General features: G+C 36.6%; 5 protein-coding genes, 1 long non-coding RNA gene and 1 pseudogene across 6 annotated transcripts in view; 4 read left to right on the top strand and 3 right to left on the bottom strand.

Moving 5' to 3' along the window:
• Positions 1–12,956: 12,956 nt before the first annotated feature.
• On the bottom strand, positions 12,957–13,701 carry LOC137937531 (uncharacterized). Its single transcript, XR_011109615.1, has 3 exons — positions 13,579–13,701; positions 13,428–13,493; positions 12,957–13,324 (listed from the first exon to the last, which is right to left on the bottom strand). It is a non-coding gene; the product is annotated as an uncharacterized lncRNA (long non-coding RNA).
• A 5,317-nt stretch (positions 13,702–19,018) lies between these two features.
• On the top strand, positions 19,019–22,974 carry LOC137936802 (hydroxyproline O-galactosyltransferase GALT6-like). Its single transcript, XM_068781697.1, has 7 exons — positions 19,019–20,344; positions 20,710–20,942; positions 21,071–21,361; positions 21,475–21,603; positions 21,694–21,867; positions 22,127–22,234; positions 22,329–22,974. The coding sequence occupies exons 1-7, from the start codon at positions 19,462–19,464 to the stop codon at positions 22,533–22,535; spliced, it is 2,025 nt and encodes a 674-aa protein (XP_068637798.1). The 5' UTR covers positions 19,019–19,461; the 3' UTR covers positions 22,536–22,974.
• Positions 22,975–26,530: 3,556 nt separating this feature from the next.
• On the top strand, positions 26,531–30,623 carry LOC137936181 (HIPL1 protein-like; annotated as a pseudogene).
• Positions 30,624–32,976: 2,353 nt separating this feature from the next.
• LOC137935909 (kinesin-like protein NACK1) lies at positions 32,977–38,376 on the bottom strand. The gene is made up of 15 exons (XM_068780321.1): positions 38,224–38,376; positions 37,153–37,426; positions 36,988–37,077; positions 36,797–36,897; positions 36,496–36,609; positions 36,327–36,408; positions 36,152–36,219; positions 36,007–36,066; positions 35,800–35,924; positions 35,426–35,624; positions 35,207–35,344; positions 35,008–35,100; positions 33,976–34,920; positions 33,572–33,897; positions 32,977–33,460 (listed from the first exon to the last, which is right to left on the bottom strand). Exons 2-15 carry the CDS (start codon positions 37,388–37,390, stop codon positions 33,133–33,135), a joined length of 2,907 nt encoding a protein of 968 aa, XP_068636422.1. The 5' UTR covers positions 37,391–37,426; positions 38,224–38,376; the 3' UTR covers positions 32,977–33,132.
• Positions 38,377–40,431: 2,055 nt separating this feature from the next.
• On the bottom strand, positions 40,432–46,869 carry LOC137935910 (uncharacterized). The gene is made up of 6 exons (XM_068780322.1): positions 46,220–46,869; positions 45,897–46,108; positions 42,101–42,380; positions 41,936–42,021; positions 41,756–41,847; positions 40,432–41,292 (listed from the first exon to the last, which is right to left on the bottom strand). Exons 1-6 carry the CDS (start codon positions 46,520–46,522, stop codon positions 41,045–41,047), a joined length of 1,221 nt encoding a protein of 406 aa, XP_068636423.1. The 5' UTR covers positions 46,523–46,869; the 3' UTR covers positions 40,432–41,044.
• Positions 46,870–53,756: 6,887 nt separating this feature from the next.
• Positions 53,757–54,589, top strand: LOC137937847 (uncharacterized). The gene has a single exon (XM_068783031.1). The coding sequence runs from the start codon at positions 53,860–53,862 to the stop codon at positions 54,295–54,297; it is 438 nt and encodes a 145-aa protein (XP_068639132.1). The 5' UTR covers positions 53,757–53,859; the 3' UTR covers positions 54,298–54,589.
• A 6,234-nt stretch (positions 54,590–60,823) lies between these two features.
• The window catches only part of LOC137936178 (TOM1-like protein 3), a 15,526-nt gene continuing 5,199 nt past the window's right edge, over positions 60,824–71,150 (top strand). The window contains exons 1-4 of the mRNA XM_068780742.1: positions 60,824–61,067; positions 61,816–61,949; positions 65,804–65,882; positions 67,934–68,032. Of these exons, the coding sequence (XP_068636843.1) occupies positions 61,843–61,949; positions 65,804–65,882; positions 67,934–68,032 (285 nt within the window). The 5' untranslated portion in view covers positions 60,824–61,067; positions 61,816–61,842. The remainder of the gene's footprint in view (positions 61,068–61,815; positions 61,950–65,803; positions 65,883–67,933; positions 68,033–71,150) is intronic.

The raw sequence follows: 71,150 nt of genomic DNA, 5'->3' as shown, positions 1-71,150 counted from the left end.
ATGTGAGAAGAGATCACAGGCATGTATGCCAATGATACCTGGAACATTGTTTCTTGTCTTCCCAGTACCAATGTTGTTGATAGCAAATGGGTGGATCTACAATGTTAATACCATGGGGATGGTCCTATTAAACATTATAAAGCCTGCTTAGTTGCGAAAGGGCTCACTCAGCAAAATGGCAGTGAATATGACAAGAACTTCAATACTGTTATAAAGATTGTTACAGTCCTTGTTTCATTGACTTTGAAATGACAGCTTAATCAAGTGAATATGATAAGTGCCTTTTGGCATCCAGATATTTCTGAGACAGTGCACAAGGTATAGCCATTGGGATTTGAAGAAAAGTACAAAGCTCATTTTGTTAGTCACATCAACAAGTCGATTTATGGTCTCAAAGCGCCCTTGGCTAAACCCTCAACAAGTCGATTCATGATGTTCTCAGGCAATATGGATTCTCTCAGTTTCCTTTTGACACATCCGTTTTAATTTTCAAGAAAGTTTCATCTATTACCGAATCATTATCAGAATTAGTGATATAGGACTCATTCCAAAACTTAAATTTCTTTTGAGTCACCATTCTCACATGATGGATTCAAGAACTCTACAATGTTTTCTCAACATTGAAATTCGTAGGATTAATACAGAAATTTGGATAACTCAGCATAAATATGTTATGGAGTTATTGGATCCATCTAGGCTCCTAGCCTATAAGTCAGTTTTCACACCATGTACCTTAAACTGTAATGTGCCTGAGTCCAGTGATATTCCTATCATTCATTGGACAATTTTAGAAGTTTGGTTGGTGGAATTGCACTAGTTATCTATCACAAGCCCTGACATTGCCTTTTCAGGCACTCAAGTGTATCAGTTTATGTGTTGCCCTTGGCAGCATCATTATGCAGCATACAAAGATATTTTTAGACTTGTTAAACCCATTAGTATGTATGGAATTTGACTATTTTTTCTTGCAAGTTTTCTTTTATTGGCCTAGGGTAGTTGGGTATTCAGATTTTGATTGGGCTGGTGATCTTGAGACTTGGGAGGTCTGTTAGTGGTTTTTCGATATTTCTTGGGTCTAGTTTCATTTTTTGGAAAAGCTGCAAGCAAACTATTAGAAGAAAAGGATTGCATACCTGTAAAAGGATGTTATTTTTTGCTCTTGTTTTCAGTCATTAGGTTAATGTTGATTTTCAGATTTACATCATGGAGAAAGAAGAAAAGGGAGGAAGAGTGAGGTTATTTACCTGTTCCAAACCCTCTCCCTTAAGCTCTATTTATAACTGATAAAAGTATAATATTATAATTATGCCCTTTACCTAGTAAGAGTGAAGAAGAGACAGAAAACATTAACTGATTACATCAATGACATCCAAATTACATCATATCTTCCAACACTCTCCCTCAAGCTAGGAGGTAATAGCAATGATCCCACCTTGAAACAAATAACATAGACGTAGTAATAAGTTCCTCTATCACTGTGTCTCAATGATAAGTACGACACTGGACATAGACTCTCAAGGGGTAGAAATAGGTGATAAGTCGAAACCAACCTCAAATGATTTTGAACAAAAATAGTGATAATAATCACTAAAGTGGGTAATACCTGTCATTCACAAGATAGCAATAAAAAACCCAAGGGTACCAATAAAAAGTCTCAAATGACTTTAAAACACCCATATATAAGAAGGACCAACCAAAACAACGCTCCAAAAGGGTTGGCCAAAGAGGATTAGCAAAAGTTAAATAAAGGACGATAGGAGAACGGCTGCCAAATAATAAGAGGGTAATGGGAATCAAAGGAAGATAAGATGTTGGGGGCACCATGTGCTTTATTTTCCTAAGTAATGCAAATCTCCATCATATGAACCAATGAACCAATGCCGACAACAATTGGCAAATAATGAACCCAAGGCAAGCAACCGATGAATTCTTCTTCAGTAATAATGTCTCAAAGAGACACAATAGTAACAGCTAAAATGGGTCAATGCCCAAATAACATGTACCAAATAATGAAAGTCCTTAAGAGTAATAAGGACACATGAAATAATCCGCAGCGAGTCTATCCTTGAATAAGGAAGTTGTGCACCAAATAATATATTGGAACCAAGTAATAAGCTACCAAAAATCCAAGATAATAAACAAGCCAAAGCCAAGGGACCGAGTCAGACTGAGGCAAGCGACTGAGTTGAGCCGAGTCAAGTATCAGACCATATAGCCGTCGTGGGAGGAATCGGTATAGAACTCGGGACCCGGCCTAGTGTATCGAAGGCAGAGAGCTAGTTGGCCAAGTTAGGTAGACTCGGTCTGAGTTGATTCGAGTTAACTCGATCTGGGTAGGTGATGCACTGTTAACTCACTGGTAGTTGATCAGAGTTAACTCGTTTCTGTTAAATGAACTAGAAATAACTAACAGCAGCAATACAAGATGAAACCAAATCAAATAATCTTCTGCTTTTAGCTCAGTGGATAGATTTTCTTGTTGGATACCTGGTTGAATCCGTAATTCGAACTAATCAATACAACTGGAGAAAATCAAGTAACTGAGTATCAACTTCAACGATAACCAGCACCGAGAAAGATTATCGAGAAATCAGCTTAATAACTTCTAGAGATTAATTTGGAATGACAGGACATTGAACAGGCAGAGAAGATAATCTTGCCAAAGGAATTTTCGAAACCATCAGCAACTGAATACTGCTTAGAAAATAGTTGTGGAGCCTAATCAACGTCTTATGTTGAGTCGGTACATGGATCGACCTTTGTGGTAAGGTCGTCGTGGCGGTTGGAAGGGGGGCAGGGAGCCCCGAAAGGTCCACGATATATTGACTATTGTTTTATTAAGGGCAGTTTAGGGAGTTCACTCTTGTATTGCAGTTGCCCTAATTTTCTCTTCATAATTGGGGGTGCCGCTATTAGGGTTTTATCATTCATCACCTGAAATATCATCCCGAGGAGCATCACAAGTTGCAGCCCGAGAGATGTTATAGAAAAAAATACTTGTAAGTGTGTGCGTTTTCTCTTGTAAATTATTTCATCTGTATAGTGGATTACTGCAACGGCGGAAAACAGGACGTAGTCTCATCTTGAAGCAAACCTGTACAAATCTTGTTGTATTTTCATGCTTGCTTTCCTTCTTCTATGATTATTATTATTGCTCTCGCTAGTTTGGAATTAAGACGTCTAATTCCTAACAGATAGCAGTAAGATTCCAGAGAAGCAACTGCGAGCGAAGGAAACTTTCCGAGCGATGACAAACTCCCGTCAACGGAACAACGACGATGAACCAATAATGTTCCAAAAATAAAGATCGAGTTGCTGAGATTGGCAAGATGACAGCAAGCTAGATAGCAATGCAGCAACGGAGAAGACGAGAGCCAGGTCAGTGAAGGAGATGAAACCAGCAACTTCCCAAACAATCCAGCCAAGTTACGGAATATAGAGCAAGTTTACAGAAGCAACTAATAATTAGTAGATTTCATATTTTCTCTGCTGAGATTGACGAGATATCAGGCAAGCTGGCTGGATCATTGACGAGCAGTAACAATCAACGGATAATCAGTAGAAGATTAGCAGATAATCAGCAGTAATGCTCGGATTGCAGTGTCAACAGCAGAGAGGATTGGTAATGGCAAAGTAATGCCAGACAATAGGAGAAGATGAGCAGTGCTGGAAGGAAGACAAGCCAGTGAAGAAGATACCAGACCCGATCCCAATTGTTGTTCCAGTTGTGTTATAGAGCTGAAACCAACACATATTTGAACTTCGGAGTCTCTGAATACTAACAATCATGGCTGGCTATAACGAGTTAGTAATTGTAACGAAGGAGCTCGAAACACCAAAGTTTCCCTTCGCCTCGTTCATTTCTGTGGAGAGTGGCGACAAGCAAGTAGCATGGAGATGGAGACGTTCTGATAATTATTGTCAAAACATGTACAGACAACTAGAAAAAGCAAGCACTCCAAAGGTAAATATTACACCCTTGTGTTTGACAGATGTACAAGGATTCATTGGATCAAGGAAAGAAAAATTGGCGAGGCCCACTTGGTAGAGAGGAAATATCAACAAAGTCGTCTTCACGTGGGGTGAAGTGCCAGCAGCAAATGGCTGGCTCTGTTTTTTTTCTCTTACTGCTCCTATCTATTTCAGCATTGGCGTCTGCTTGAACCCAATTTGTAATTGTAGTGTGCTAGCACAGCAGGAGGCCGAGACTAAGAGAGACTGAAAGACCAACCACAATTATTAGCCAGGCCAACTAGACCAGGCTACATGATTTGGTAAGGCAACTTGAGACCGAAAGATTAACAATAGCAGTGTATGATCTTGTGATCAGAGATACCAATGATGAAGCGAAAGCAAAAATTGCAAAGCAAAAATACCAGTAAGGATCAACCACCTTGTTATCGTACCCTGCAGAGAAGATTATAAGCGAGGTTGACCTCCCAGACATTACAACCCTTCCGTTGTGAGTAAGATGGATCTTTAAACAGAGTCTTCAACATATCTTGAATTCAAGTCTTGAAAGAAAGGATCAAGACATCAATGTACCAATTTTGGGATTCTAAAAACTCATAGGTACGAGTCGTCAAAATCAATGCTCTAATACTATGTTGATTTTCAGGATTTCATGGATTACATCATGGAGAAAGAAGAAGAACACACATTGGAGAAGAAAAGGGAGGAAGAATGAGGCTATGGACCCGTTCCAAACCCTCCCCCTTAAGTTCTATTTATAACTGACAAAAATGCAATATTATAATTATGCCCTTCACCCTAGTAAAAGTGAAGAAGAGTCAAAAAACATAAATTAATTACATCAATGACACCCTAATTACATCATATCTTCCAACGGTTAAAGGGCAATCATGTAATATTTTGGATTAATTCATTATATAAAGGAGAATTAGTGATTGAACGAAATCCTTAATCACCCCACATCTTTCTTTCTACTCGATCTCCTTCCTCTCACATTCTCACATCTTCGAACTCTCCTCCTATCCTTCAACTCTTTCTTTTCCCTTCTTTTCTTCTCACTTTCCTCATGCTCAAAGGTTCATAAAGCACTAATAATGAACTCCTAAGATTCAACATGGTATTAAACCAGAGGTCTTAGGAATTCAGAGCTTGTTTCTGCTTTGTTTATGTAGATGTTGCATGGAACAGACAAATAAGTACCTATTCAATCTCTTGTTGTTTTTTCTTAACTTGAAGTCTGGAACACACTTTGGTTTGTGTATACTCCGGTTTATTGGCTTAATAATGGGAGCCTATGGGATGAAGATGAGGTTGATTTCTCACGTTATGCAAATTGGATTGAGCTAATTGCCCTCCTCTCACATTAGAAACAACATAACTAGTTGTTTTTTTCCTGCTTGCTTCTGGGTCGGTAAAGGAAGAAATCCACACCAGCCTTAGTTGAAATACAAGAATAACCTGTCAGGCTGAGACCTGGTGAGGATACAAGGAGTTTTTTCTCGAAATTCTTGTTTGATGTTCTGCTAGGCTGAGGCATGAACGAACAACAGGGTGGTTCCTGTTTTTCCGAAATTGAATCCTTGTTGGTAAAGGATTCTAAGTGGAACGACAGCAGCTATTTTGTTTCGACTTTTTGAAGTAAGAGTCCTTGTTGGTAAAGTACTCCCTTGAATCCTTATTGGTAGAAGACTCCAAGCAAGCTATTCAACCTCCTTCAAGCAAAGTTCTTGTTGATAAAGAATTTCTCAAGACAAGTTCTGGTTAAAGAATTCTACTTGGATTAGGAGAACAGAGGGATTGTGAAGGATTTAGTTTCGCTCCTTCCTGATTTTTTGGCTAAATCCTTGCTAGTAAAGGATTTCTTGAAGTCCGAATACAATCTTGGTGAACCTGATGTGAACAGCAGGTTAAGAATGGCAGTTGGAAGAAGACTAACCACGGTCCTTCCTGGTTATACTGAAGCTTAAACTCATCGTATCTGTGGTAGATCAGCGTTTGTTTTTCTCAGGTTTCTTTGGTGTGATGAAGAAACAGATTGAAAGGTCGATAGTAGCTTACCCTGCATGCATGAAGCAAACTTAAGCAAGACTCCGGAAGGTGGCTAACCAGGTTGGAGTCTCTCTCTCTCTTGTTCCATTGTTCTTTGAATATCCTACTGCCATTTGACGGTTGGTCACTGTTCTCCTCCGAAGGCTTTATTGGGCTTCATCTTATTCTGCTTATTGTTGTGCTCATCATAGCTATGGGTCATTCAAGCTATTGATTATTCAAGGTATAAAATACTCTTTTTTATCAAAAAAAAGGTATAAAATACTCTTTACTTTACTGCTTATTCGCTTGATTATTCAAGCTGCTGAATCCCAAGTTACTCTCGTTGGAGTACTTACTGGACATCCTTGGTATGCTTTAGCCCAGCCAATTATAGGACTCATGGCAGAAAAAAACAATCTCTAAGTTTAGTTGGGAAAATGAGTTGCTCAAAATTACTACATACCATTGAAGGGTTTGTCAAATTATTTGAGTTGGTTTCAATCTCTTAAAAGATTACTTATAACTCAAGATTTATCAAATCGTCAGTTAAGCCACCTCCTTTTGTTGATGAGAAGGATATTATGTATAAAAGATGGCTTACAGAAGATACTCTCGTCATTAGTTGATTGATTAACAGTATAGAAAGTGTAGCAAACAACGTTGTTCATCTTGAAATAGCCAAACTGGTTTGGGACATATGTGCAAAACTTTACTCCTGTACTAATAGTTTACAAAAGTTATATGATGTTTTTCAAACAATGTATAATATTAGATAGGAGGAGAATTTGCACGATTACTTTACTAGATTCATAGGCCTTATGCAAGAATGGTGTGCCCACTGATATTGTAGTTCAAGAAAAACAAAGGGAAGCATTAGTGGTTGCTACCTATCTTACAAGTATGAAATTATATCTCGAAGTGGCTAAGGCACAAATTTTGAGCTCTGTCACATTGCCTTCCTTTGGTGATATTTGTGCTACAATGCGTCGCATCCCCGACATATCCTCAACTACATCTACAGATACATCTGTAGTAATGTCCATCCAAATAAAGAAAGAAATACAATAATAGGGGATGAGGAAGAAATAATAGGTATGGCAAAGGAAGAGGTGGCAGAACAAGCCAAGCCCCCTCCTCCCTGAGAAAATAGAAAATCAGAATTGGATGTGTACAAATTGTGGAGATCTTAATCATATGGTTGACACATGTTGAAAAATAAATGGGAAACCAGAATGGATTACCGCTAATCAAGTTTTTGCTACTTTTGCAGCCAAAACTACATGACAAGTTGAGTCCTCCTAAGGCAAACAGACTTTAACAAATGAAGATATTGATTTACTTCAAAAACTTAAGGTTATGCTCCAAACTACCTCCAACAAAGCATCCACCTCTGCCACCGCTGCAACTACTGTCACAGGTATGTTTTCTGCTAGTTCTCTCGCCTCATCTCCTTGGATCATTGACTCAAGGGCCTCCGAGCATTTGACTGGTAATATGATTCTTTCAAATTCCTTATTCCCTTTATCAAAAAGAGAAGTTTGAGTCTATAGTAGATGGATCCCATACCAAGGTACATAGAATCGGATCTACCAACGCTACACCCTCTCTTCCCATAGAAGATATTCTTTTTTGTTCCTCAATTTATTGAGTTTAATGTCTGACAATCAATTACCAAAAAAATTTAATTGTTCCTTTACTTTTTATCTTACTCATTGTTTCTTTTAGGAATTGTTGATAAAACAAGTAATTGGTGGAGGCCATGAACAGGGGAGCCTTTATTATTTAGATACACCAACCCTTACTGCTACAACAAGCTCACCAAAAAGGGCTCTGCAATGGCACAATAGATTGGGACATCCTTCCCTTCAATCTATCCAAACATTGTTTCCCTCACTTAAGTCTGTTTCTAATTTACAATGTGAAGTGTGTCATTTCAAAGGGTGTTCTCCTTTTTCTCTAATTTATACTAATGCATGGGGACTAGTAAATATTTCATATATTTCTCAGTCGAAGTATTTTATTATATTTTTTTATGACTATACTAGAGCAACATGGTTATTCTTGATGAAAGATACGTCTAAAGTATTACCTATTGTTGAATTTTTGGAAAAGAGAAATATTTCATTGACTTGTTGTAATTTGAGTACAATGAGTTTCTATTTATAATAGAGGAAACAAATAGAATCCAATTACAATTAAACTACTTTTGTCTCAGTTACACCCAAAGTTTAACACTTAAAGATAAGTCCTAGCATAATTAAAATACTAAACATAAATAGAAGACCAAAATAGTCAAAAGACCTTTTAACTTTAACACTTCTATGAGATATCCTCCCATGAAACTCGTGTAAAATTCTAACATATTAATTACTACTTTGTTAGACTTTTTTCTATGAGAGTCATGTAAGACTCTCCCATACCTGCACTTCAACACTCTCCCTCAAACTAGAGTTTATAACTTCAGCTTGCAAGAAAACAAATTTTTGGGTTTCAATATTCTTTTGCTGAAAAAGTTCTTCATAGATGCAAAATCTTGATCTTTTGTTCTCCCCCCTTCTTGAATATTCTAGTGACATTAAAATTACCACAATATGTAGAATAAAATACCTCTTTCTTTTACTTCTTCTTCTATTTCTCTCCCTCAAGGTGGGGATAGAAAGGACATATAGATCCACTTTGATAAAACACAATATGGGAGAAGACAATAACTCTTAGTCATACGACAAGGCTCCATACACCAATCAAACATTCATAGTCTAAAACACAATCCATTCAATTTCAAAGGCAAAAAAGGGTCTAATTTTAGGGTCACAACTTAGAGACTACTCATTTTTTACGGGTAACTCAAACACAAATTACCTCTTGGGTGAAGAATAAAAGACTTGACTCAAGTTGCAAGTTGGATGCACTCCTATACTTTTTAGGTAGTAAATCTAAGCTTTGCTCTGAAGTGATGAAAACAAAAGATGATAAATTGAAGAAGTATTAGAGAAAAACAACTTTAACTAGAAGGAGACGAGTATGCAACACTCATACTTCCAAACGAATCTAGAATATGACCTTCTTTTCTTTTTAGAAAACATATGAGAGACTATGACAGTAAAACTGTAAAAATAACTTGACAAACCAGTTTGACCAAGTATGACCTCAATGAAATTTTGTGAGTGTGAGCATAATTTTGGAGATGACGATGCTACACAACCAAGTAATAAAAACACAAAAATTGAAAATTGCATCCAAGCAGGATATCTCATAGCTTGAATGAGCACGTCATGGAGTGGTTAAGTTTGACCAAAACTATCTAATTAAAATAAAAGTTTGCCTAAAAAACTAGGCCTCCAGGAAGAAGGAAACTCAATTTACATCAATGCATGGAGAGGTAATAGGAGAGAAAATAGGAAAAAAGGAGAGATTTTTCGATAGAACGAAGGAAACTCAATTTACATCAATGCATGGAGAGGTAATAGGAGAAAAAATAGGAAAAAAGGAGAGATTTTTTGACAGAACTGACCGTTGGTACTTCTAATATCAATATCTTAAAAAATATAGCTCAAAATCACAAACTGTTTGTTGCTAAATAAACTAGATTCAAAGATAGTTAATTTGATATTCAATGTGACATAAAAATCTTCGTCCTTGAATCTGTTATGACAGTTTAATTTGTTTCATTATGTAGCATGACCTTGGTCGATTCCAATGAGAATATCTCCTTGCATATAGATCAGATTGACATGAAAGTTGCTCCTTCCGAAACTACACTTTGATGTCTTTCATTCAAGTATAAAAAAATGTTATGAGAAGAATTAAGGAAATGTTGGGAATGTTATGAGGAGAAGAGAACATAAAATGGAAAGACAAGTTGAACTACACTATAATTGTTGATTAGTTGAAAAATGTGTAAGCTCATTTAAATAAAATGTTTTTCAAATTGGCTGTATGTAGTGATATTTCTTCACAAAAATGGATTAACACACTATCTTCTTTTCCACTTTCTATGTGCATCCTTCTAATCTTTTTTTCCCTATCCATCAAACAAAAGAAAAAAAAATATTTTCTTTACTCTTTCCCTTTATTTTCTCTCTTTTTCACTTTCACTTCCTCTCTCTAACCACAGATTCGCACCAAATAAGCTCAACAAGAAGGATTAAAAAAGACTCCACTTACTAGTGGGGTCCTTCAATTTGAACTACCTGGACATCTAAAGATACAAATGAGTGAACCACATAGCCTAAAGGAAAATGAATTCAAAAAGCTAAAAGTTCAATTTCCAACTAAATCAATGATATTAGATGATTATGTTTTCATTAGCATGCATCTTTTTAACCCCCCATAGACACAGGGGTTATTTAAGCAAGTCAAACGACATCGCATGCTTAGTGGCCAAAGGCAACGGAAACTTCAAACAAAAGATTAAGAAGAATTAATTATTTTTTATTGGTAGCTTCAGCCTGGACAAATGAATAGAGACAGAAAAAAAAAATACAACAGCATGAAGCATAGCATTATATTGATGTGTTATACAGCACTAATATGAGTACCCAAATGTTATCCACACATTTTTTTTTCCAGGAGAATCACCTGCTCTATGTTTCAAAACATAAATTGAAAAGAAATTCTTTCAAATATCCTTCTGTAATAGACAAATACACAAAACAATGACAGGAAGAAATAGACCATAAAAGATAAATTAGACACAAATCTTTTTGTCACTTTAGCAATTTTTGAAAAGAAGTCCACAAAAATACTCTTACTACAGTGAAACTTTAAATGTGGTTATCTACAAAATGCTTCCATATTTAAGTAACTAATATGTGATCTCACACAGTCATTACAGGATAAATATTTACTATATTTAATTCAAGAAGACACTACTTTTCCACCACTGACTATTAAGGAGGACAAAACACAAGTAAGATAAGCTATCAAGTCATAAAATTATAATTAAAAAGAAGTCTTAAATATAAAACATCAAGACTTTTTAAGAGGGAGCATCTATGATTATCCTCCATCTCAATCTCCCCAACAGGTATCCTCAATTTGCCCGTCTATTCATATAGAAGTACCGAGGTCAAAACTAATTTCTTGTTATTCACATCTAGAAAACAACAACTCCATATTTCTGCTAAAGTCTAAAGTGAACAGGCACAAGCCAATACCTAATTTGAAGCTTTGAGATAATCAGGCTAAAATATGATGCACAACAAGAACCAAGAAAACAAAGGTACAAGTTCTAAGATAGCAAAATTTTGAACAATTCTCATATTTCCTTTGTCAGAGGCTATGGACATTTCATTTTTAAATTCTTCTGACAAGCATAAGTTAAGCTACTCTAACCAATAGAATCAAAACAACTTCAACGCACTTTCCCAAGGCTAAGCAAAAGGCAATAAGATAAAACTAGGCCTTTAAACCCACCAAGTCTTAGGCTGACCTAATCGGCCTATACCCCAAATTGGGATCCACATGGACACAATAACCCTCAGTTTGATGCTGAATCCAAGGTGGCTTAATCAATGATTACACACAAAATCAAATAAATGTTTTAACCTTTTTCTTAATGACGCTTACTCTAAGCTCAAGCACTCTTTCTACACATGTTAGGAAATGCCAAAAACTTAACCCCAAACTTATCCTGTACAAAGATGCCATTTCTTGGGGGGTGCACAAACGTCACACCTAACTTTCCTCAAAATAAAAATCCATCAAAAAGAAGCTATTGTAAAACTTTAGATAACTGAACACAATACCCTTCAGCACATCATATACTAAAAGATGCAGCCCCAAATGCAATTAAGGAGCAAAAGATGGGGCATGAAATGTCAAAAGAAAAAGGCTTGGAACGTGAACAGTTTGAAGAACTTGAAGAAGACAATAAGAAGATGATCTTTCAAAAAGTTAATCCAAGATCGTATTTCTGAGAAGGCAGCTACTCAAGCAGAGAATATTGAGATATTTTATCTTTATATTAGACCAATGGGTACAAGGAGTTAGTTTCCTACACAAAAAGGTTTTTTGATTATTTGTCTTTAGTTGGTAGAGTTATTTATGTCTATAAATTCTTAGTAGATTACTGCACTAGTTACTAAGTTATAAGGGGAATCTTTGTAATTTTAAGGGGGGGAACTTAAGTGATGAGCAAAATTGACATTTTATAAGGGAAAAGGAGGCTGTTGGGTTTAATACCCTAACTTAAACCTCTCCAACACTGTTTACGAATTTCAATGAAAATTGCTGCCTGTTCCTCTCCCTCAATCCTTCTTGAGTTTTGGTGTATTAACAAACCATAGGACACTGTTTCAAAGACAAAAATAACAAACCGTAAGACAGAATTACAAGAATTCTAAGTCGAAGTCCAGTTGAAGTGCAAACCAGTTGGATTCTTGTTTTCTATACAAATTTGAAGTGCAAACTTGGTCTTTGGGATGTATTCACATCTTTGTAATTTTAAGAGAGAAACTTCAGTGATGGGCAAAGGTGATAATTTGTAAGAGAATAGAAGGTTTTGGAGTTTTAGACCCTAATCTTAAACCTCTCCCATACTTCAATTATGAATTTCGAATGAAAGTTATTGTCTTTTTCCTCTCCAATGGCAATTCTTTTTGAGTTTAGGTGGATTAACAAAACCTAGGACAACACTGTAGCAGTTCTTTCTAGGTCAGAGTCCAGTTGAAGTACAAACTAGCTATATTTTTATTTTCCCAACTGATCTGAAGTGCAAACTTGGTCTTAAGGGTGTGTTTTTATTCCACCTCAGCATCACTAGGCCACAGCTCATTCCAGAAAAAAAAAATGGCAGGAACCAGAAAAGTATGCATCTACATTTCCTTTAGAGTTGAGAACGTATTGATTGAAGCAAAACCGTTTAAAGGGATGTGAAGAGAAGACAACGGACCATTAATTCCCATTCGTTTAAGTGCTAACCAGTAGGCAAAAAAAATGACCTGTCAATCAAATTGAAAACTCAAAAGAGAATTTATTTTTAAGCTCAAAAAATTTTACTAACTACATACAGTTTCATAATTATAGTGTGCTAAAGGAAGAGAAGCAGTTTTTGGGTGTAGCGGTTACAACATGTGCTTTCTCAATTCATAAATTTAGGGATGATATGACTCATTAGAGTTGTTGAGGGAACTAAGCCTAGTAAGAAGTGTAGCTAGTACATACACGAACCAAACAAATCAAGAACATGAGTGCAAGCTCAGAGCCAGAATTATTTGCCCTCTACTGCACCCGACTAGGATAAAAATAATCATACAACAAATCTAAGACAGTATTTCTGACTTTAAGCTTGTCTTCAAGTCCCTTCTCCATAGAAAATAACCTGACAATTTCAGCCCCAATAGACTCCGTAAAGTGAAGCTACGAAGGGAGATTTTCTAGGCAAACGAATCAAAGAAGGATGAAAAGCGCCAAGAAAAACGTACAGTTGCTCAATGTGCTTTACTTCGTTGCGGTTGCCTCTCCGTGACTAGCCGATAAATCCAGTACACCTAAGAGATATGTTAAAGAAATTAATAAATGAGCAATTAGATTAGACAAAAAAACTGAAATTCAATAAAAGATAGTGTAGATTACCAAGGCAAGAACGTGGACAGCGATGAGAATAACGACGAGAAAAGGAAGAGCATCGAGAAACCAGGGCCTAAGTACGGGCTGCTCCGCCATTAGCACTTCAACTGAGCAGAGTACCGGTCTCTACCTTTCTAGAAGTTCTTCGGAACATTTGCTGCCCCTCCATTTGATGGAAGTGGGCGGCCCGACAAACGCCGAACCAAACCGGAAATTGGTCTGGTACAAGTGACAAGTAAGGGTGGCATTGGGTTGAGCCAAACTTGAACCTGTTTATGTTCAAGTTGAGTTTGATTTAAATATTTCAAACTTGAGATCGAGCTCGAGCCGAACCAAGTTTCAAGCCTATAATTGTAATCGAGGTTGAGCTCAATAATTTTAACCGAGTACGTGCTCCAACCTACATTTAAAATTTTGTATAAAATATATATCAAATAAACAATACATAAAATTGGGCATAACCTCTATACATAAAACCTGCATAAAATTATTCATAAACACTGCATGATATTATGCATATACTTTATTCAATAATTAAACACAAAAAATTAAATAAAATATCATTATCAATTTACAATCACTCAAATAAAAACTATAAATCTAATATCAATTTATAAACTCTTGCTCTTTCTCTTCGTGCTAGAAAATAATATAGTAAGCCCCCGCATGAGCAAAATCTCCACCTATGACAAAAACAAAAGAATAAAACTTATTATTGTCTAATAAAAATACTCTTCCACTACTAATTACTTAATATGATGAAAAATATTAAAATTACCAAGATGAGAAAAAGATGAAAAATAAGTTACTTGTAGCATTATCTCCACAGTCTTTTTTCAAGTTGTAATCATCAAACAAGAATTTAATAAATAAAACAAAAAAACTTACTCAAAAATATCATAATAAATAATTATTCAAAAGTAATTCACCTTTTGATTTTTCTTAACATCGTGATGAGCTCAAACCCAATCACCACACAAATCAAAGTTTGAACTGTATTTGGTGCCAAGGAAGAATGATATGGGTCTATTACTCTATCATCAACACTATAGGTAGACTTTGAAGCTATTGTTAATATGGGAATTACAAGGATGTCTGCTGTCATCTGAGATAATACCCGAAATTTTAAATTATTCACTTTTCACCATTCCAAAACATCAAAATCATATTGTGAAGTTTCCTAAAAAAAATATACACACTTTTTTCAATATATTTTTTCAATTCTGACTTTGGTGAATTTACTACTTCTACTTGTTTCACATAAGTCATAACTTTGATAACCTGAACTTGATGAAGAATGTGACCTATGACTTGTGAAAACACCCATAGAGCTAGTACTTAAATCCCTTCATTATTAATCTTCACATTATATATGGATATAAATTTACCATAAATCTCACATAAGGTCCATTGAAGCAAGTTTATATTCATTGTAATTTCCTCCTCAAAATATATTTTTGAAAAACACATTTTAATCAATCTTAATTTGGCTCTTGGATCCAAAACGGAAGCAACAACCATCAACAAATTGCATTCACCCCATTACTTCTCAATTTTCCCTTTCATTCTACCAACCATTGTCCTAATAAAAATTCAAAACGTCTTTTACCCTATATACCTCACTAAGGTACAAATTACAAGTAGGATAGTCATTCTCATAAATTATATTAGTGACTACATTATAAACTACTTGAATCTCATACACCATTTCAATCTTTTTTTCATTCATCAAAACTTGGCAAACAATCATAAGTTGGTTCTCTATCTTGAAATATAGGGAATGCATATTTGAATTTTAATTCAGAAAACAATATGTCATAAGTGGAGTTCCAATGAGTTGGACAATAAATAACTAACCGTTTTACACCTAGTTGTAGTTGTTGCACAATTTCAAAAAAAGTGTGAAGTCTAGCCTTAGACAAATTTATGAATTTGACACTCTCACGCACATTCTCAATGATATCCTTAATTTGAACGAGACAAACATAATTTTATGCAGCATTATTAATTGAGATGCTAAATACTTTATTTTTTTATTTTTTAATCTTTCAAACACTTGTAAATAGCATCTGTTATGTCAACACTGCAATGAGGAGGAAGAACATGCACAAAACTCAAAACTCATTTCAGTAGCTTCCAATTATTATTAATAAAAATGTCTAGTAATAACCATGTGTTCAATCTTTTGATTCTAAGACTTCCAAATATCCGTGGTAAGACTAATCTTGTTAATCTCTTTTAATAAAGTTTTCTATTTTATTTTTCTGCCTCGTACACCTCCATACACTCCTTAATGGTCTTACGGGATAGTTTTTCATAATTCACATTTGCCATCTTCATCACAAAATTAAATCACTCCTCTTTTACTATCATGAATGGATGTTCATTCATAAGAATCCAATGAGCAATGAGTACTCTCATCTAGCTTGATCATATTTGCCTCCTAAATCTATAAAAGGAAGGTCAGATGGACTATAATCAACATTAGACTCCACTAGTTGAAAGTTTATGTTTTTTTTTTTTTCTCATTGCCACTTTTTTACTAAAACAACGTTTCAGATGTCAACTCATATGTGTGGTCACTTCCCTACTAATAATACTCAAATTGGTATTACAATAAACACATTGAGTTTTTTTTTTTTGTACCATCTATAAGTAAGACTTCTTTGAATTCTAACCAAGACAGATTTTGTCTTTGTGAACTTTGGATAGAGCCACCTTCTTCCTCATTTAGGGTACCTTCATCTAGGTTCACTTCTTTTACATTTACAGTTCTAAGGGGATACGACTCTGGTGGAGTTAAGTCATTATCTATGACCACACTAGAACTATTGTTAACTAGTGATGTAGATTGAGCAGGAGGTGTTGACATTCTTACTTCTACAAAAAAAAATTCAAATTAAAAACAAAAAACACAAACCAAACAACAAAGATAAATCCAAAAAAAGAATGAAGAACAAATAAATGTAGACACTTAGATGAGAGAGGAGATAGAAACAATTTCTATTATGTAATGGGTTCATAAATGGATTCATAGGACTAGGAAATTCTTAAATCACATATGGTCAGTTGCAATATCGAGTAACTTTTTGTATTTTGGAGTTTCTAGCTCTACTTTATCTATCTCAACAATGAATAATTGTAGCAGAACACCCAAAATATTTGTTGTAGTAGATAAATTTTGTTATCTTTTAATTCTTATGTTGATATGAAACTTATTTCTCAAGTTTGATCAGAAGCTAAAGAACACAAATGATCATCTACTTTTAGGCAGGTTTTGTTTATACCTCCTCTTTGATCTAACCAGTAATTTGTTGTAACTACACTTTGGTTATAAACATGGACATGGCAGAACAAAATATTGATATAAGCGTAACCTTTTGATGAACCTAAGCCTACTGCTAATTTCATATTGATATCATTGCTGCTAATTTAGACTTAAATTTGTACCTTTTAGCTTAATTCCATACTCCTTTAGTGGAAGTTTCTACTGTTTGGGACTCATGGAATCATCTAAGTAATTTAAGATATTTGACGATAAGAATGTTTAGTCAAATTTGATGAACTTGAGACAACTTTGATATCGAAACTCTTTTTTTTTCTTGAAGCAATAGATTTTCTGTCATTATGCTTCAAGTGGTTCTGCATGAACTATGATCACTTATTCTTTTAAAACTAATTTCTCATTTATTTTTGCAGAAGTCTCTTGAGTATCTATGCCGAAAATGTTTGTATCATGCAAGGTATAAAATAATTTTATACATACCTAAAAGATTGGTAATAATTCACAAAAATAGAACTCTAAAATCACCATTAAAACTAAAAAAAGACTAACAATAATTCACATAAAAATAAGGGGTGGGTTGATCTAACCTGCGGGATGCGCATCTGCCTTCCTTTCGTTACTATGACTTTTTCGAAAGAAGGCTTTCATTGGACCAAAGACCCCAAGGAGGCCTGCAACAAGAATTCATAGGTTTGTTCACTTACCAATATGTCTGCAAGCAAGCAAGTACCTCAGGTCTCAGCTCTAAAGAAAAAAAAACTTCCTACTAGTTGCAAGCACCTCTATCTAAGAGAGAGAGGGGGCAGATGAGCTTCCTTTTGTTATATAACTTTTCAAAAGGTTCTACTTACTTCTGTAATTTGTTCCTCAGTTACAAAAAATCAATTGACGATGAAGATCAAAGAGATTGAGGAAAAAATCGTAGAAATAGAGGACAAAATCGAATAAAAACGAAAACTTACTGTTAGAACGTGGACCTTGGCAATCTTCCTTGATTAATGCAAATGATTGATCTTCCTTTGGTTGTCGTAATTTAGCTAATCATGATTGATGTAATTAAGGGATCCTAATTGATTAAAGAGTTTTCTTAAATATGTATGGAAATAATATAAATAAGGGTCTTAGTTGAAGCCTCTAATCAAATTTTCCTCTTCTCAAATTCGTGGAAGAATCCCTCTCCTAGCCTACAGTCTCTCTTCTCCTTTTTCTCTCCTCTCCTTGCTACGAACTCTCTCTCTCTCTCTCTCTCTCTCTCTCTTTGCTATTTTCTTCTCTTCACTCTCCCCTCCCTTGTCCCTCTCTCATCTTGCTTAAGGTTTCAAGCATGGGGTCCTAAATTCAACATGGTATCAGAACATTAAATTTATGATCCCCACGTCAAAAGGATGTTATATAAAGTTATGAAAAATATATCGTTTATGCTATCATTTTTGGCTTAACAGTTAACTCTAAATTTTGTGTAAAGTCAGGAATGAGCAATTACATATATACAAAGAATTTAAAAAATATATATATATAAAAGATGCATACCTCCATGGCAGACATATTCCAAGAATTTCTAGAAAAAAATTATCTAATCTATCTAAAATCGGTTATAATTATCTCAATGTTCCTTCATGTAAAATGAAATTACTTTATAATGAATCAACTTAAAAACAAATGTTACTAACGACATGATTAAAAGCCCCATCGAACGTTGATTTAGACATTATCATCCAATCGAACAACCTTCAACTGAACACGATCGATTTTCCATGGTGTGGGTCCCGATCTAACCTTGGGTGGGGCCTCTTTTCGAGTACGTGCAAAGCGTAAAAGGTGATTGGAATCGACGAGACGGAAAGGTGAAATCAATACAACGGCCATCTGTCACTTTCGTGGTTGTCTGGAGTTAAAGCCATTCAGTCTGCATTTTCAAAAAATTCACCTTCTGCCGTCAACTCAACGGTCTTTTTTCTTTAAATTTTCATAACAAATGATTCTCTTTCTTAATTCGCCCCATCGGCATCGATTTGATTGAGACATAAAAAGGAAAATAAAGATTTCTAAATTCCATGATAAGACTTAAGCTTGGAATAAGAACAATTATAGTGCGGGACAAATCACAAACTGGGTGATTCTTCGCTAATTTGATCGAAAGTATTGAAAGGGGAAAAAAATTCGAGAAGGGGAGAGACGAGAAGCAGGGGACAACACCTGTCCGTTGGCATTCCTTCTTCTTGTTCCGGTCGAACACCTGCTGTACCTATTTTTACGCTTTTTATTATTCTCTACCAATATGATCGGCGGATTTTCCAATTTCCGGACACCACTTTCGTAAACCATCTTCCCTTTTTTCTCTTTGTTGTTTTATGCAGGCTTTCCAAACTATTTTTTATCTTTCATACAAAAAAGACAGGCTTAAACAGCGTCGTCCTCTCGTCGGTCTCTTTCTCCTCTTGGAGCTGTGGGATCTGGGGTTTGGGATTTCAGAAAAGTCCGAGTTCGCCTAGATTGGGCGCCTGTGCCGTCGTTAATTCTGGGTTTGGAAAGCCTACAAGCAAAGCAAGATCAAGTTTTAGCGCTTAGGGTTCTCCGCAGAATAAGTGAGGTTCTGCTTGAAGATGAAGAGAGGGAAGATAGACGTTGTTTTCTCTTTGAGTCGTCAGAGAAGTTTTCAGATTCTGATTGGCCTCGCCCTCCTCTATTTCGTTTTTGTGACGTTGGAAATTCCTTTCGTCTTTCGTGACAACGACAACCGAGGCGCTTCCAGTGATGGGCTCACCGGGTTTCTCAGCGATTCCTTGTCCACCTTACAGAGCGAGGAAGATCGGCAGGAGACAGACGCCCCGATGCGGCCCAGGAAGCTTTCTTTTAAGGCTCCCGAACGAGACTCGCTTAGGCCTTCCATCCAGTCCAGGCCGTCCGCTAATCTTAACATACTTTCTGGTTTAAAGTTTATGGTGAACGTGAGTGATACCCAGGGTGACCAGAACCGGGGCGTCTCTGAGCTGCAGAAGTCGGCAAAGGATGCATGGAAGTTGGGGGCGACATTCTGGAAGGAACTCGTGGAGGAGGTATCCATTAATGTCCTTGAATCAAAGAAGACACTGGAAAATCTCACGGAATCCTGCCCGCACTCGATTTCCTTGACTGGAGCTGAATTTTCAAAAAAAGGGAAGCTTATGGTAATTCCTTGTGGCCTTACATTGGGTTCTCACATCACTCTTGTGGGAAAGCCCTGTCGAGCTCACGAGGAGCATGATTCAAAGATATCACCTTTGAAGGACAGTTCGGAGTCAGTGCTGGTTTCGCAGTTTATGTTGGAATTGCAGGGTTTGAAGACCGTGGATGGGGAGGATCCACCAAGGATTTTGCATTTCAACCCTCGGTTGAAGGGTGATTGGAGCAGCAAGCCAGTAATCGAGCAGAATACTTGCTATAGAATGCAATGGGGATCAGCTCTGAGGTGTGAGGGGTGGAAATCAAAGGCTGACGAAGAAACCGGTATCTTAAACTCAACTTAAATTTACAGTTTTTTATTTGTAATGCTGTCACACAAATTCTTGATATGATTGACTCGGCTTTTCTTACTGTAATCTGTTCAAATTTTACGGGATTCAGCCAAAGTTTTGGCCCTTCCATGGAAAAGTTTGTTCATTTTGAGGTCCCTCATCCTTCTATGATCGGAGGCAGAACTACAGTTCGCCCTTCTAGGACATTTTTACTGTGGCAAAGAGAGAAATAATGTCTTTTTGTCTCAAAGAATATATGACCTGCTGAGTTAAAACTGAATTGAGAGCTCATGTCGCTTTATGGAGCATTAGCTATGGTGTCTACCATATCTTAGTGTTTCTTACATTTGAATGCAGTTGATGGCCTAGTTAAGTGTGAGAAGTGGATCCGAGATGACCACAATCGATCAGAGGAATCGAAGACCGCCTGGTGGTTGAACAGGCTCATAGGTCGAACAAAGAAGGTTTCAGTTGATTGGCCATATCCTTTTGTAGAGGAAAAGTTGTTTGTTCTCACCCTTAGTGCTGGTTGGGAAGGTTATCATGTCAGCGTCGATGGAAGGCACATCACTTCTTTCCCGTACCGCACAGTGAGTGTTAGCAGTACTCATTTTTATGGTTTGCACTATGATTGAGAAGCTCAATGGAAGCGCGAGTTGATTGTGTCAATTATTTAAGAGTTTGGTATGTTTCTAAACTGCTTTTGATACTCTTTCAGGGATTTGTGCTTGAGGATGCAACTGGGTTATCATTAAATGGGGATCTTGAGGTCAATTCTATCTTTGCTGCTTCCTTACCCACTTCTCACCCAAGTTTTGCCCCACAAAGGCATCTTGAAATTTCAGCCAGGTGGCAGGCACCTCCTCTACCCGATGGTCCAGTGGAGCTCTTTGTTGGTATACTTTCGGCTGGAAACCATTTTGCAGAGCGTATGGCTGTAAGGAAGTCTTGGTTGCAGTTTAAGCAGATCAAATCTTCAAATGTCGTGTCCCGATTTTTTGTTGCATTGGTACTCTGGCATCATCATTCTTTGAAGCTTGTTTGATTGTCTTCCACTCCTGAAGATCCGAACTAGAAACTTATTATTGTTTTCTGTGTGTTTCATTTCTGTTCATGGAAAAGAATGGAAGAAAGGAGGTAAATGTGGAGCTAAAGAAAGAAGCAGAGTTTTTTGGTGACATCGTTATAGTTCCTTTCATGGACAGCTATGATCTTGTGGTCTTGAAAACTGTTGCCATTTGTGAATATGGAGTAAGTGGAAGTTGCTCTGAAAAGGGGTAGCTTAAAATTGAATTTTCAAGTGCCCTGGATTGAAAAGTTTGATGTTTGCTATTTGTGCAGGTTAGAAGAATGGCAGCGAAGTACATTATGAAGTGCGATGATGACACATTTGTTAGAGTAGATTCTGTGCTAGAGGAAGCAAACAAAGTTCCAAATGATAAGAGCTTATATATTGGTAACATAAACTATTATCATAAGCCCTTGCGCTTTGGCAAGTGGGCTGTGACATACGAGGTGAGGACTCACATTCTTTACGAACTGAATCTGCTTGTTCTCTTGTGTATTCAGTCTTAAGGTTCCTTTTTCCTTGTTTGTCTCTCTCGAGTACCGTAGTGAGCTTATTCTAATGTGAAGATTGTTTCCTTTTTTATGATTTTTCTCAACATGGATTACTCTGCTGGCAGGGCAAGTTTGAGCCGAGATGAACTGGAATATAAAAACTGTTTGTTATGTTTGTGTTTATGTCACTTTTTTTTTTATTTCCATGTGCTAGGAATGGCCTGAAGAAGATTATCCACCCTATGCAAATGGTCCTGGCTATGTTGTATCATCAGATATTGCACAATTTATCGTGTCCGAGTTTGAGAAAGACACCTTAAGAGTAAGTCCCAGTAAACTGAGAACTGAGCTCTCTCTCTCTTTCTCTCTCCCATCTTTCTTTTTTAAAACGATTGCCACAAATGTTTCAAATGCAGCTATTCAAGATGGAAGATGTGAGCATGGGCATGTGGGTAGAGCAATTTAATGCATCAAAACCTGTGCAATATGTACATGATTTGAAGTTTTGCCAGTTTGGTTGTATAGATGATTACTTCACAGCTCATTACCAGTCACCGAGACAGATGATTTGTATGTGGGACAAGTTACGTGCAGGACGGCCCCAATGCTGCAACATGAGATAACTATCAGGAAAGGACCCCCACAGAGGCCGTAAATTTTGTGAAGTGTTGCAGCCATTAATAGCTCCGCATTCTTTCATTCTTTTCTTCCCTTATTCTCTCTCGTGCTGCTCAATTGGAAGAGGAAGATGATGGGCTGTTTGCTTGATAAGTTGGGGCTCGTAACTGTGAGAGACTTCAATACTTCTCGTGGCTTGGAGAAGTGGTGGACAAGGAATATGTTTATACTGGAAGCTTTCCCTCCGATCATACTGTAAAAGTGAAGCCACTTGTAGTGGCAGACAAGGAATGCTCAATCGTTTTGAATCTGAATGGATACAATCATTTAAAAGATAACAGATGTTGAGTAATGTATGAGAACTACATTTTACATATTGGGTAGTCCCCTCGGTGGTGTAAGGGTGGCCTTGCAACTTCAATACATTTTGAATTTGAAAAGTAATGCTCTTCATCTTCTATATTTTTTATATTTTTAATGTACATTTTGTATGTTCTTGTGTACATATTCATGTTAATTGAATATTTATCAATTAATTATATTTTTAGGTTTATAATTTTGTTATTACTTATTGTTGTAAAATTGTCAAAATAAAAATTAATAATAAATAAAATAATTTTTTTATTAGAAATAAATCTTCCTGTTGTTAACAAAAAATGATAGTTTTATTGGTAGAAGGAAATTTAATTTTAAAAAAATTATACCTTCAGGAGCAAAATACGAGTTTTGTTAGCAGAAGTTGTGAACTCTTTTAGCCACTAGACCCACAAGGAGATTTTCCAATAGTTAACTAAGTTAGAGAAGCCTAGACTCACATAAGGATTTGCAAAAGCTTACTTACACACTAATCTAGAGCCACATAAGGATTTGCAAAAGCTTACTTGACACACCGATCTAGACCCACAAAAGGATTTTTCCTATTGAAGTAGTCAACTCCTTGCAATGTACTCTGACTCACTCCCTTTTTCCCTTCTGACTATTCTAACATGTGGGTGAATAGTTTTCAATTGAGAGTTTTTTTTTTTTTTTCCTCTTTCAATCAAAATAGTGTTGTTAGGCTATTCAAAGGGTGTGCTTTCTAGCATGAGCTACTAACTCATTTTTTTGTATGGTCTTTGGCTAGTGAAACAGGTATGTTGCCAAAAATTTCTTTGGGAATTTTTGAGTTACAAGGCATGATTAATACTCCTCTTTAGTAAGGTATAAATACCTTGGGTGTGGACTAGAGATCCAAGATTGGATTGTGGACTATTATAAAAATTGGTGCTCCCAGTGTTTTATATAAGTGTTTCTAGTATATTTTTTCTTGAACTTTAAACTTGCAAAAATTTACAAACACAATAATTCTTAGGAGTAAATTTATAAAAAAAAATTAATAAAAAAGAGCTTAGATTTTAAAAGAGTGAAAACAAACCTATTCTCTCCTCCTCTAGTTTTGTGCCTCACGAGATCTAACAACCACGACTTGAACTTGGGATCAGTTTCTTGAATGATTAATGTTGGCTCCTTAAAACTTTGACATCTCTTGGAAGAGTGATCATGTTTCCAAGAGGTTTATTGAAATAGAAACTAGACTTTAAAACCTTCCTTGAGAAGTATATATTCTAATCATCTTGAATCCTACCTGGGCGAGAGATTCCATTTTTAAATAGCTTGGCCTTTCTTGATTTTGATGATAAATTAGTTCAACATGAAACTTATTGCATGTGAAACTAGACTTTCACATCTTTCATTCAAGTAACATATGTCTCCATATTTTTGAAATCCCATCTAAATATGTCTTGGATGTTTGGTGGAACTTGAATTTGTCTTCTTTTTTTGTGGGGCTTTATTCGCCTTCAACAAAGCCTTCCAAGAATGCAACTTTCTTGTCCTTGGAGGTCAGGTATCCCCTTTGCACTCTAGAACCATAATGGATGAGAGGACAAATCTCTAGTGTCTAGGATTACTGTTAAGTACCTAGCCAATACTATCCAAAAGACCGCCTGGTAGGTAGCGAACAGTCAAACACTTAACCCGAGACCATAACATTACATCCCACCTTTACGAGCCAACGACCCGACGACTTAACCCTAGTGACACTGGTCCACTGTTACATGATCGTCGCGTTTGGGTTGACGTGATCGCCCACGTCGGGAGTCGAATTCATAACGTGGTGTCTGCTCTGATACCAAATGTTAAGTATCTAGCCAATACTGCCCAAAAGACCAGCCTGATAGGTAGCAGAAAACCAAACACTTAACCCAGAACCATAACAATTACCTCTTTCTATCCATAGCTTCTTGTGTCAGATAAAACTAGGGTTCATGGTGCTCTACCTTACACCTCCACTAGTTATTTCTTAATGGAGTGATTAGGTGGATATGAGCTTTCAAAAGGGGTGAGAGCCTCCCTATGGAACATGCATGGAGAAATAATGCCTTATGTAGGGAAATGAGAGAGAGAGAGAGAGAGAGAAAGAGAGAGGAAGTTGTGGGTGAGTGTGTGGGAATAGGAAAGTAGAAAGTGAGAGGGACTAAAGGGCATTAGTAGATAGACTAGGATTTGAAGGGGAGATCTTTTGGAGTTGGCAAGTGACTAGGAGAATACTAGAGAGGGAATTCGAGTCTTGGAGGGAAAATAAGAGGATGGAATGTAGAGGAGTTGGAGAACATCTTGGAAGGGGATTATGGAGAGGGTTTAACAAGGGCAAGGTTTCTCTAAATAGAAGGATGATAGGATGAGTTAGCTCATGGAGGAATTAGGGGTGGAGTAGGATTCTAGGGTGGAAAAGATAAAGAGTTTTAGTGAGTCTAAAATAGTTGCTTGAGAGGGAAGTGATTCGTGAGGCCTGAATGAAGCCTTTTAGATGGCGATGCTAACTAGAGCAGGTCGTGGGGAGCTAGAGAGAGACAGTAGCTAGTTAGGGAACGGTGGACGAGTGGTAGAGATAGGAGATGGTGAGAAAGAAGAAGCTCAAGATTCCTCTATTCATCGATATTTTGATGATAAAAAACATAGAAAGGGTTATTCTGAGCTGAACATGTAAAAGGAATCAGCTCCATATCATAAGAGTCAAGTACATATATAAAAAATGACCAGCCGGATTTTAAATTCACCAATTGCCATCTAAAGAAGCAAAAAGAATCAAGCACAATGCTAAAGGAGTTGAGTACGGTGCTCTCCTTTCTAGTGAAAGAGGCAAATAGTAATAATTGGCATCACACTCTCTGCTCCCTCCCTGTCTTCACAATGCGATGGCACAATTGAAATCAGTTCCCGAAATCATAAATAAAGGTCTCAGTTCCTAGAAGAAATCCCCAGTGCTGAGTCTTCCCCTGAGGTTTTCTGTTTGTGCTTCCCATCAAATTTAAGCACTTTTTTGACGTCCTCTTGTTCCTTGCTTCTCTTCTCTAGCTGAATTAATTCTCCTGCTGCGTATATTTTAACTTTTCTTATCCTCTGAAACCATTACAATGTCTTGAAGCTGAAGCAAGCAGGAGATGTAGTAGACAGCAGTTCAAGCACTTTCCTGTGAACTTGACTTGAATGGTTTTTTCTAGTAAGCGTTCCGCTGAATTTCTGAAAAGAGATTGATCAAGAAAACAAGATGGGTTCTTTTTTATTTGCTCTATTTTGCTTGTCAAGCCTTCTTCGTGCTTCGGCTATTCCATCTTCTTCCTTTCGTTCAAGTGAGTCTCTCTGCTTCTTTTTTCGTTTGTTGCTTGCCTTTTGTGTTTTACTATTCGTGATCTGGCCGAAACGTTTTCAATCAGGAACACAAGTGGTAATTCAAATTCTACGCTGGTCTTTTGTCCATGCAACCAGACTTTCTGCTGCAATGCCGAAGAAGATAGAAGACTATGCGAAAGGTTCCAAGATATGAACGTTTCTGATTATCAGGGTTGTGCGTCTCTCCTCAAGTCTATTCTCTGTTCAGTAAGTTGTACTGTATCTATTTTTCTTTACTACGGAGACTGCTAATAAAATCTGTTGCTAGAGAAATTGGGGAAAACTGCGCATGCATGTAAGAGTCATTTTTGGGGGTTTCTCATGCGGAGTTGAAATCTTTTGCGTTCCTTCCGCCGTTTCTTAGCAGAAATGTGGTCCTCTGTTCGTAGCCTTCTCCGAAATCGAACCCCAACACCGGATAGTTCCTCCTCTGTGCAATTCATCGCCAGCTAGCTTCTGCTCAAAGGTCTGGGACGAGTGCCAAAACATTCCCTTACAGCACTCCCCCTTTGCACCTTCCCTGCAACCAAACGCTGAGTATCTAAACAAGTCTTCTTCTACCTTCAGACTTACCGACTTCTGGAAATCAAGTAATGGCTTTTGCAAAGCATTTGGTGGGTTGTCTACTAATGAATCGGCTTGTTTTGATGGACACCCAGTTCAATATAATGACACTGGAAGTCCTCAAGGTCTTTGCCTTGAGAGACTCGCCAAGGGCTCCTACATCGACATGGCAGCTCACTCAGATGGGTCCAATCGTATCTTCTTGTGTGATCTACCTGGTCGGATATGGTTAGCAACAGTGCCAGAAGAGGGCTCTGGAAGAGCTTTAGAGTTGAATTTATCCGATCCATTTCTGGATATAACCACTCAAGTACATTATGACACCCAATTTGGGCTCATGAGTATCGCCTTCCATCCCAACTTCAGCGCGAATGGGCGGTTTTTCGCTTCCCTCAATTGCGCCGCGCAGAGCTCTGCAAGATGTTCGGGAAGGTGCTCTTGCAATTCAGATGTGGGCTGTGATCCATCCAAGATTCCCACCGATAACGGTGCCTATCCTTTGTCGATATCAATCGGTCAGCTAATGGCACCTCCGCGACGGTACAAACCTTTTCTTCTACATCAGTGTCTGGCACATGGTTTTGTCTAAATTTCATAACTGTTCTGGCCATCGTCCCATCAGGCCAGGAATGCGAGAGCAACAGAGGTGGAAAGGATACTTACCGTAGGCCTTCCTTTTACTGGACACCATGCTGCCCATATCCTGTTTGGCCCATGGATACCTGTACATTGCACTGGGGGATGGAGGAGGCAAAGGCGATCCCTATAATTTTGCCCAAAAAAAAGAAATCTTTACTCGGAAAAATATTGCGGGTGGACGTTGATAAGTATGTATTATTGTTCTGGTTTTCGTTCTTCAACAGGTAGATTTCGGAGGGGCAAATCAATTGTCATCATTTAAAAAATAGAACCTTTAAGATAATTTTCGATGATTATTCTTCTCCGTCTAGGATGATATTTATAATACATTACAAGTCGATTTTATGATCAATTTAAATCCTAAAATCAAGGGATCAAATCATGAATATAATCACGGGATCGGAGGAAACAATCACGCTATACAGTTTCCTCCAATCATGCTATACAACTATACAGTTCAACATTCTTCCTCAAGTTGGTGCATAGATATCGGTCATGCCCAACTTGTCAATTATACCATGAAATGCTTTCATTGATACTGCCTTCGTGAGCATATCAGCCATCTGACTCTCAGATTGAATAAAAGGGGAATTGTATAATCTTTGCATCGAGGTTCTCTTTGATGAAATGATGATCAACTTCAACATGTTTAGTGCGATCATGTTGAAGCGGATTTTGTGCAATTACGATAGTTGCCATGTTATCACAGTGAAGATTCATAGGTTTGTCGTATTAAATCCCTAAGTCCCTCAGTATATTCCGTATCCATAACAACTCGCATACACCATGAGCCATACCTCGAAATTCAGCTTCAGCACTTGATCTTGATACTATTTTCTATTTTTTGCTTTTCCAAGTGACAAAATTCCCTTCCACAAAAGTAAAGTAACCCGACATGGATCTTCTAGTTGTCTAATCACCTGCCCAATCAGAATCTGTGTATCCTTCAATATTAGACATACCATTTTTTGAAAATAACAACCCTTTTCTTGGAGCACTCTTTAAATATCTCAAGATCTGATAGACTGCTTCCATATGTTCTTCACTTAGTGCATGCATGAACTGACTCACAACGCTCATTGCATATGCTAGATCGGGTCTTGTGTGTGATAGGTAGATTAATCTTCCAACTAATCGCTGATAACACCCTTTGTCTGTTGGAGTTTGATCTGGGAGAATTTCGAGCTTATGATTCATTTCTATGGGCGTTTCTATCGGTTTACAATCAAGCATTCCGATTTCGACTAGAAGATCCAACACATATTTTCGCTATGAAAGGATGACTCCATGTTTCGTTACAACTTCAATTCCCAAAAAATATTTAAGTTGTCCGAGATCCTTCATTTCGAATTTAGTCGCTAAATACTCCTGTAAAGCTTGCATTTCACATTGGTCATCTCCTGTCACGACCATATCATCAACATATACAATTAAAGCTGTTAATTTTCCTTCTTTGTGTTTGATAAACAAAGTATGATCTGAGTTACTTTGGTTATAGCCAAACTTCTTCATTGTAGCCGGGAATCTCCCAAACCATGCTCTAGGTGACTGTTTAAGCCCATATAATGACTTCTTCAATTTACAAACTTCACCTTGACACAAAGAACTACTTTTAACTCCGGGTGGTAGCTCCATGTAGACTTCTTCTTCTAAATCTCCATTGAGGAAGACATTTTTAACGTCAAACTGTTTCAGAGGCCAGTCTCGATTTGCCGCTATAGATATAAGAATGCGAATTGTGTTGATCTTAGCTACTGGTGCAAAAATATCCTAATAGTTTATCCCAGACCTTTGCGTATATCCCTTTGCAACTAGCCGAGCTTTATATTTGTCAATACTTCCATTCGGTTTGAATTTCAATGTGAATACCCTTCGACATCCAACTGTTTTTACTCCTTTAGGTTGGGGAACAAGTTCCCAAGTAACATTCTTTTGTAGAGCCTCCATCTCTTCGTTCATCGCCTTTTTCCATTTTGGATCAGCTAATGCATTATGCACATTACTAGGAATAGAAACCCTAGACAATTGATCAACAGTAAATGCATACGATTTAGTCAACCTATGAGAAGACACATAGTTGTTGATTGAGTATTTGGTCTTGGCTTCAAGATCAGGTTCATACTATTTTTTTGGAACTCCTCTATACCATATTGAAACCATTTGCTCTAAAAGATCGACCTTTTAGATAAGGCAACCAATACCAATACTCCCCCGCACGTGCGACACCCACAACATGGGGCAACCCCCACAAATCGGGGGACCAAATTCTTCAACATAGATATTGGGGGCAGTGGGATTTGAACACACGATCGACCTGCTCTGATACCATGTAAAAAATAGAACCTTCAAGATAGTTTTCGATGATTATTCTTCTCCGTCTAAGAGGCTATTTATAATACATTACAAGTCGATTTTAGGATAAATTTAGATCCTAAAATCAAGGGATCAAATCAAGAATATCAGATGATTTCTTTTAGCTTCAGAATGATCTAATGTGCAACTCGATTGGTTAGGAAACATATGAAGAGGTGGATTTGGTCACCAAAGGTGGAAACTATGGGTGGTGAGCTTATGAGGGGCCTTATTGTTTCACCCCTCAACAGAGAAGCCCCGGAGGAAATACCGGCCTCATGTCCATGAAACCCATCTTCCCTGTGCTGGGGTATCCTCATTCTTCTGTATCTTCCAAGGACGGGTCTACTTCAATAGTCAAAGGTTATATGTACCGTGCCTCTGCAGATCCATGCATGTTTGGAAGGTTTGGAGATCAGATACTTCATTTCCGACCGCTTCACGTCGATTTTAAATAATTTTCTCCCGTTGAGGAATTTCAGATACTTGTTGGAGATCTGTATGGAGAGACGATGTGGGTGGGCACGGAAAGCCCAAAAGACAGTGGGAACTTGACCAACACCAAGATTCCTTTCAGCTGTGCTGGAAACTCCTCCATCTCTTGTGATTCTCATTCTCCGGCTGACACTTCGAACTCTCCGGTGGGCTACATGTTTTCTTTAGGGCAGGATAATAATAAGGACGTGTTCTTGTTAACTAGTACTGGAGTCTACAGAGTTACGCATCCAAGTCGATGCAATTACTCTTGTTCCATGGAAACCGTATCAGTTGGTCGCCGCCGCCGACCTAGCTCATCCCCATCATCGGCTGTCCGGTTGACGAGGTGAGGAAGCAATGCCTCTTGCTTGTGCTTGGATTCCTCCTTCAAACATTACCCGACTGAGCATCTTTGCCTGATGTTCATTTCTCGTAAGTGTTGTTTGAATTGTACGACTGAGAGTATTGGTTGTAATTGATCTTAATGGAAAGAAAGATTTATTATCAAATAAGATTAGAAATTACAATAATATTTCTGCTTTCCTAAAACACTATGAATCTAGTTTCAACAAGAAATTAGTTTCTTCAAAAATAAGAAAAAGTGAATAAGTTTTAAAATCATAACTTTTGATATTGCCCCCAAACTGGATTATATAACTTCAACTTATTATAAAATTTTGTATAATTTTGTTCTCCATTCTAAGCATATATAAGAAAAAGTACATCAAATTGGTCTTCAAAATCTATGACTTTTCATTACTATGTGGCTTGGACTCTTTAAGCTTTAACTTGCAAGGTAGTTCTTGGAGTATGCTTTATCAACACTAATATTCATATACTCTTTATCCCCCTCAAGTTGTAAAATATATCTCATGTTATATGGCCACATGGAAAGAAAAATCCTAGTAGGTTTAGACCTCAAACAAGATTAGTAGAGCAACAACAGACATAAACTTCTAAATTTAGACGAGAGTCCTAGGGAAAGTAGGATTCTAACATATACTTTGCATGCAAGACATTTTTGTCACACGTTGGTGAGTGACTTGTTGATAAATTTTATGGTTGAAGATTATGTGAATATGGGTAATAAAAGTGACTTGCTTAAGATCACTACTATACACTTAAGAAGGTTATGAAACTACTTGAGCTGGGCCCAATCGGTTAAGAGATTCCTTATCACTAGAGATCTCTTAGGACACTTGACTAAACCAGCTCCACCCATAGATGAGGAAGATAACTCCTACACTAAATTGCTCAATGATGATATTCTTATTATCAGTTGGTTAATAAATAATATGGAGGAATATGTGGCAAATAATGTTGTCCACCTTGAAACCGCAAAGCAAATATGCTACGTTGTACTCTAGTACTGAGAATTTTCAGAAACTATCTGGTATCTTTCAGAGTATGTTTAATACAAAATAGGGGGAGAAATTGCATGAGTACTTGGCTTGGTTTAGATGGCTTATTCAAGAGTGGAAAATTGTTCAGCCCTACTCTACTTTCATCTCGATTCATGAAAAGCAGCGGGAGGCTTTAACAGTAGTCATTTATTTACCCAATATCAAGTCATACATAGAGGTCGCTAAATCACAACTTCTCGGTACCACAACACTTGCCATCTTTTGATGATACAAGTACCACATTACTTTGGATTCCAAACCCCTATTCCACTCCTTAGGTTGAGATATATTCAACTATATACTCTGGTAATAGGGGGTACAAATTCAACCAACAAATGGCATAATAAAAATTCAATAAGAGGTAGAAGAGGTGGTTGAGCTAGTTTAGGCTCCTAGATAATTGATAACTGAGTGTGCGCTCATTGTGGAGGATTAAATCATCTTGTTGATACATTTTGGAAGCTTCATGGCAAGCCAAATTGGGCTAATCCGGCCTCGGTTAATAATACTGAAAAGAATGAAGAAAAAATCGAATAACAGAAATGAAAGAAGACAGTCTCAGATGATGACTTTGATCTATTTGCAAAATTTGAAAATTTTGATAGTACCCACTTCCACATCTTCCTCCAAAACTGTTGCTGCTACTACTGTCTCAAGTATTATTCCTACCACTTCCTCTTCTTCATCTTGGATTATCGATCCAGAGGCATCTGAGCATCTCACAAGTAATAAGAACCTTTTGCTTTCTTTGTCCTCATGCCTACTAGACAAGTTTATTACCATAGCAGATGAATCCCAAACCAAAGTCATTGGGAAGAGATTCTCCTCTATTATTCCCACACTTCAGGTTACTGATGTCTTATTTGTTCCTCAATTCCCATTAAATTTATTGTTTGTAAGCTAGTTAACCAAGAAATTCAATTGTTCTATTACTTTTTTCCCTTTTTCTTGTGTTTTTAAGGATCTGGCAACAAAGTAGGTGATTGTAGGAGGCTATGAAAAATGGGGTCTCTATTACTTAGACTTGCATCCAATGACTGTAGTTTCTACTTCTCATACAAAGGCAAGACTATGACACAACAGATTAGGGCAACGGTCAGTTTCTTCACTTCAACACTTGTTTCCTTCCTTGAGATCTCTTTCTGGTTTGAATTGTGAGGTGTGTCAATTGAGTAAACACCAAAGAACTACTTACTCTCCACGAGCTGAACTTAAAGGTGTTGCTCCTTTTTCTTTGATTCCATCTGATGTACGGGGACCATTAAGTATTTCACATATTTCTCAAGATAAGTACTTCATTATGTTTTTCGATGATTTTACTAAAAGAATTAAAAACTATAGACATGATGGTAATCGTCCATACCACATTAACACAAACACGAATCTCAAATCCCTAGTCCCACAGCTGCAAAGGACACCAACTCACCCATCTCTCTCATGTACAAGAATCGCCATCTTACAAATGCAAAAGGTTTGATATGGGGTTCCATCCCAAGAACCAATGTTTCTTATCGGATGGAACTGCGAAATTGAGTTCAAACATCTCCTTTGTGACATTTCCACCTTCGCAGAAACCCACGAGCTTCGCCACTATTTGGGCGCTCTCCTCGATGTGTTTCGTGTCATGCAGGTTTGCCCATAGCTTGTTCACTAGCTGCAGCCTCCTGTTCTTTCCCTCAAGAGGCACCTCCCATTTTATGTACAACATCTGTCTCTCTTCCGCAGTTATTCTCGAGTTCAACCTCTTTGCTAGAAATTCTCTCTCGCTTCTCAATGCTCTGAGACTATCAGTACAAAACTTGCAGGTTAACTTCAGTACAGTAATGGAAGAAGATGGTTTCCACGGAATCATTTTTTTTACATAAAAACATAATTAGATGAAGAGGATGATGTACCTTGAGGCTAAAGAGATGGTGGGCTCATCTCCGACGCGGACAGGACTGGCATTCCAAAGCTCCGCCAAGTGCTGCTGCAACCAATTCAATCTCCGAAGCTCAACCTCCATGTATATTTGATCAGCTGTGTCTCCATTAAACAACAAATAAAATTGTGTGCGATGGATGATAGACACATGACATGCATCCCACAACATAAAGATATGTTGCCTTTGCTCCTGAAACATGGAAAGCCATGAAGCCGGAGATCTCTCTACTTCGTTTGCATTCTCTTCGTTCTCAGCCGTTTCATAGGCTGAGCCTTCATTTGATTCCAGTTCCAGTACCTAACTCAAAGACAGAACATAAAAGGCATAAAAACCACATGAAAAGAGGAAACCAACAAGACCAAAATCCTCAAATACCTGGCAAACGAGTAGCTGCTTCTGGTAGTGAAGCTTTGCAACACGTTCTTTCAGTTCAGTGACATATGCCCTTATACTTCTCACATTTTCCTCAGCTGCATTCTGGAACATTTTCTGCATTTTTCGCATGTTAACTGAACTCGAACGCCTATAGCATGGAGAGACTTCCCTGGACGAGACATCTCCACCTTCTTCACTCTTTGTCGGAGTGGCCTTCTCTGAACCGCACTGCTGGTTCCCACTGGATACAACAATATCATCGGCCCCTGGAGCCTTATTTTCAGGCTCAGACTCCATTAATACCATTCGAGATGCTGAGAGAGGCGAGCACGGAGATCTTTGTAGACATGGCCGATTGGCAGTTTTACTCAAACCCAAAGGAAGTATCTTCTTTTTCTTCTGTGTCTTGTTTGACTTGCATGCGCTTTGAGTGTTATTGTTTGGTAGTGTTAATACCAGCTTATCTATGGATCTTTGAACATTTTCAAGTTGCTCTTCGAGATTCGCAATCGTGCTTCCTTGTGAATGAAGTCTCGTTATCTCTTCTTTCAGGTTCGCATTGACACTCCGATCGCGAGTGATCTCCTCGGCGTTGTCCTCCTTCAAGGTTGATTTGACGGCTCTCATCTCTCTGATTTCTGCTTGAAGTTTGGCTACAGTCTCAGCAGCATCTTGGGTACCAAGTCTATGGCAAGCAACCTCTTTTTGCAGCACTTCCAATGCTTTGTGTGCTTCTTCACCAAGCTGTTCCTGGAGCTGTTCAAGCTTACGGATTTCATGCCTAAGCATGAAAGGAGCTGTTGATGATTGCCGAATGCTTCTTCCCGTGGTGTTTCGAGTTATTTCTTTCCTAGTGAGGTCCTTCATCTCCTGGATTGGTGATGATAGACCAGAAAAGGAGAGGCATTTAGCCACCATCTTCGGTGGCTCGACTGGGTTCTCGCCCTGGATACCATTAAAATGAGCATCCAGGTATTAGTAAGATTAACATGGGAAGCAAGGCCAGATGATAGAAGAGAGAAAAGGTCATACCGGCAGTCCCTCTTTAACTTTCTCTCGCAATTCGTTAAGCTGCGACTGTGCAATATGTCGTTGCCTTTTTAGTTCTTCCATCTCAATCTCCATCTGCACCGTTTTGAGTTATTTTTCTTTAACCTCGAATTCTACTAACACATATCCGAAAACAAAAGGAACTCAATAACATGATGAAAATCAAGAAATATGTAATCACCTCTTGAATTTTTAAATCTTTTTCCTTTAATAGATCTTCCGAGAAGGCTGCTGAAGATGGTTCAGGAGTGCGAAGCTCTGCCTCAAGTCTGGCTACTTCTTTCTTCAACTGCTTTACTAACTGCTTTTCTGAAACGACCTGAATATTTACAGGGAAAATAACATCAGTTTCAAATATTTTAACGCAGAAAAATTGGACAGAATAACCAAAATCGTTTACCATGTTCACTTGCGCATTGTTCGTGACTTCCTTAGCTCGAGTGGCAAAGGAGAGAGTGTTGCGGGACTGTTCCACATGGCTCAGTGCTGGGCTCATGGTGCAAATAATAGCAGTTCGAGCATTTCCTCCAAGTGAAAGTTGAAGTATACGAGTCAGCTTAGAATCTCTGTAAGGTATGTGACCACTTCTTTTTCCGCCACTGCAGGTAAAAATAATATGAATTTTAACCCTTTTTAAAATCAATTGTTAGTATATTTTAGATAAAGCTGATGGAAGAATGTGCCTCTAAATGTTGAACCACCCTTTTAAGTACTTGCAAGAGGAGTCTTCAAGCAAATCCGATTTAAAGTGAACCACTTTTCAAATTTTCAGACCTGAGCTTCCGGATTACAGTGGTGAGAGTCAACAAGCTACGATTTATATGACAACCTTCCTTCAGTCTGGCACCTTCAGAATGTGTCTGAGAAGCTCTTTCACTCCCTGCAAGGTCCACAAAATTCTGCAAATGAAAAAACAAGCATGAGATTCTTCCATAAGAGATGTACTCTAAAATAAGGATCTGTGAATGTGAATAGACTTACCAGGCTTGCAACAAATGACTTTACACAGCCAGAGTTTTCACGGAGGCTACTCTCAATTGTCTGGACCATAAAAACAAGAAAAGGATGTATTGTTAGGGCAGTGGATAGGAAAAGATAGAAGGTAATCCGCTCTCTCTAAACTCACCAGCCTTATTATTTGATGGGATCTTGAGCTTGCATCGTTTAGAGCAGTTTCACCCACTTGCCTTTGAGCTGCAAAATTCAGGTCTCCATCATTTAGGCAGGGTTTATACTGTTCTATGCAACAATTTGAGTACCTTCACCAAATGAAAAACAACAAACCATATCTCCAATTATACCTTCACAAACACTAATCAAGTGTCTCAGATGCTGACGATCATTAGCTGATTCCTCGACCAGTTTCTCAACAATAGTACCTTTCTGTTCATAGAGAGTCAGAACGACTGAATTTAAGAATTGTGAAGGAAAGACTATGTTAAAGATAAAACTCCCTGTACTTATTATTACCTCAGGATCATCTAGAAGGCGAAGAGTGCCTGAATCAGGACCCAAAAGGTCCTTGACTATCTCATTATAGATTTCCAGTGCAGAAATTTTTATGCTAAAATCCCTTTCTGGTGTCTGTAAGGATTTATGAAAGACCATTAGAAGCAATACAACTGATAAATTGTGTTTTGTATATTAACTTTCATTCTTATTAGCAAATGTGAATCATAACTTTCATTCTTATAAGAAAATATGAATCAAACATAAATGACAATTCAAATAAAACGAAAGATAACTCAAAAAATTGATTAACTTAACTCACATTGCATATGTGTCGGTATATGTCATTCACAGCACATTCCATAATTCCTTTCATTGTAAAGGTCTTCCCACTACTAGTCTGACCATAAGCAAATATAGTTGCTGCAAAAGGAAAGATTTTATAACGAAATTTCCAAACAAGTTGTCACATATTAAAAAGAAAATGATTAAAGAAGTGTCGATACTTGATACCATTTATTCCTGTCAAGGCAGACAAAGCAACATCTTTTGCTCCTTCCTCATAAACCACGTCAGTTAGACATTTGGGGCCAAAGACATTGTCTAGTAAAATGACATGTTTGATTAATAATCAAAAACTACAAGATTAATATACCTGACAATTATATAAATACTCACCGAAAGTGTAGCAGGCTGGCAAGTTTGTTCGTTCCTGAGAAGATTTGAACATAATAGTATGTCCATCCAAACATTCCCATGCAACTTGATCTTTTGCTGTTTGTTCCCTTTTGCTTAGAGGCCTAACTCGTACTGTAACAAAGATTTTTTCCTGCTTAACTCTTGGTCCTCCTGGGGTAGTTACTGGAGTTCTACTATCTATCTTGACTGGAGTACTATTAGGAGTTCTAAATGCCATTTGCTATGGATACAACTTGTCTCTGTTGGAATCAAACTGCGGACACAAATGGATACAGAGGAAGGTGTCACATTCTTTTTGCAAATTACACTCTGCTTTTTAGTAGTCAGTAGACAATTCTTAAGCCAAAAAGGAAATTTTAGAACAAAAAGAAAATAAGAAATGAATATTCCAAGATCTACACTAATAAGTGGGTTCAATGATTCAACGGTTTAAATAAAAAATTGTCCTAAGGAATTCAAGAAAAATAAAAGCGATGAACATAACATACAAAGAAGGAATGTAAACAGATAAAATGATTTATGGTTTTCAAGCTGGCCCACTTAAATATCTGTTCTAAGCCAAAATTTACCAATTCATGACCATTCAAGTACTTTCAAGCATTTCAAGAAAAGGAAACAGAGGGACTTCATGAACCATACTGTTCAAATTTCTGAAGCTTCCCTGAAACCTTTTTCCTAGGAATCACGAGATATACCACAAATAATAAGGATCGTTGTTCTTCTGTTCCTGGAAACATTGCTTAATGTGGACAACGCAGCAAGGGAGTCATATTGGCAAGTTTTTACGCCCAGTTAGAGCCAAAGAAATAACAAGAATCAAGCAATTCAAATTTCCTAATGCCCTTTCATGATCTGCTCAGGGGTTGAATAGAATCCATAACACGATGACCAGAGGATTCGAAAGGGCATTTTGTTTGACTTCTTAATTAAACTGTACATCAGAAAACCGATGAGAGCTTGAAGCGCATAGACGAATTTATCGAATCATTTTCCTACACTTTCAGCCATGAAAAATTCAACAAGTACAGAAGCAAGATCAGAAGCACTCACGAAAACGAAAATTAACAACAGTACGTCCCCAGCAAAAGGCCTTGGATCCGCCGGAGATTGAAAACAAACGCTGCGGAAGAAACCTAAATGTCCAGGACTGCTGCGAAGATGATGGAATGACGTTCCACAGAGAGAGGAGAGCGGAGCATAAGAAAGAATTAGCTGGATTGGGGTGTAAAGGGTGCTCTGCTATGAAAAATAAAAGAGTGAAAGCGAGAGGAAAACGATTTCGTTTTGAATTCGATTGCAACGGCTAGTTTCTTTAATTTTTGTTTTTACTTTTAGGGCCCCGATCCTTGAGTTATTTCTCGAATTAAGCCTACTTATCGTCAATTTATCATATTACTATACAATGAGGCTCTAATCTCTTCCTGAATTCATTGATGAATTGAAGAGTGTTTACCAATTAAGAAAATACGATGCCTCTATCTCTGGTTAAAGTTGACACTATAATTGTTAGACGGTTAAAAGGACCCGTTGTTTGGTGGTTTCCCTTAAAGGGTGCCAGTTACAACCTCTCATATAAATGACCGGTTGCTTGGTGGTCTCCTTTGATGGAAATGATGAGTTTTAAGAAAGAGTTTGCTCTAGCATAGGCATGCTTGGACATTGTCTTCGATGAGTCTCTGTGATAGATGAGACAACTTTGTTATCTATTCGTCAGAAATTGATGTCATGATAGGAAGTACGATTTTGAGTTTATGAATTTTATTTATGTTATTTAGAAGTTCATGATATATGAAGAATTCCTATAGTAATCACTAAACAAATTAAAAGTAGGGATACCCTCATTGTTGTTTCTTATTCAGAGAACAAATCGGAGGTAAGAGAATTGTTATTTTTCTATGAATTTAATTGCATTTTTCATTTGGAATGGATTTAATTGCATTCTAGACTTCCTTTTGAGTGAATTGGCCTTTCAAGGTGAGTAGCCATCCTAGGTGGTGTAGATTTGAAATAAAGGTGTGGTGCACTTACAAAATTGTCATCTCTGTACTGTTCATGAAGATTTGATGAGCATGTATAGTATTTGCTCTTCTATGTACTGAAGCAACTGCATGAAAAAAAAAAACTAGTATTACCATCTCCCACTATTAGCCATTTATATTATGATCTTTGTTTCTTATATGTCCTCTCTTGAATTGTAATGGACTCATAGTCTATACATTGCCGTAGATGTTGTTCCTCTTCATTTTCTGTTGGTGTTCTTGTTTCCACAACAATATCCAATTCCTGAATTTTTGTGAGACGAGTGACTTCTTTGGCAGAAATAGATCTGTACTTCTCTGATTTTATGGGAGATAAACTTGATCCTATGCGTATCTCACTCCACTTATGAAGAAGTCCTATAAAAGGTTCATTATGCAACCAAACTAGCTCAAACCGGAAAGGAGAAGGGCTCCATTGTATCCCTCCACAAGCGTTGTAACCATTAGCAATTTCTCCAAGTGAATTGAGCACCTCCTGTAACTATTTTTTGCTAAATTAGTCTTCAATGAAACTTGAGAACCCTCTCATTGATGTTGTAATACTTTGAGTATGAGGTATTTTTTCATGATAATTTTATATTTGATATTTTATTTTATTAAAAATTTATCAAATAAATATAGTAATATATGAGATTGATTATTAATTTCTATTTATTTCCCTAAAAATACACTAACACATCCATTTAATTTTCCTTGGAAATTTCTGAAAGTTTCCATATAATTTACTAGTTACGCACTAATAAGATTTTATCTAAAAAGTTATTTAAATTGTGTATCCTAGGAAAAATATTTCTAATTTTTCTTGAGATATAAATTTCCAACCAGGGACACTAATAGGACATTAATGGTATTGTGAATATTCTATAAACAAACTTGACTCCTCTTCCTTAAAGCTGATATTCAGGTGTAGAAATTCCTGAGGTCAAGTAGGAAATCAATACACAATGGTAAGGTGTTTCAAGAGAAGGTTAAACTAGCTAGTTATAGAGGTCAGCGGGGAAACCCAAGTGAACCCACATTACATGTTTCATATATCATTTAAAACTAGATATACCCTATTCCAGTGTCCTATGTTTCCTACTTTGGTTGGAATCTAGATATATATATTTATGGAAGCCTAACAAAGACTACAGGGCATACATTCGTACATGATAAAGCAGAGAAACAGTTCAGCCAACAGATTTGTATCTAACAAATAATCTAAAGTCAGATAGCACAATTATCTAAAATAAGTCCTTAAATTAACATATGTAACTTCAGTTCAACAACAGCATCAGTATCTTTTTTTTTTTTTTTCCCCTCCCTAGGATACAATTTACTCTTAACACAAACAGAAACGGGAAGATTGGGCACAATTAAATTTTGCCCTCGTTTTTGTTATCAAAATTCCCTAATAGAGTTAAGATTTAACAACAACATACCGCAAGTGACATACACATTAAAAGTTTCTTGGAAACAAAAAGACATATTTTTCAAGCTTTATCTGTACTGAGTAATTGGTAAGTCAGGCCTGCTGCCTCTCAGCACACCAGACCTTTTTTTCCCATATTGAGGTAAGCTCTACAGTCATTTGTCTGCTTGAGTTTTGGCTTTCTTTTTTCTTTTCTTTTTTTTCCCTGTGGGTTCTTTTGGATTTTATTGCTCTTTTCTTTTCTTTTTTTCCTTTTTTTTTCCCCTAATGTTCACAGTACCAAGTCTGATATGGGAGAAGCTCCACTGATACGAACCTGCCATCTTCCCCACTGTAATTTAAATCACAGCTTTCACAAGCATGGGAGATTCCGTCCACTCCAAAACAAGTAAAATGTAGCCAAGAAGATAATTCTCTCACTTCACCTACTGTATGTGCCATGTGAAACAAAGAACTGAAAATCAGGGTGGTTCACTTGAAGCAACCTCAGCCAATTGTCAGCAGCCTGCAAGAGGGAGTTAGCCAATTGTCTCTCGGTTCCTCCATGTGGGGTCCACATGGAGCCCTTGAACTTATAGGAAGCTAGACCAAAACTGGGCAGTGATATCTTTGGAACACCATCAATCCCCTCGGGATAAGTGACAACAGGACCTTGTCCACTGCTACTACCTAAAATAAAAACTCATCAATAAACAGAGCACCTCCAGGGCATACAACCAGGACAAATATAACAGTAATTTCAGCAAACATAACAATAAACTGAAAGAATAGATACGTGGGAAAGACTTGGAGGAAGTAAAATCAGTCGGTTTATGCACAAGAGAATATATGAGACTCCCTAAAACCATCTTCAAGTAAATGTTTGATGAATAAAGTAAAAACGTATGACTCTTAATTTATCAAATATAAAGTTGTTTGATGATGAGCATAAAGCACAGTGATCTCAGAAAAACAGCAGTTGATGTTAAGTGAAAGGGTGAAAATATTTCAGACAATGCAGTGCTTGTGACTTACTGTAAATTGTTTGGTAAGAATATGGGGGACAATCAAAACGATCATAACAAATCAATGTAGTGAGTATGACAACAAATTGGAGAGAAAATGAAAACACAGATAGAGGAACATGACTCACTTTTCATCGGAGTAGAAAGAGAATGGAATGTCAAAAAGCATGCATCCATATCTCTAAGTGTTGGTCCAGTTGGTATCCGATATATTGGATACCTGCAACCAAAAAACATGAGATTTAGGGATCGTATGCATTTTTAACAAAACACAACAAATTTAGACAAAAATAGCAATTACATCTTACCATGCAACAGATATCCAACTGGCTGACAATAAATCACAACTTCTGAATGCCTTCAGTTCAGGATAGCGAGAAGAGAGATCTGAAATCTGTATTGCAAAAAAGTCTCAGAGAAACAGTTGTAATGTCTATGAGGACCATCAAACAGAAAGCACAAGGAAAACTCACCTTATCAGCCAAAGGCTCACGACTGTATGGCTGGTCCCTTTCGAAATATTCAAACAGCAATTGTCCTTGAGAATTGCCCAGTTCCCCATCATCACTGGAGAAACCTTCTTGGGAACTAACGAGAGACTTCTCTCTCAATGTGAGTCCGTCCATTCTCTGAGTAGCCTCACTTACCATGAAGTGCCTGTTCCATTGCAAGTTCCTTTCAAGTTCAGAATCACTACTACCATCAGAACTTGTATCTCTGCAGTAATCGCCATCACTATCCTCACCAGCCTTCCTATTGTACAAGGAAAAAAAATCCAGTCATCAGAAGACCCAACAACTGTAGAACTAATCTAATTGATAAAACAATGAATTCTTATAAGAGCACAAATGATGGTTCACAAACGTGATAAGTCCAAAAGAAAAGGGGGACAAGTAACATCTGTTGCCTCCAGTTTTCAGCTAAATGGTCTGCTAAAAGTGACGAGTAAGAGTCATGCAATACAGGAGACAGAAGAAATACTGACAACAACCACCTCGAACTGAAAATTTTGAATCCTCAAGAGGCCATTTTTCCTAAATCAAGAAGAACTAACACAAAAGATAGGGCCTTTGCCAATGGGAAAATTCTAGTATCAGGTATTGGATTCTGTTCTCACAAGGGTACTAGCTGTAGTGTATGTGAGCATTCAACATTCTACAGAAAAAAGGAAAAAAGAACCAACATTACAGAAATGTGTACATTGTAAGAAATATAATTAACGTAATAGCTATATTTTCTGAAAATAAGAAACAATATATAATTGTCTGACCTTTATAGTTACTAATATTATTCAGAAATAATCTAATCGTAAAAAAAATATATTATGTTACTTATATGCAGCTAAAGACAAATTTTGGTTGATTCTCTCTAGAAAAGATAACAATAGCAATTCAAGGTCCTTCATCGCAGCTAATCGTGTTAAAAATTAGCTTTAGTATGATTTTACATCTTTTGTTTGGTGGTCAGAAGTGGAAGCAAGTGATATAGCATGCAACAAAATAATCACAACCACTTGGAGAACCAAAAATGATAGACAGACTATACCCCTCTCTTTCTCCCTATAGGCTAAGCTTTTCCCACTTTTGAATTGATTCATTCCCAGTGAGGTTGAAATACACTTCGGGGTTTCTTCTTTTAAATGACAACAAAATGACCACATAGCAATTTTAAGGGGGGGGGGGGGGGGGGGGGGGTGGTGGGGGGGGTGGTGGGGTGTTGGAAAACAGGTAAAAAAAAAAAAGTTCAGCTTTCTGGTGACATAGAACAAAGGAACAAAAGAAAGAATCAATTATCTACTGCCAAACTCAAAGAAAGAAATTATTCTGCCTCTCCATGTAATCAAAATATTCCACAAAAATTTTAAGCCAATCTAGAAGCCTACCAGCATATGAATGATAGTGACTGTGAAGTCTTTTTTCTTTTCTTTTCAGTTGAAAACTAAGCAATGTAAATCAAAGTCATCAGTGCATAGGCTCACCTAAACAATATTAAATCAACTCAACAAGCAAGTGCATTTTAGTTACCTGGAATTCTTCCTATGAGAGTCACATGTCTTTTTTTAATAAAGTACTTCATTAGGTTGGTCCATTCTTTCAAATAATCATGTCTCTTAAAAACAAGCCAAAATAACAATAAACATTTTATTCATAACAGTGCTGCAAAAGCTCAAAGAGTAGAGCTTGGATGACAGTAGATCAGTTCAGGTCAGAAAATAAAACATAATATTGATAAAACATCTTGGAGAAAATATTTAGATCCTCAGCAGCACATATATTTCTATAAAAGATACTTGGACACTAAAAATGTTACTCCACGGAATAATGTAATGTAAGTTGAGGACAAACAATAAATGTATTATCTAAATATTGTGGAAAGGTAAATTAAAGGAGTTCACAGACTAACAAACCATTTTCTTTTTTTTGAAATAGGACTAAGAAATCTATTCAGTGACATAATAATTATACTGAAGTCAAATGATAAGTATATTAACACTTTAACATAAAATAAGCAGATTAAATGAATTAAAAGCGCAAAAATCAGGTACTTCGTCATGGGCTTCAGATCTTCAGAAATCAATTCAATAGAAGACTACATGTGGAAGGTGATTCCAAGTCTGTTATTAGCTGGTGTTTCGGTCACAAAGATCAACTTTGGTGCCAATGTAGCCTTTTTTTGGAATTCAAGATTTATCTAGAGATGTTGTTTGTAACTGAACTAATGTCCCTAGAACAGCAAATAGCACGGCTGATTCTGGGGCTAGAGAAGTACTCTCCAATCCATCATTGTCAGGGGGACCCCTCCTTGATGTTCCTGTTTGCCATTGGGCCTTAATAAAAGACGCGCTTTCTCAAAAAAAAAAAGATAAAAAAAAAATCAATTTAATGATGTCACCTTTCTATGATATATGCAAACACCTTCAAGATGTAACAAATAGATGAAAAAACAGAAACTTTTAGAAATCACAACATGAGAACGATCTAGCAAATAAAAAGCAAGGTCAGGAACTTCACACTAAATGACAACTTGAATTGGCATCCCTCATTCAACTGCAGCTAATTGCAATGAACATAAAAATAACCTTTTTTTTCCATCTGATGCTTAAGCCAGGTATTACAGATAAGACAAAGACATCTTTGTTCAGTGGTTAAATAGATGAACATATTTAAGCAAGAAAATAAATAACACCAATTGATGTAAATAATTCAGAAAGAAACCCTCTTACAAGCACTAAATATCCAGAACCGAAGAAGCACCTCCACTTCAACTGCTCTAATAAAAAGAACAACAACAACAACAATAACAATAACAAGAAATAATAATAATAATAACAACAACAACAACAACAACAACAACATAGGCAGGACAAGTAATTCAGTTGTACTTTAACATCAAATACACTTCAGAGAGCACAAAAATTCACAACTATAAACATTTAGCCTACTCAACATATTTCCCCAGCCACTTACCTGGTTACAAAGTGCCAGACGATTCTGGGAAAAAAAAGAAAAGAAACATGACACCTTTGTTAAGCAAGCATACACATTGCGTTCAAGTTCATAAATTGGCACAACTTATATACCATCTACCTCCACAAAGCATTCACCATGTATCACCCAGACAATTTATTGGTAAAACATGTAGCTACACAAAAAAGTGTAAATTCCGATTTGATCAATGATAAGATGCTATATATTTATGGAGAGCTCTTCAAGCAACTATAACAACTAAACTTAAGCAGCTATCTTAACTTTCAAAGTAGCTGTACTATTCTCATTGCTTAAGGAACCAATGTATTCCAAACTGGAAGATTGGACAAGATGAAAACTCAATTTACACATCTAGGTAATACAGTACTGGACAAGAATATTCTTTGATCTTGTCAAAACGTATGTAACTCGAGTTGGATACTGTGACATGGTAAGTCTATACAGAGGTCTTAAATTATACATGCACTATAAAGTGAAAATACAGGCACAATTGTGGATTCCACAGTATTCTGAAAACATGACTGAACCAAAAATTCACCAAAATAGCAATTATTGTGGAAGCCAACACAAAAGGTGCTCGATAAACATGCTTGCAAGTAGACTGAGTCAATTGATGATCTCAGCTCATAAAGATATGCCAAGACAGAACGGCCGGCCATCTAACTGGAGGAGGCAGTACATTCTATGGAATTCCAGATAAAAACAAAGAACACTGTTGTATGGACAGTCGATGATTACACTGAAGAAAATAAAACTTATAAAAATTCGCAAACAAAAATACCTTGATTTGCTAGGAGCTCTGGAAGACTCGCCATACAATTGAATAGCAGATAGGTATGGCACATAGTATTGAACGACTGAATCACTTCCATTCAGAATCAAAGGCACTCCGGCTCCATATGCGCTCCACTCTTTGAAAGAATCCCAAAGGTCGCCAAGTGTAAAATACGGTTGGAATTCAATGTCACACGTTCTTAACACCCTCAATCTCGTCTATCAAATCGAAAATTGGAGAAATTATAATTAATAGTAAAACTTCCAATGAAAGCCACTGAGACATCAGGAGAAAGAGAAAGAGTAAAGAAGAAGAAAAAAAAAAAAAACCTTAGAGAAATACTGGGCTGGCATGGAGGGAATCGTAGACTCCAAAAACCGGTCGAGATTACTACACGATGATCTCGTAGGGCTGGAAGACGGCACCGCTAGCTCTTCAGGGGCCGTCCGACTCTCCGGTTCCGAAGTATCCAAATCCACCGGTTTCGCTTTGGTCGAAGAAGCCGTAACGAAGCCTCCATTGCTTCGATTCCTCTGCAACTGGTGCTGCTGATTTTTACGGGCTTTAACCGAATTGTAGAATCGATCGTCGTCGTGAGCAGCCCGACCCGACTGCAAACCCGTCCCGAACATCTCCGCAGCCGAAAACCTTAATTTCGACTCGAATCACGAATTTTTACACAAAAAGAAGCTCGATCACACCGAAACAACTAATCCGGTACAGCAAAAATATATGGAAAAGCCCTAATCAAGAAACTGAAAACAGCAAGGATATGAAATCAAGGATCGGAACAAGCACTAGCCCCGAGGTCCCGAAAAACCACAGATCGGCAGCTACAAGGAGGTCGCCGGAGTTCAAATCACCTGAGCAGAGAGACAACGTGGAGGATGATCGATTGCAGAGGGACGAGGATGGTATCAAACTGAAAATTTCTTTTTCCCAAAACGAGGGGAATGAGAAAGAAAGGAGCTGACAAGTAGAGTCGAATAAATGCGAGAAGGAGGGGCAGGTATTGGTCTCCCAGATTATTTAACTATGCTAATTGTCCAAATTAAACAAAAAAGGAATTAACTAATATTCACGTTAATTACATTTCATCTTTACACTCCACGTGTAGGGACTAGATCAACGGCTGTGGTGACACGAAAGTTGCAAAATTCCCGACGGCATGAGACACTGACGGAATCCCGAAAAGACCAGACTACCCGGTTTGGTCAAAGGTGATCATTCATTGTTTTGGACCGGTTCTGGGCCGCTTTTAGCCGATTTAATTAAGCAATTTGATTAGCTTGGTCTAAGACTCAACAAACCATCAATTCCTCAATGGGGATTCTAAAAGGAAAAAAAAATTCTTCTTTGGATTCTCATGGAAAATGAGAGAGAAAATTGAATAAAAATATAGTTTCTTGATGAAAAATGAAAATAAAAGAAAATTATTAATATTTTAATTTTTTATGATTAAGATTTTTTCTTAAGTTTCTATTTTTTTTCCTCCCCAAATTCCATCATTTTGTGAGAGAAATTTTATTAATTAATATTTTCTTTTCTCTCGACGATTCTATACTGTCAAACAATAGAAAATAACTTTTCGGTCTTAACCCAGATTTTGTTGGACAAAGATTTTGTTGGCGCAACCGGTTAGGTCGCCTTAGGAGTGGACGGGGTTAACCCGGATTAGAGAGGAAGCATGGTGGTATTAGGAATAAGATTAATCTAGAAGAGTCGGACTTTTAAACTTGAAGACTGCGTTTTCATTGTTCCTAAACTTGCTAAAGAGAAGATAATTGATCAAGTACAAACCAAAAGATAAAAAAAGAAGAGAAGAACAATCAAACTTAACTAAGAGAGAGAAAGCGATTTCCTCTCTTATTTTATTTTCTCTCAATGATTCTTTACTGTCAAATAATAGAAAATAACTTTTTGGTCTTAACCCAGGTTTTGCTAGACAAAGATTTTGCTGGTGCAACTGGTTAATTCACTTTAGGGGTGGACGGGGTTAACAGAGAGGAAGCAGGGCAGTATTAGGAATAAGATTAATCTAGAAGAGTCGGACTTTTAAACTTGAAGACTGGATTTTCATTGTTCCTAAACTTGCTAAAGAGAAGATAATTGATTAGGTACAAACCAAAAGATAAAAAAAGAAGAGAAGAACAGTCAAACTTAACTAAGAGAGAAAAAACGATTTTCTCTCTTATTTTTTTCTCTCTCAATGATTCTCTACTAACAAACAACGGAAAATAACTTTTTGGTCTTAATCCGGGTTTTGTTGGACAGAGATATTGCTGGCGCACCCGGTTAGGTCACATGAGGAGTGGGCGAGGTTAACCCGGATAAGAGAGGAAGCATGGCGGTATTAGGAATAAGATTAATCTAGAAGAGTCGGACTTTGGATTAGAGAGGAAGCAAGGTGGTATTAGGAATAAGATTAATCTAGAAGAGTCAAACTTTTAAACTTGAAGACTGGGTTTTCATTGTTCCTAACCTTGTTAAAGAGAAGATAATTGATGTGGTACAAACCAAAAGATAAAAAAAAGGAAGAGAAAAGCTTCCATATGCTCCAAATGCCATCACATAATGATCTATCATGATCAAAAAGTGGTTCAATTATAGGAGTGGAACAGCTAAGAAAAAAGTGGTTCCATTTAAGAAAAAAGGAAGAAGAAGAGAATCATAAATAGGAGAACCCAAATGCAATGTTGACGATTAACAAGTGTGCCATCAAAGTTTGAAGGATATTCCAAAGATGGCGAGAGAATCATTCCCTTCATAATAAACTTTAAGAAATGAATTATAATCGAAAAGTAGTCTTATCCGATCCACGTTATATGTGACGTTTACCGGGCAAGGATCATCTTTCGTCCATGTGTGAACCACTTCACCTTCTTTCCCTATTCAAATCCATTCCAGAGTAAGCATGACCACAAGAAGCGTTGCGTTCTGGTTGCTTATCTCCATCAGAAAGTGAAGGGCTCGCAGTTGCGCCTGTAAAACCGTGTTCTTTATCGTCTAGAAGCAAACAAACTGAAACTGATTCGTTTAACGTTTGCAGTGAAACCCATCTGAGGAAATGGAAGATAAGACATAGTAGCTGTCTTGACATATGATCTTGTCAAAAGTGGAAGCAGGCAGTTTCATTGTTGTGTTTTCTCCATGGAACTCCATAGAAAAGAAAAGAAAATAAGAATTTAGCCATATGAACGATATGTTTGGAAACCCTAAAAAAGAAAATAAAATAAAACTAGTTAGTGAAAATGAGATAATGATCGAACTCTCCTTTTTCGTTTTGAAGGACAAAACCCTAGACACAAAAGAAAATAGGAGAAAAAAAGGATAGGATTCCCCCTTTATCAAACTCTCAATCATCCTACTTTTTCTCTCCCTTGTTGGAACAAAAAGAAAGGGTATGAGAATGCTAGCATGGTCTTAGCCCCTCTTTATTCTCCTCTTTCTACTTGAGTCGAAAACCCACTTTGCTCCCCTCTTTTACGTTTGAGTTTGAGGGGGGACCTCTCCTTGCCTTTGCTTAAGCAACACAAGAGGGACCTCTCCTTGCCTTTGCTTGAGCAACACAAGAGGGGGCAATAGAGAGGCCTTTATCCTTTTATCTTAAAAAAAGAATGTATTGATGTTATAAAAAATTTATTATTATTTTACTTTAAAACAAAGGTCTAACATATTAGAATATGATAAATATTTACATTTTCATCTAAATTATATTTTAAAGTTATTTTATATGATAAAATATACATTTATAATATTACTCTAGTATAAAAATTCATTGTGTTGCAAAACTTATTATAAAAATATATTATATTATAAGATACCCTTATCTTTTTTGTTGAAAAGCATAATAGATATGAAAGAGTCTTTACGTGACTCTCACAATAAAAAGTCTCGTAGAGCCAAAATTATTATGGTGGAGTCTTGCAGGAGTCTCACAAGAGGAGGACTCATAGAAGAATCACAATTAAATATGTTATATTTATATTAGTTTTCTATTTATGTTAAGTTGTTCAATTGTTGTAAGAGTTATCTTTTAGTGTTTAACTTTGAGTGTTACTGGAATAAGGGTGGTTTAATTGTGATTGAATTCTACTAGTTTTCTCTATTATAAATAGAGGTTCATTGTACTAAAATTACAACAAATTACTAAAGTTTTTATCTTTTCCATAAATTCAACATGGGATCAGAGCGGGTTCTGTGAGTTGACTCGATCAACTCACAAAGATAATTTGATCCTTTTCTGATTTATCATATCTAGTAGTTTAAGTTTGTCTTATCTTTTTTCTCTCTTTCGTATCATGGTATCCATTATTTTCTTGGCGTTTTCACCTACATACTTAAATTTTATTATTAAAAATTATATATTGACGAAAATATATTTGAGTTTGCTTTCCAACACAAATTTTTTTTTTTCAATTGGATTTTTCTACACAGCGAAATCGATATTTGAAGTAGCAAAGGTCAAACTACAACAGAGGTTCGAACAACAATAGAAAGCTTCAACTTTTGAGCTATTTCATGCCCTCAAGAACGAGACTTTATATGAGGATATATGTTAAAATAAATATCTATAAGTCTATTTTTTATCTTATTAAACCAATTCTCAATCTGAGTTTTTTAGAGGGAGATATCAAATTCCCAAGGGTCAATAGTCATACTGGCCAAAGAAGAAAGAGTACTCGGTTCGACCAGATTATAGAGTAAAAAATCTATCAAATTCTATCTCTCAAAATAAGTATATTTTATGAATAAAATTTATACTTGATGAAATGTATCAAAGCGTAGTTTCATAATAAGAAAATTTTATGTCAATCTGATTTATATTTAAGGAGATATTTGCATTGAAATCGTGAAGAGTCAAGCTACATAATGAAACAAATCAAGAAGTTATAAAATATTCAAGAACAAAGTTTTCTATGTCAAAATAGGTATCAATTTAAAACGTTTTGAGCCTAGTTTCTTGAACAATAAGTTGGTTGTGATTCTGAACTATATTTTCGGAGATATCAATATCATAAGTGCCAAAGGTCAATTCTGTAGAAAATCTCTCATTTTTCCTATTTTTTCTCCTATTATCTCTCCATGCATTGAAGTGAATTGAATTTTATTTTCTTCTAAAATCTGGGTTTTTTAGCCAAATTTCTCTTTTAATCAGAGAGTTTTCGTTAGACTTAATCACTCCATGATGTGGTCGTTCAAGGTATGCAATATCTTGCTTTAATGTTGTTTTCAAGTTTTGCGTTTTTGTTACTTGGTTGTGTATCTTCCTCATAGTTAACTCCAAAAAATTTGTGGTCATCACAAAAAATTTAAAGTTAATTTATTAAGTTCTATCTTTATAGTCTCTCCTAGTTTATTTTATTTTTTAAAAATAGTCACTTTGAAAGTATGAGTGTTACATAGTCGCCTATTTTCGTAGAAAGTTATTTTCCTCTAATATTTCTTCAGTTTTACCATCTTGTGTTTTTATCACTTCAGAGCAATGTTTAGACCACTACATAAAAAGTATCAAAGTGTGACCAACATCCAACTTGAGTCAAGTTTTTTGTTTTTCAACCAAGAGATCATTTGTGTTTGATCTACCCTTAAAAAGTAAGTGATCTTTTTGTTAAGCCCTAAAGTAGGGCCGTTTTTTCGCCTTTAAATTGAGCGGAGTGTGTTTTAGACTATGACCGTTTTGACGGGTGCATGGAAGATGAACTAGGAAAAAAATTCTTCTCCCTATTTTGTTTTGTCCAAACTGGATCTTATGTCCTTTTTATCTTCAGTTTGAAGGAGAGAAGTAGAGGAAGTACAATAAATAGGTATTTTGTTCCACATGTTGTGATGATTTTTATGTGAACAAAATATTCGAGAAAGGGGGAACATAAAAGGTGAAGTTTTTGCATCTATGATCAATTTTTTTTTAACAAAAGAAAGTTGAAGACCAAGATTAAAGGCCAAAATTCCTTTTCATTACAAGCTGAAGTTATAAACTCCAGCCATTCGTGACCAAGTTCAATTAGTAAATTTCAAAGTAAGTTGCATGGTGATGCTTGAATTTTAAAATTCAACCCAAACTCTTTAAATCCATGCAAATGTTATAAAAAATTATTTTGCTAGAATAACTTATATGATTTTAAAGTATTTGAGCAAGGATTCTAGCAAATATAAATTTAACTAAATAAAATTTTGAATTAGAATTAATGGCTTTTCTAAATCAAAAATCAAACTTCAAAATTTGATTTCAAAGTGTGATTGTGCTCAACAATGATCATGGAAGTCTCAGTAATCAAGATTATAAAATTTTAGGTCAGAAACAACGTAAATAAACAAGTTCAACCATTTTGAGCTTGGTCGAACGATTTTTCATAGTAGCTTTTCTCTCTTTCTTGGTTGTTCGAATGGATATGGTTAGTTGATGATCTTCTTGGTTATGTGTTATTTTCTTCTTTTCTCTTCTTGTTGTTGATTTCTAGGTACAACACATAAACACAAAAGATCTCAAGGGAAGGGGAAAAGAGAGGAACTCTAGCTCTTGGGAGAGAGGAGATAAGAAACCAAGGGAGAGAAGGAGGAAGAAAAGAGAGAGAGGTGTAAGGACAAATTTGAGCTAAGAGGAAAATGCTTAAATGTTCTACCCCATTCCTTGAGGTTGTATTTATAGTTGTGGAAATATGTTTACAATGACTACACAATTCAAAGAGAAAAGACATAATAAGATATACAACAACATGCATAATTACAATTCTATGCCATTTCTATGAATTTTTTCTTTATTTACTAGTCATGCCACTCCTACACACATGGGTATCTTTTAACACTCCCCCTCAACTTGCAAATAATCTTGGTCAAGAAACTTGTATGGTTAAAAAGAAATTCTAATCTTGTGTGGTTTGAAAAAGAATAGTGATTACCTTATTTTGATTCATCTTGTTTTTATTCACATCTTGTTTATAGTTTTCGTCTTGTTCTCCCCCTTACATGGATGTTCTAGTCACAAAAAATTTTATTAAGAATTTTTTTTTTTGAATTGGAAACCAAACTCAAAGATCTTTCCAATGGTATATAATTTTCTATATGAAAATTATGTTAGAAGAGTGATAAATCCAATGGAAAACGCGAATTAGGAAAGAAACTCCTCTTTTTTCCTTTATTTTTATCTTTTTTTTCTTCATCTTCTTCCCCTTGTCCATCGCAGATCTTTACCTGCTCTGATTCCGCGTTGATCTTCTCCTTTTGTAGGATCTAATAAGATGTGGGATGTAGTTTATTTTCAAAACTCTACCCAACTCTTTTTCTTCATCCTGTTTTCCCTCCCAATCCTAAAATCGAAAGGGCCCCTACAGAACCTTAATTTACCATGGGCAATGCAATTGTGCTACAAACCAAGGAATTATTACTCCAAAAATCGATCTCAATGATATGTTATGGTTATAAAGTTCATATGGATTATCGAATTTTTGTTCAACAGAAACTATATCAATCATAATTTTTTTTTTAAAGCGAGTGTGGTTCCCATGCTGTGATTTATGAACAGTGGACGGGTTCTGCTGCTCGTACTCTTAAAAATAAAGGGAGACATTTCCGTTGATGGAGGCGATTCTTTTCGATTTCTGGGTCTAAACCATGGAAATGATGGCAGGCGCACACGCTCCCAGACTCCATGTATCCTGCATCGGAAAACATGATCCCCACACCAAAAGATTACGATTTCTAAAAGACAGACAGTCAGTCTTTCAAAATCACAAACGTATTGGATCGGATTTGGATCCCAAACGGGGCAATCTTCTCCTTCATTTAATGAAAAGGTGCACTCTACCGGGTAAAGCAGCAGAAGAAGAGAAGGAGATTAACGGGAAAAGCCTTCGTTCCTCCGTGGTTTCTTTTAACTTTTAGCTTCAGACCGAGTTGCAGAAGAGATCCGAGAGCAGGGGACTGCAGCAAGAATGAAGGAAAATAAAGGGAAGATGAAGAAGTAGAGGAGATGACTACATTGCATAAGTTCAAGCTACTCGCAACCCAATGTGCAGTCTCTGGGAGTCCTTCCAGAAGCCCATCCCCGGGGCATGTCTTCAATCTCCGTCGCCGAAAAACCCTCCGGCATCTTCTTACCCGAACCGTAAGTCGCCGTAGGAGCCAATCGCCCGATGCTCCACCTGAATGTGTGAAAATCGCCACGGATCAAGTTCAGAAGAAGGCGTACCTGAGCCACACCTTGAAGGATCTTTTCGTTTCATCGCCGCCGCTAGCAGACAAGAACGAAAGTAACGCGAACGTGGGCAGGATCGACAGGGTTAGGAAACCTTTAAGAACGAATCGGGTGGAACTGGGAACTGGCATGGCGAGGAATATGATGGGGGCGTTTCGTTATCGGATTTTGAGAAGGGCATGGCGGCCGGTTCTGGTAACTATTCCTGAGTAGTTGAAGGAAAGAAATTGGCTGCCAAGTAAGTTGACATGATACTGGTATTGCTAAATGGTTTCTTCTCTTCCCTGCGTTTTGTTTTCCTCCCCTTCTCCCGCCCTGTTTTGGTGGTTCAGATTCAGATGTTGTTCTGAAACACAAATTTCAGAAATCACTGTGCGAAGAGGGCACTCGAGCTTTTAACTTAGCTCAAGAAGAATGATTTTGCTTTTCTTCTTTTCTTGATTTCTTCTCTTCAGTAAGTTCAGTTGAGTTCAGTTCACATCCCTTGGGAATGTGAGCTATTTGTGAATGCCTTCATTTATAGCTAATTTTAGCTTGAAAATATTGTATATGAAATGATTTTTCAAAACTTTAGCCCAAATATGTAGCTGTTTTTTATGTACACTTGGTTTTGGCTCTTTTAGAAATCTCATATCGTATTAGAATGATGGAAGTGTGTGAGAAGACTTCAATTTTCTATAGCAATATGTGGTCAACAATATGGGTAGCAAAATCCTTTTAAATAGATGAGATTAAGCAATACAACAACTAGTTGTTTGAGTTTGAGTGTCATTTCTCCCAAGAATGACACTTTGTCATTTCACAAAATTAGGCTAAATCCATTACAAAAACTTCAATAAAAAAATGTAACTTCATGATTCCAATTGTTAAACAAATTATGGTGATAATGTCTAATTTTGTTTTCAAGTGTGGTTAGGTGATCTTCATAACTTACTCTTAAATTTGTCATAGCGTCCAAATCGTTGGCTACACAGGAGCTTACAATGCTTTTTCTCTCTCTTATTGTCTGGATGGAGTAGATCCATTAGGATAGTCTACTTGGGTATTCCACATCTCCTTCTGTTTTTCATTGCATGGGACGTTCAATCAAATGAGTGAACGAGACTTAATAGAGGCTTCTCTCTCTCCTAATGTTTGAAAACAAGCAGTCTAGTAGGTGGACCTTCATTATAGCCTCTTCTTCTTCATATCTTCGTATGCCAAACTCTTCAATCATCTAGGTGAATGGTTTAAAACAATAACTTTTTTTTCTCTTTTCTACAATTTGATCAATTGTCAAGCGATTGGATGGCCTCCAGTTGTTTAAACTACTACTTAGTCCTTAGGCATGTGTCTTCCAATCATGCATATGTTGACTCCCATGCATATTTTGATGATAACAAAACTTAATTATTTTAATAATTATAAGCTTAGCATTTTAAATGTCTTTCCTTCAAGAGACAAAAAAAATAAGGTCTATGCAATAGAACAATCATAAGCATCTCAATAACTCAAGCTCCATATATGTGTCAAGTCATCTTGAAGAAGCACCCACAAGAGAAGAAACGAAGAATTGAAAATTAGAGTCTAAGTATTCAAACAAATCTCGATAACTTTATTCATGTAAGATAGCAGCTTAATTCTTCAAACTTGAGGTACAATTAAATTTTTTTGAGCTACATGATATTTTGCATGCATGACATGTTTTACCGATGCATACCTATCTTTCTAACATGGTAGAATAACTTAGGAAATGATGTCTTCATGCTTTGAAACCTATAATAGAAATTTGACAATGGCATGATCGATCATTATCTACTAATTATTGATCATTTGGAATGTGCACTAGCTCAAAATATAAAACATGACTAATCAATCAGAAGTGATTAATCAATCAAACAAAACTTGGCTAGAATGTGTTATAAATCATGATCGCTTATCCCTTGTGGACTAATCGATCATCTCCTATTGACTAATCAATCAACTTAGTCTAGGCATTGAAAAACTGTGAAGAATGATCAATCATACCATTTGTTTGATTGATCATACAAAAGTATGTGAATGAGGGATACAATTCATGATTGATCATACCCTTGTCATTGATCAATCGTACATGCATTACACAATCAGTAAAATCATGGCCTGATCGATCGGTCTAGGTGCACTAATCAATCAACTTAACTTTTCAGCAATTAGTGTTGTCCAACAAAGTGATGGCAATTAGATAGTGAAGAGACAAGCAAGAATTACGAAAAGTAGGCAACAATCAGCACGGTCCAACAAAGTGATTAGCAAACAATGGAAACGACTAATACGACCTTGGATAATTTTCCAAAAATAAACTTCCGTCATCATTAATAATGGAGTCGCTGGATAGCTAGAGAAACAACAACAATCAAATAGGCAATAGAATAAGCCATAATGCCAAAATGATTAATCAGATCCAGCGAAGGACAAAACAAGGTTAAGAGCATCGATTCGATGGCACTGAGTCGTGATCTTTCTAAACAACGATGATAACCAACGAAAATAGGGAAGTTCCAGTGAAGACAATAATGGCAACTTTGTGTGCGCTCTTTGGTAACTCTGGAAGTTTAATCATCTTCTTCAGTCTCCATCCATCGGGGTCATGCCGTCTTTACACAATAGAAGTCAACGAGATCAAAGCAACGAGTCCCATTTCAGCTCCAATTTGATAAACCAATAGCTTCTCTTATCAAGATCGCCGAGTGGAATCAGGAGAAGGATTTGCTAGCCATGGTTACCAAGGACTTGAAAATCATGTTGCATTGTTTTAGCTAGTAGAGGTTATGGATGGTATCTCCTGGAAGATGCATTACATCTTTATGTTGATGTCCTAATGGTAAAGCAATAGCAATTGGATTCTCACACCCGAAAGCAAGAGTAGGCCACCACAAACACTGGCAACATGTCCATTTTCCTCCAACTCAATTCTTGTAATAGCTTTTGGGTCACCACAAACACTGGCAACATGTCTCAGTTCTTGTAACAACTTTTTGGTCAAACAAACCAAAAAATGCAACAATGAGAGGGATTTGGCTCCAACCCACTTCGAGCTAGGATGTCCTCAAATCATGACCAGGGCCCAAAATCTAAATTGTTCGCGATGACCCAAAGAAAGGAAGGTCTAAAGGCCTCTTGAGATATGTTGATTTTAGACCATCTATCCATAGAAAAAAATTCGTGTTGAGAATAAAAAAAAACAAGGAAACGATGTAGAATATAAAAAATTGGGAATTGAAAGAAGTTCAAAAGAAATCACAATGTGGGTAGGCCAACTCTGAATGAGTAGTCGAGACAGTAAGATAGGAATTCTAAAAAACCATTGCTACGAGTCCTAAAAATCAATGCTCTGATGCCATGTTGATTTTCAAGACTCCATGGATTAACTCGTGGAGAAAATGAGAGACGACATGTTGGGGATAAAACAAGAGGAAGAAAGGGGTTATGGACTTGTGTCCTAACCATTCCCCTGAAACTTTATTTATAGATGAGTAAAATTATAATATTATAATTATGCCCCTTAAACTTAAAACTAATTACATCAATGTCATCTTTATGAGATGACTCTTTATTTATCATCATGCCACCACTCCTGGAAGTGTGGGCCTTCCTTGGTCTATGGGTTTGAGCCCATCTTCCACCTCTCATGGACATGTGGGTCTTCCTTGGTCGTGTGGGCTTGAACCCATCTTCTAACACACTTCTCTTGGATATGTGGGTCTTCTTTGGTCATGTGGGCTTAAACTCATCTTCCAACAAAGGTCACCGAAGATCAGATTCTGACTGATGGACTTCTACTGAATGGTCATTTCTTGCAAGTGGAGAAATCAAGCTTCACAGGCTAGGGATGCGGTCGCCAACGAGACCCAAAAAAAATAGTATTCTTGTTAGGGATGAATCAAGCATTAATGATTGTTGTTAGGGGCGTGGTCTGTTTCTGCGCTATCGGAGCAACTACGACGGGACCCATGCCGAAATAGACCCACTTCGATCAATGGTGGAGCCACTGGAAGTTTGTTTCTAGTGGGGTGTTTCTATTTTTGTTTCCTTTGTGCTTCTGCACATCGTGTGATTTTTTTTCTTCTCCCTGTCACCGCCTGGTGAAATGGCTCCCTCAAAACCAAATCCTTTGGGGATACGAAAGAGAGTCGAGATGGATGATATCAGAGGTTCTGCTTATCACGTCTTGATGAAACGCCAACGACACCTCGACAACAGTATACTAGGGGATGTAGCAGTAATATACCAGAGAACCAATGACCAGCCAAAGATAACAAAATCAACAAATTAAAATGAAAGAAAATAGCAACAAATAATCTAAGTAGTTCATCTGAGTAAAAGATTGGGGAAGCAAAGAATCGAGTAGTTTGGAATTCTAAAAATATCATAGCTACGAGTTCTGAAAATCAATGCTCTGGTACCACGTTGATTTTCAGGATTTCATGGATTGGCTCATAGAGAAAAGGAGAGAAGACATGTTAGGGAGAAAATAGAAAGAAGGAAGAGGATATGGACTTGCGTCCTAACCCTCACCCTGAAGCTTTATTGATAGATGAATAAAAGGTATAATATTATAATTATGCTCGTACCCTAGAAAAGTGAAGAAAAGACAAAAAACTTAAACTAATTACATTAGTTTCATCTTTATGAGATGACCTCTTATTTACCATCATGCCACCTCTTGGACACGTGGGTTTGAGCCCATCTTCCAACTCTCTTGGATATGTGAGTCTTCCTTGGTCGTGTGGGCTTGAGCCCATCTTCTAACACACCTCTCTTAGCGTGTGGGCCTTCCTTGGTCATGTAGGCTTCAACCCATCTTCCAACAAAGAAATTTGTGGAGGCATAATAGATCTTGGGCCTTGAGAACAATCAACGTCTCAGACACTGTAGAAGTCTTGGTGCGATAAAAAACACATTGGTGAAGCAAACGTTATTTTTCTAATGAGAAACTTTAGTTAGAGAAAATTCATATTCACAATTAAAATCCATCACTGCTATCAACAAGAGGAGACTTTATGCTCCAATTATTGGAAAGAGTTGTGGGTAAGAGTTTCGCAAAAACAAAAAGGTTTTTGAATTGCATCATTCTTTTTAGTCCGTGATTGTCCTTCAAAAGACATATGGAAAACATATTTTCTCCTCAATGATTTTACAAGGAGCAAAAATAGTAGCGAGAGGGCAAGAGATAGGGCTTGTTCTAAGGTGTTGGAAGATATAATGTAATTAGAGTGTCATTGATATAATTACTTTATATTTTTTATCTCTTCTTTACTCTTACTAGGGTAAAGGGTATAATTATAATATTGTACTTTTAACATATATAAATATAATTGAAGGGGGAGGGTTTGGACTAAGTCCATAACCCTATTATTTCTCCCTTTTTCTTCTCACCGTGTTTTCTCTTCATTTGCCCAAGATATAATCCATGAAGTCCTAAAAATCAACATGGTATCAAAGCTTTGATTTTTAGGATTCCTAGCTATGAATTCCAAACTTGATATTGCTCGATGGATGATCGACTTGCTGTTGATGTTGTCTTGTCCTTGTTCGTTCTTTGCTTCATTGCTGCTCAGATTATGAGACATGAAGATGATGATTTATGATGAAGATTTCATAGGCATTCATTTTGAAGAAGATTGCCTAAGCTGATTCATAAAAGATAAGTTCATTTCCTCTTTATGGTATCTGTTTCTCTATGAAACAATAGTTTGTTTGCATCCTGGTCTTTTGCACCGATTCATGCACGTCTAGTGCTCTCGTTGTGCAAGAGTGCATGTCTACCAATTTGTTGCTATGGAAGACTCACAATAGAATATCCCCGAGCATAGACCACTCAGTCATCTCCGCTATGTGTCTTCTTCGGTCCATGTAAAGAAGCTGGTCAAACTAGCAGACTAAACACTTGTCTACAAAAGGATTCTTCTCTCCAGAGCGAGACCCTTTGGACAGGATAGGGGGTTGATTTTGTTTAAATTATAAATAGGAGAAAGGGTTTTGTAAACCCAAGTATCTCCCATTTTCTTCTTGCAAAATTGAATATATTTAATATGAAAATAATAAAAATCCCTAAATAAAATTATGATCCCAAAAGCCCTATTACCAAATTTTAATTTCTTGAATCCTACTAGATAACAAAAAATATTTCTTTTGCTCCTTCTGTAATGCATACTATGGAATCCTTTAAACATTGTTTCAAAATAATTAAAAGTACCTTATTTTCCCTTGTTAAAATATAACAATCACAACTAATTCAATTTTAATAGCTAAAAAGATACCTAAATGATTAAAATTTAATTACATTTGAAAAATAAATAAAAATGACAACCAATTTATTAAATTTACATATTTTAAATTTTTATTTTAATTTTAAGCATAAATCATAAAATTGGTTAGAAGGAAGTGGGTAAAAAATATTATTAATTAGTAAAACCATTTCAATAAAATTGGTTAATAGGATTTTTAAATGTGAATATTTAATAACTAAAATTTTATTTTTAATAAGGTTATTTTAAAATTTATTAATTTATTAATTTTCTAAAATATTATTTTATTTCTCTTTCAAAATGCATTAGTATTTCTAATATGGGCCCACAATCGCAATTCGTCGACTCCACCAATTTGATAAAATCTTGTGGGCCACACTGAACACTGGCCCCACGTTCCGAACAAATATATGGTTCATTTCGTGAGATATCCACAAAAGGTCGCCAGTCATCGCAGTCGGTATTGAGAGATTGCGTGTCACGCGCTTACTGCATATTATAGGAATTTTCGCAGATGGGACTGAAAAGATATCGCCATATCTGAAAAAACGAGGAATTCAGAGGTAGAAGAGGCACAACCAGTACTCCATAAGTTCTCGAGTACTAGAGATTTTAAAAAAAAATCAACGAACTGACTTGTACCGAGGACATATCGCGTACCCACAACTTTCTTTCTTCTCTTCGTCTCTCTGGTTCTTTTATTGGAGGTGTCAGGTGTGGTTCTATCTCTCTTGTTTTTTTTTGTGTTTTTTTCTGAACTTTTGATCGGGTATACGTGGTTGTCTTCGCTTTCGATTGGTGGGTTTGTGTTGGGAATTGATTTGATTGAAATGAGGGAAATCTGAGAAGTCGGTTCTTATCGTTTTTGTTGGCTGGATTCATTTGGTCTTGTTATTTGCTTCGGGGTGTGAGGAGTTTTCAGTTCTTTATTTTATGGGTTTGATCAGTTCGCGTTTTTTAGTGACTAAATGATTTTCTTCATCTACGGTTCCTGTTGATTCATTTTTGTTTGTGAAATGGAAAAAATAGTGAAATACTAATCTAAGAAGTGGCGGAATTCTTTTTATCCATTTCTGCCAATCTGAGAGAGAAATTTTCCGACAACAAAGATGAGATAGCTTGTCAGAAATTAGATATCCTTATTTTGGTTGCTTAATAGAATTCAGATGTTTATTCGACTCTTATACTGGCCGAGGAAGACATTCTGTCGATGAGTATGTGAAAATTACGCTTTTGAATCACAACTCGGCAGTCGTAATTTGTCGGAATCATTGCGTTTTTTTCTTTTCTTTTTTTACATATCCATTTGTTACTTATGTGGATAGGTGGTTGTAGGATGCACTAGTTTGGTCTCAATGGTACTTATTTGGAATCTAAAGATCATTTGCTTGTGTCATAGTCATTTCAGTGTATGTTTTTGAAAAACGATTTGTAGCTGACTGTCTAGTTTTGTTGTCGTCAGAGGAAACTAGTGGAAGCAAGAGTGCATATGGCAAATGCTGCAGCTTGCGTGGAAAGGGCTACAAATGACATGCTGATTGGTCCAGATTGGGCGATCAATCTTGAGATATGTGATATCATCAATATGGATCCAGTGTATGGTTCTTTTTCTTGCTTTCTACTTATTACCTTAATTGTATGGTTTTTGTTGTATCAAATGAAATTGCACTATCAATTAGCAATTGGGAGGCTAGGGGCTTTTACTGAATTGAAGTTTGTCTGGAAAATGAATTATGTAGATGAAAATAAGATACACCCTAACGACTGAGTTTGCTCTGCACATCTGTAGGTTAAACCGAAATTCAGCAAGTTTTTGCTTCAACTGGTATTGGGAGGGTAGGGGCTTTCGGTTTTTGTTGTCTCGAATTATATTGCACTATCAAATAGCAATTGGGGGTAGGGGCTTTTACTGGATAGAAGTTTGTCTGGAAAATGAATTATGTAGGTGTAAATACGACACACTCTAATGACTGAGATGCGCTTCACATCTGTAGGTTAAACCGAAATGCAGAAAGTTTTTGCTTCAACTGGAATCTGACGTACAAAGAATTGCTGTTGTTCTGTTTTAAAGTTTGTTAATCCAAGCTAAACATAAATTTAGAGATTTGTGTGAAAACAACCATATTTCTTATAACTGAGGTGAGGGAGGGGTCTAAGATTACCGGATTAAACCCAACAACCTTCTATTTCTTTACAGAGTGTCACTTTTGCCTCTCACTATTCAAAATAAACTCTAAAAATGCCTTTTTTAATCAATAATAACATGCTTATTAACTGAAAGCCTAACAGCACAAAAGAAGAAGACATAAATAAGTTTGCTAACTGAAGTCAAATGACTGGAATACCCTTATGCAGGAAATTAACTCCTTGCACTTGTTGACCTTATATGAAGGTTAAAAGATTCAAACATTTTTTAATTAAAATGTCATATTTTTAGCAATACTTAAGGATCTTCTTGCCTGTATTTTTTTGAGAGATCATCATTTCAAATTTATCTTCCAGCTCTTCAAGTGATCAAGTTTTACCTTGTTTTATTTTTCAGTTTTAGGCTCCCTATTGAGCATTCTAACCAAACTTGTCTGCATCAGTAAGTCTACATGCAAATGAAATATTGCCATGCATTAGGTAATGTGGAAGTTGGAACCAGCTTCTTTCAGTTAGGAAAGATGTCACCAAAACAGTTGTGGGTTTCTTTTTACCAAGTTGAAATGTCTGTTTTGACTACTTCAAAAAACTCTTTGAATCATGATTTCTGCATTCCCTAACTCCTTCAATGTCCATGGGATTCATTTCCGCTTGCATCATTAATTTGTGATAAAAGTTTTTCTGTGGGACATCTTTTATCCAAATTGGAGAAATTGGTTTTCAGTGATGAAAACAATTAAACATTAAGTCAACATCTGGTTTTATTTTCAGCCTCATGGAACTAAAGGATGCTGCTGAAGATAGGATATTGTTGTTTTAGTTGGGTAATTCATATGAAAACCAGATTAAGACAAATCTTCATAAGATGGCTGTTATACAACCATTGTTTTGTGTAGCAGATTTTCATTTTTGGAAAATGAAGAAATATTTCCTCCAAAAGATGAGGGTGGCAAATACAAGGAGATGGATGTTTGGAAAAATAAAATAGAAATACATGTATACATTAGGGAAGTCATTGGAGTAGAAGATATAAATAAAGATAAGGGAGAGTTGTCTAAAATGGGTTGGGCATGTAAGACTGAAGTTGTATATTCATTAGTAAGAGGAATGTTGGTGATGTGGGTAGATGGACCAATGAGAGTTAGAGGAAGACTGGAAATTGAATGGACAGAGGTGTCAGGAAAGATGCAAAGGTGGCTGATCTGTCAATGTAGAAAAATATAGAACAGAATGGAGAGGAAGATACCTCTGATCCAGATAGGGTTGAGAGAAGGCTCTTGCAACAATGATGATAATGATGACAGGATCAATGCCAAATGATGTTATTTCATTGGTCAACATTGCTTCTGTATACCTTTGTGCAATCAATGATTCTTTTCTTAGACTTTGCATTTATGCAGTTTTAAAGCTAAGTCAAAGGATCACTTTAACAAAAAAGCAGTCTAAAGGAAGATGGAATTTCCATTTTTAGTACTTGCCATATGGTGATTCGTTTGATCTATTCATATTGGCAGAGGAGGATTTGGTTCCTGATTCATTTGCTATTTTCATAAACGTACTAAATATTTGCCAATATTGGTCAAGGATTTAAAACTATCCAAGACCTCATCTAAAGGTGATTGGAAATGAAAACTTACCTTCTTTGATCATTGAGTGTAATGGTGGGCATGTTCTTCTTGGACTTTTTTATTGTTTTCTATTATTGATGTAGGTCTTACAAATCAATTAATTAATTGCTTGGAAATTAGCCAAATATGGAACAAAATTATTTTATTTGCTCTTGAAATCCTGCATCTTCTTCTACTTTCCCACTTTTTTTTTTCTATGTTAGAAAGCTCTAGGTATGAGCAAAAAGATGTTTTTGACTTCATGGATTGATGTCTAGGGCTTGCATTTCTTGGGTTCAAATGCCTTGAGTTGAATGTGTGCCTCTGTTGAAATAAGAAAATTGTAGCGGAAATTCTGGTTGAGTTAGTCTATTCTATGTTTATGGTATGCTATAATTGTGTCACTGTTCACACAATCAAAAGATGAAAATGAAAAATTCATTCAAGGGTGAAAGAATGTGCAAAAGATGCGGAACATGCCGCTATTAAACAAACTAGAACAAAAATCCAAAAAAGTTAATCAACATCAAATGGAAAGGAATCAGCCACTAAAAAAATTGGAAAATCAACTCCATATTGTGCTAAGGAATCTGCCAGCCCATTTGCACTGCACATGTGATGAAGCCACTGAATGTCAAGATGCTGAGAATACTCCATAATCTCATCACGAATATGTAAAAAATGCTGGGGGGTGGGGTGGGTGGGGTTGGGGGGGATGGATTTGCTTGAAGTAAACCACAACATAACACCAGCTGAATTGCCTTCAATAATGAGAGGATCCAAAAATTTCTGAGAAAAAATCTTCATTTCCCCGTAAAAGTGCCTTGAGTTTAGCCTGAGTTGAATCACAACAATCCAAAGGCACTAAGTATACCCAAAGGACAAAAACCAGAAGAATCTCAAACTACACCCCCACCTGCAACAGAGTCTGGGTTGTTACCCCTTGAACTCCCATCTAGTTTGAGTTTTAGTCTGCCCTCTTAGAGGGGGAGACCGAGGCTCATTGGCTGGGATTCGAGAGTCAGAGGAGGCTGTTATATGGTGCCAATGCACTCTGAGAATTGAGCTTGAAAAATATTGAAGTCCAGAAAATTTAATGACACAAAATCGAGTGTAATGAATAATCTTTTCAACCACTCCCAAAAAATCCTGTCTACCATTAAAAATACGATTATTCTGCTCTTTCTAAATAGCTCAAACAGTAGCTGCAAAGGAAACTCGCCATAACAAACGACCATGAGAAGACAAAGGCTGATGTAGAAATTCAATCATAAAATCTGGAAAATGCAGTGGAAAACCCATGGAAAGCCAAAAAATTACTCGATAAAGCACCCCAAACAGAAAAAAAAAACAAAAAAAACAAAAGGACAATGACTGAACAAATGGTTAACTGATTCCTCCATGGCATTGCAAAATTTATAATGAACATCCTCTAGAGGGCCTCGGGTAATCAACTGGTCAGTAGTTAGAGTTTTTCCACCAAAAAAAATGAACTACTTTAGGGAGAACAGGAATTTTCTAAACTAAGACTGAAGCTGTGAGATATATGATAAAAGTTTATCTAGATTGTCTTTTTGGCTGTACCTTGAAATGTTATTTAGTAAATGTGTTCACGTAATCCTTTTTATTGTTAAAATGATTGCATAGCTCAAGTTTAACCTATTAATTTTTTCCTCTATTTTATTTGTGGGAGTGCAGGCAGGCAAAGGATGCTCTCAAGGCACTTAAGAAGCGGCTAGCAAGTAAAAATCCCAAAATACAACTTTTGGCTCTCGTTGTGAGTATTAAAGTGTCTTTAGTTTTTTTGGAAATCCAAAAGATTCTTGATGACATATCATTCCAAAAAAATAGTATGAAATACCTAGGTTTTGGTGAGACAATGTCTCCAGAAAGCATATCCCTTATGCCTTAGGATATGAGATTTTGACCACTTAAGTAAAACACTTGGGTATGGTTGCTCAACTTGGAATCAGGTACTATGTCAGAATGTCTGAAAGGTAAATGTCTCAGCTGCGATGAGGTGAGTCCATGGAGGAAAATGAATGGCCTCAATCACAAGAAAAATGTCTTGCTAGAAACAGAATAGCCCACTTGTGCAAGAAGAAAATTCAAATATTTTGAAAAAATCATAACAAAATAGATGATGAACAACGTCTAATGATATACAATATTGCATGTTTTGCATCGAAAATTTCAAAAATTTCAGATGAAGGGTTTGATGCATTATTGGAAGGATTAGTGTGATGTGGGACAAGGTACATCCTTTAATTTTCTGGTTCCGAACGTGGCGTTTGGAGTAGGAAGTAATAGAAACAGAAAGGGAAAAGGGGCATTGAGAAGAAGAAGAGAAGAAAGAGAATAATAGAGAGGAAGTGGAAGAACGGGAAGAGAAGAAGCAAAGAGAAAATCTTAATTCGTCTTCAATAATCACCAATCCAATTACAATCCATTAATAAAAGAGAAATTGAAATTTAAAATTCAAAAAGAGATAAATTCACTAACTGATAAATCTCGTAAAATCAGGAAGATAAAAATAAATAAATAAAAATTACATAAATACATAATCACCCAACCACAAGGTGGTGGGTCCTGGTGGGCCCTATGCCTCCGAGTATAAACTCGGGTGATTGGTGGTATACTGGTGTTCCCACCAACTCTCCCGGGGTAGCCTCTTAGTTTGCTCTCTTTTACTGAAAAATATTGGGATTTGTATGGTTGAATTGAGGCTGACATGAATTGTGTGCATTAGCTTCTTTTACTACTTAAAAAAAATGAGTAGTACATAATTTAATCTGGGATTATTTATTTATTGAGTTTGAGATCTGATTATTGATTGTATCTGATTAAGGCTGAACATTTTTTTCGAATTTGCCTGCAAACAAGTGTAAAGAAATTCTCTTGACGATTTCCACATGACTTACCACCTCCCTTGCGGTATCTGGAAAAAATCAGTGGTACAGTTTCTGGATGGAAGAACAAGAAGAAGGAAGAAAATTGAAGCTGGATCTGACTGGAAAATGTGGCTGTGAATGAAAGAAGCTGGTTGGAAATCCTAAAGCTCAGAAACAAATAAACAAGGATAGTTCAATTTGATAATTATTGTCTAGGCATAACTTGCCTCTTGACTGAGTCAAAACTATCAACTGAGTTTGTTGGCATTTCCAATGCAAGATTAATGATTGCATGTGTGAAGTACCGTCACAGGTAGTAGGATGTAGAGAATTGTGACTACTAAGCCAAGATGCCAGACAGCTTGCTGAGTTAGACAAGCAAGCACCTAGGTGCTTCAACTGTTGCCAGTAACCTTTCATTTCTTGACATTGGAAAATAATATTCCATGTTAACCTTTGGGTATTTTTCAACAAAAAGTCTCCATATTTTGTACTATCATTTCATCTAGTTAACTCGCAGAAAAATTCTCAATTGTTAACATTTTTCGTTAATCTGCAAATTGAGCATCTTTTTGGTTCCAACTCAAAATAATTGACCTATAGTCATCTTGGAAGGCTTTGACTCAACTACATTAGGTCAGCTACAACCATTGTTTTACTTGAGCTTGGGAGTGGTTGTTGTTGTACTATTGAAATTTGTGGTCATTGTGGCATTTCATAGAAGGTCTTAAAACTCTTGAGTAATGAGTGTTTCTTATAAAATCTAAATGGTTAGGAGCTAAGTTTTCTTATTCACGTAAACGCTGTCTTGTATTTGAGAAGGTAATCATGTTCCCTAATGCCTACTCTTTGTGTAAGGACAATTACCTGCTGTTTTTCTATTGTACACACTGCACCATGCAGGTTGTCTCATACAACAGGTATGTCACGATTGTAGGTGTTGGAGACACTCAGCAAAAACTGTGGGGAGAATGTGTACCTTCAGATTGTTGAACGTGATATCTTACATGAAATGGTGAAAATTGTGAAGAAAAAGGTACAAATGTGCTGTCTTAATTGATCATTGTTAAATTATACTGCATGTATCTAATTTTTTCATGTATATTGCATCAGAATGTCTTTTAGGAATGCATAAGAATGAATCTACTTCTGCATTGAGAAAAGAAATTTGGTAGTACTGACTTAGAATGGAATTGGCCATGACTTAGAGTGTCCTAGGTGGTAATTTTTACTAGGCCCAAAGAGAAATGGACAAGTCATGAAAGTAGATATATTTTCTTAAAAGAAAGTCAGGAAGGTAGATGCCCCCTTTTCTTCCTATAGGAATGAATATATTTTCTTACATCTGTTTTACACCACTTTTTCCTTCATCCTATATTTGTATGATATCTATTTTGTCTGTTCTATCCTTCATTAAAAAACATGAATGATTAGCAGGTTTGTGAATATAATATATTTATAGCTGGAAAAACTTGATGAGGAAGACAATTAGGAATATGTTGCAAGTACTTACTATCAAATAAACCAATTTAAATATTTCATAGCCTTTCATTTTGTTGTTAAAATGTTATGCAAAGAGATATATAAGTACTGAAGTTCCAATGATGGAATTTAGAGAGTTGCTTGAGCGTTTTTGAAAATTTTAAAATGCAAACATTAAAAAAACTCATTTTTGATATATTACATAACTTCAACAAGATGATATAGGCAGAACGGTGTAGGAAGAAACACTGGAGATGAATAAAAATCTGCAAATGTCCTTGTTAATTTAGACCTAGCATGTAAGTTAATTTGAGATTTTGAGCCTGCGTTATGGAAAAAGAGTATTCTAATAGGGCAAATATCAGATTGTGCCTTAAGTAATGCCAAACAAAACATTTTTCTTCCTATCATTTTAGACTTACAACAAGCATCAGCTTCAAGACCATATTTTCTCTGTGATTCATGGATTATCCAATCCATTATGCAAATGGATGGTGAGATAAAGGAGGATGCCACTCGTTGAATAAATTTGGATGGGCTAGGTAGATATTAGCATTTACAAATTCTCTCTCTCTCTCTCTCTATATATATATGTATATATACACATATGTATATGTATATGTTTCGCAATTTCACAGTGAGCATATTGTTAAATGTATTGGAAGGGTATGTTGGTCATTTCAAAATATTCAGATTGTATCTAGAAGAGTATCATTAGTTTCAGGAAGTTTAGAAATGCCTATGGTCCAATTTTCATAATTTTTGGACTCGTTTACTCTCTCTCTCTCTCTCTCTCTCTCTCTCTCTCTCTCTCTCTCTCTCTCTCTCTCTCTCTCTTGACTGTTATCTGCTAGTTGTATGCTTCAGAAATGAGAGTGTTGAGATGAACGATTGCTAATAGAAAGAAAAGCATCAGAACATTTAGGAGTGACATGAGTGACAAGAAAATGTGCATATCAATTCATATTCTTTGTGTTTATAGGAGGCCTGCTAAAGTGTTTGTGCCTAGCGGAGATAACAAATGGAGAAAGGCCACATAACATGGATTGAAAGGTTGTGAGACAAGACATGAAGAGGGTTATACTGCGTTGAAGAGTAGGGGTGGAGGATTTATGTGGCCGAGACCCACATGATTGGATGAAACTGTTAGTTATGATAACGGTAATGATAGAGGAAAGAGTGTCTTGGTGTATGTTGTTTGGAGTTGCTATTGTATCAACCGAAATAGCTAGATTTGGTGGAAGAAATTTTCAACTGTGCTCCTCATCAGATAGTTGCACAGGCCCACATTCCCAAAGGAAATCAATCACTCAGTTGATTTTGTTGCAAGAAGTGGGTCCTCTAACCAAACCTTGTCATAGGAGATTTGTTCCCCATATCTTTTTACTTAATTAATATAATACCCTCGTTGGTTTTGGGGAGAAAATTAACCATGCAAGTGTTCAACCCTAATTTTTCATTGTTTGAAGTCATACCTCGGGTGTTTGGTTCACTCAATCAGTCCATGTAAGGATAAGTTATCACCTCCTGCTATTCAGTGTCTTTTTCTTGGTTATCCCCATACTTAGAAAGGATATAAAGATTATGGTCTTAGGAAAAAGAAGATCTAAATTTCAATAGATGTTACATTTTTTGAAAGTACACCTTATTTCTCTACCTCTTTGGAGTCTCCGTCTACTGTTGTCGTGTCTCTTGAGTCTCCTTTACCTCTCCCAATTATGGATAGTCCTATCTTAACTCCCACTTCACCTCCAAATAAACCATTGCAAGTGCATCAACGCAGAAAGGTGCACATGTTGCAGTCCAGCAGTGGGTTACGACATCAGGTGCATGACTTAGTCGCAATTGTCGTGCTTGGACCATCTTCCTCTTAACCTGTTACTCCTATCTTTGATGATTTGGATCTTCCCAAAAGGAAAGGTACACTACATTCTATCTTTGAATATGTCTCTTTTCATGGTTTGTCACCTCAAATTTGGTCATTTGCTGTCCCTTATCTATTGTTACCATCCTCACTAAAGTGTAGGATGCCTTGTGTTTACTTGAGTGGAAGAAAGCAATAGCTGATGAATGGATGCACTACGACTTGGAGGACTTGAACTTAGGTTGACTCTCCTGTAGATGCGGCTGCGTAGGTTGTCATTGGATGTATATAATTAAATAAAATGTTGATGGAATGGCTTAGCAGTATATGGCATGATTGTTGGCAAAGACTTACACCCAAACTTATGGAGTGGATGTTTTTGGCACACTTTCTCGAGTGTCTCGCATGAGTATAGTTCGTATTTTAATTTCTGTTGCAGTCAATAAACGTTAAAAATGCTTTCTTATATGGTGATTTGCATTTGCAAAAAAAAATTTATATGGAACAACCTCTTGGGCATATTGCTTAGGAGGAGAATGTGAAGGTATGCAAATTACACAAATCTATTTATGATTTGAAACAAAGTCCGGGGACTTGTTTGATATATCCAGTGAAGTTGTTACCACCATTGGTTTTGTGAGGAGTCATTGTGATCATTCATTGTTTGTTTTACATCGAACATCTGGTATTATGGTACTTGTTGAGTATGTAGATGATATCTTGTTATCTGGAATTGACATTTAGGGAGTTGAAGAAGTGACGGTATATCTGGGAAAACATTTTCAAATCAAAGATCTTGGTTCGTTGA

Source organism: Aristolochia californica, unplaced genomic scaffold (genome assembly GCF_029961685.1).
Source record: "Aristolochia californica isolate CCGP_79_NKW_82.1479 unplaced genomic scaffold, dmAriCali1.0.hap1 SCAF_7, whole genome shotgun sequence".
Taxonomy (NCBI): domain Eukaryota; kingdom Viridiplantae; phylum Streptophyta; class Magnoliopsida; order Piperales; family Aristolochiaceae; genus Aristolochia; species Aristolochia californica.
This window is presented reverse-complemented; position numbering and strand designations above follow the sequence as displayed.

Bases quoted from the DNA above. Each gene is read 5' to 3' on its own strand.
- LOC137935910 (XM_068780322.1), bottom strand. From the start codon at position 46,522: ATGTTCGGGACGGGTTTGCAGTCGGGTCGGGCTGCTCACGACGACGAT. The intron at 46,109-46,219 runs GTTTTTTTTTTT...TCGATTTGATAG, and splicing joins CAGCCCAGTATTTCTCTAAG to ACGAGATTGAGGGTGTTAAG. The intron at 41,293-41,755 runs GTGAGTCATGTT...TTTTTATTTTAG, and splicing joins TCTTTCTACTCCGATGAAAA to GTAGTAGCAGTGGACAAGGT.
- LOC137937847 (XM_068783031.1), top strand. From the start codon at position 53,860: ATGACTACATTGCATAAGTTCAAGCTACTCGCAACCCAATGTGCAGTC.
- LOC137936802 (XM_068781697.1), top strand. From the start codon at position 19,462: ATGAAGAGAGGGAAGATAGACGTTGTTTTCTCTTTGAGTCGTCAGAGA. The intron at 20,345-20,709 runs GTATCTTAAACT...ATTTGAATGCAG, and splicing joins AAAGGCTGACGAAGAAACCG to TTGATGGCCTAGTTAAGTGT. The intron at 20,943-21,070 runs GTGAGTGTTAGC...ATACTCTTTCAG, and splicing joins CTTCTTTCCCGTACCGCACA to GGATTTGTGCTTGAGGATGC.
- LOC137935909 (XM_068780321.1), bottom strand. From the start codon at position 37,390: ATGGCATTTAGAACTCCTAATAGTACTCCAGTCAAGATAGATAGTAGA. The intron at 36,610-36,796 runs GTGAGTTAAGTT...AAATCCTTACAG, and splicing joins TATACCGACACATATGCAAT to ACACCAGAAAGGGATTTTAG. The intron at 35,101-35,206 runs GTGATTACATAT...AAAACGGTGCAG, and splicing joins AAGATTTAAAAATTCAAGAG to ATGGAGATTGAGATGGAAGA.